The sequence below is a fragment of the Lontra canadensis genome, unplaced genomic scaffold (genome assembly GCF_010015895.1).
Source record: "Lontra canadensis isolate GAN:19392208 unplaced genomic scaffold, GSC_riverotter_1.0 scaffold10, whole genome shotgun sequence".
NCBI classification, from domain to species: Eukaryota; Metazoa; Chordata; class Mammalia; order Carnivora; family Mustelidae; genus Lontra; species Lontra canadensis.
Genome location: NW_022631004.1, coordinates 29,768,889 through 29,840,977, shown reverse-complemented (window position 1 = coordinate 29,840,977; position 72,089 = coordinate 29,768,889). Strand labels below are relative to the sequence as shown.

Genomic DNA, 72,089 nt, shown 5'->3' with positions numbered 1-72,089 from the left:
GGTAATGAAGAAGTCAAACTCTCTCTCTTCGCAGATGACACGATTCTTTATATGGAAAACCCAAAAGACTCTACCCCCAAACTACTAGAACTCATACAGTAATTCAGTAACGTGGGAGGATACAAAGTCAATGTACAGAAATCAGTGGCTTTCTTACACACTAACAATGAAAATATAGAAAGGGAAATTAGAGAATCGATTCATTTACTATAGCACCAAGAACCATAAGATCCCTAGGAATCAACCTAACCAAAGAGGTAAAGGATCTGTACTCGAGGAACAACAGAACACTCATGAAAGAAATTGAAGAAGACACAAAAAGGTGGAAGACCATTCCATGCTCTTGGATCGGAAGAATAAACATTGTTAAAATGTGTATACTGCCTAGAGCAATCTATACTTTTAATGCCATTCCGATCAAAATTCCACTGGTGTTTTTCAAAGAGCTGGAGCAAATAATCACAAAATTTGTATGGAATCAGAAGAGACCCCGAATCGCTAAGGAAATGTTGAAAAACAAAAATAAAACTGGGGGCATCACGTTACCTGATTTCAAGGTTTACTACAAAGCCGTGATCACCAAGACAGCATGGTACTGGCATAAAAACAGACACATAGACCAGTGGAACAGAGTAGAGAGCCCAGATATGGACCCTCACCTCTATGGTCAAATAATCCTCGACAAAACAGGAAAAAATATACAGTGGAAAAAAGACAGTCTCTTCAATAATTGGTGCTGGGAAAACTGGACAGCTATATTTAGAAGAATGAAACTCGACCATTCTCTTAGACCGTACACAAAGATAAACTCAAAATGGATAAAAGACCTCAATGTGAGACAGGAATCCATCAGAATCCTAGAGGAGAACATAGGCAGTAACCTCTTCAATATCAACCACAGCAACTTCTTTCAAGATATGTCTCCAAAGGCAAAGGAAACAAAAGCAAAAATGAACTTTTGGGACTTCATCAAAATCAAAAGCTTTTGCACAGCAAAGGAAACAGTCAACAAAACAAAGAGGCAACCCATGGAATGGGAGAAGATATTTGCAAATGACAGTACAAAAGGTTGATATCCAGGATCTATAAAGAACTCCTCAAAGTCAACACACACAAAACAGACAATCATATAAAAAATGGGCAGAAGATATGAACAGACACTTCTCTAGTGAAGACATACAAATGGCTATCAGACACATGAAAGAATGTTCATCATCCCTCGCCATCAGGGAGAATCAAATTAAACCCACATTGAGATATCACCTTATACCGGTTAGAATGGCCAAAATTATCAAGACAGGAAACAACATGTGTTGGAGGGGATGTGGAGAAAAGGAACCCTCTTACACTGTTGGTGGGAATCCAAGTTGGTGTAGCCACTTTGGAGAACAGTGTGGAGATTCCTTAAGAAATTAAAAATACAGATTCCCCATGACCCTGCAATTGCACTATGGGGTATTTACCCCAAAGATACAGATGCAGTGGAAAGAAGGGCCATCTGTACCCCAATGTTTATAGCAACAATGTCCACGATCGTCAAACTGTGGAAAGAACCAAGATGCTCTTCAATGGACGAATGGATAAGGAAGATGTGGTCCATGTACACTATGGAGTATTATGCCTCCATCAGAAAGGATGAATACCCATCTTTTGTAGCAACATGGATGGGACTGGAAGAGATTATGCTGAGTGAAATAAGTCAAGCAGAGAGAGTCAATTATCATATGGTTTCACTTATTTGTGGAGCATAATAAATAACATGGAGGACAAGGGGAAATGGAGAGGAGAAGGGACTTGAGGGAAATTGGAAGGTGAGGTGAACCATGAGAGATTATGGACTCTGAAAAAGAACCTGAGGGTTTTGAAGGGGCAGGGGTTGGGAGGTTGGGGCATCCAGGTGGTGGGTATTAGGGAGGGCACAGATTGCATGGAGCAATGTTTGTGGTGCAAAAAGAATGAATACTGTTATGCTGAAAAGAAATAAATAATTTAATAAATTAATAAAATAAAATAAAATCTTTAAAAAAGTAAGGTGTTGCAAAATTAAATTTTTTAAATTTTTTTTTCTCTGTTAAAAGGACAGATTTTGGTTTTTTGGACTTTTGCTTATAGATTTTTGAGCTGAAACATTTTATTTTTTTAAAAGATGAGCTAAAGCATTTTAAAGCATTTGGTTAAATAGAACTATTTGATATGTTAAATTACATGGGAATTATTGTCAAATAAGAAGTAATTTTAACATCAGGAAAATACAAATCAAAACCACAATGAGACACTACCTTACACCAGTCAGAATGGCTAAAATTAACAAATGTGGAAACAATAAATGTTGGTGAGGATGTAGAGAAAAGGGAACCTTCTAACACTGCTGGTGGGAATGCAAGCTGATAGAGCCACTCTGGAAAACAGTATGGAGGTTCCTCCAGAAGTTAAAAATCAAGCTACCTTATGACCCAGCAATTGCAGGACTAGGTATTTACCCCAGAGATAAAGATGTAGTGATCTGAAGGGGCAGCTGCATGCCAATGTTTATAGCAGCAATGTCCACGTCATGAGTACTGTATGAGGGCATACACAGAGGTTGTGTCTTTCCATAATGTCAGGTTTATTCAATCATAAAGTAAAATTAAATCAAAATTATAAGCAGGTTAAGGATTCCAAACTCAATGACAACTCACCATGTGATTAAACTTGGCTTCTTAAACAACACACAAAATAGGACAGAAGACAAGTGGCACAACAAACAAGATATCAAGGGTGTAGGAAGTTAATGAACCAATTGTGACGTCTATGAGCACACAGTTGAGATAAGGCCTCGGTCTGGTCCAGGTCAGCTCTCACACTTATTGCTTCTGATGTTCAATCAGTGAAGGCTCTCAGTTCTGTTCAGAGATCAATCAGGCAGAGCTTCAATGGAAGTTGAACAGTCTGACAGTTTTTGCCCCAATCTCCCCTATTTAAATGGATTTAGTCAGTTTTGTATCTCTGCAGACCTCCTCTGGTTCTTATTCATTATCAGTTCTGGAGTGTCAGCTGATGGTGGTCCTGGCAATATATCCTATCTGCAGTACCTCAAATGCTTGCATCATTGCTTGATACAGCCCCTTGCTTGACATGAGAGATTCTATTTGACAGATGAATGGATAAACAAGATTATATATATTTACACACACACAAATACATACATGCATACATATATACAATAAGAATATTACTCAGCCAACAAAAAAGGAATGTTGCCATTTGGAATGATGTGGATGGAACTAGAGGGTATTATGTTAAGCAAAATTAGTTAATTAGAGAAAGAATTATCATGTGATTGCACTCATATGTGGAATTTAAGTAACAAAACAGGGGAGCATAGAGGAAGGGAGGGAAAAATAAAACAAGATGAAATCAGAGAGGAAGGAAAACCTTGAGACTCAACCATAGCAAACAAACAGGGTTGCTGGAGGGGAGAAGGTTTGGGGGGGTAAGGTAACTGGTGAAGGATATCAAGGAGGGCATGTGATGTGATGAGCACTGGGTGTTATATACAGCTGATGAACCACTGAACTCTACCTCTGAAACTAATAACACACTATATGTTAATTAATTGAATTTAAATAAAATTAAATTAAATTTAAAAATTTAAAAAATATAGAAAAGTGTAAAAAAAGGAAAATGCTTTGATGAAAAGAAAAGAAATAATTCTAAGTATTCTTTGTGTTGTAAGATTGGGATACATTTGGATAAAGCCCATTCTGCTTCTACAAAAAGTTGCCCCTCTTTGCCAGAGTTTTGCCACCCTGATGTCTTTATAACAAGGCAATAGTCTGCTCCTGAATTAGAGAAATTAAGTTGGATAAACAGTGGTTGCAAATTAAGTGAACAGGTGGGGGTATAAGAAAACCAAGACAGTTGCTTATTTTTTTCTGAATCCTGACAAACTTCATTTTTTCAGTTTTTGTATTCCTTCACCTATCATAGGGAGTTTAAGATGACTCAAACTATGAAAAAACAGTGGTGTGAAGGTCTGTAAAATATTTCAAAGTCTAACAGCAATGTCTGATTTGTCAAGTCCAATATCCTGGACCCTATGGATCCTATGACCAACTGCAGTTATACTTTATCCAACTGTCACTTAGTATGGATTGCCAACATGTTCTTATTATTGTTTTTATGTTTTCCAGGTGGTTTGAAGACTTTCACTGCCACAAGGCTGACACCCTCACAGTGGAAAAGAAACTTGTAGAAAATACGTTTCCCATTTGAAGCACCTTTTGTAATCTCCAGTGATTGAAGCTCTCACTTCATTGGGAAAATTATCTGAACCTTAAAGAAACCTTACGAACTGCTTGGAATTCTTTCAGTATACAATTTTCTGCTGACCTCTTGTCTCATGCTAGTGTGACTAGTTACTGTAAGTCTCTAATATCTTGCACAAGTCTATCAACAACAGGCTAAAGAAGCTTTCCTGGATCCTAATTCAAAAGATCCAATTTGTCATAGTTTAAAGCCTGATGGCTTGGTATTCTGAAAATGTCAGCAGAGAAAGAGAGCCCTCCAACCCCATTGAAAGCGATTTTTACCAACCACTTTTACTAAATAAAACTGTCACAAAAAACTAAAAGGCATTGAATTTTGGGTATATGTGACACAGCTGAATAAAGCTCCACATAACATCTGAGACTGTGTCAATGCCGAAGAATTCCAAATCAAATAAATAAGGAAAATAAGTAGCTACTTGATTTGTCATCTTGGGCAGAAGAAATCTACATGAATCAAGACTTCATACACTAACTAAAAATGAAACCCTTTTCTCCTTTTCCATTTCTTTGGCATTGGCTTGTAAAGATAACACCCTCATCTGTACCTCCCAGGCCGTAGCTAACAGGGGTAAACATTGGAACTTAGAACAGCCTTTTATGTTAGGATAGGAGAAAATTTAGTTCTTAACTCTTTACAAGCAAATAAGGCCTCCCATTGGTGACTCTTTTAAATTTACAGAATAAGTTAGAAAGAATCGACCAGGAGGCTTTCACAATTCAGGATTCATGCCTTTTGACAGAACTATATTTCCATGGTTAGAGATAAATTTAAATAAGGACATGATCAGGAATTTCTCCTTAATTCTTGCCATTGTTGCAAAACCCACTGCTAAAACAATTGCCAAACAAAACTTCTTAGGCTCTATAGCCAAGGTTGTTCTTGATAATAAAATAGCTTTGATTATCTTTTAGCTGAGCAGTGAGATAACTGTGCTATGCCTGGATTAACACTTCAGGGGAGTTAAAATTCAGTTGCAAAAGATCACCAAGAAAGCTACATAGCTTAAAAGAATGGCTTCCTTAATGGCATTTTTCTTTGACTTACTTGATTTTGACTGATTTGGGTTTTGCGGACCATGGCTTCAAAGTGCTCTCCAAACATTGGATATTATCTTGTTTATAGTAATTACAATAATCCCTCTGTGTATTATATTAATTCAGAAGCTTTAAATATCTTTTTGCAGCTGCTAACCACCAAGCAAATGATTTCCCTAGAATGTCAAAGGAACAAAGAAAATGACCAATTTTAAAAATAAGCCTGAAGTTATAACCTGTGAATATCATAGAGGTTAGGCAAAAATAGCATGACCTGTGACTACTGTCTGAAGGGAAGGGAAATTATTTTCTACTCTTTAAAGTCTTCTATTTGGACTAAGAATTAAATTTACACAAGACAGATTAATAGGATGAAAAACAACAACAACAACAACAACAACAACAACAACAACAAAGTTTTATGACATGGACATGGAGGCCATAGAGTAAAACTGAGATCCAAGGAATTGACCAAGGCAGGCAGTTTTTATACTTTTAGACAAAGACACAATAAACCTGTGAGAAATTGACAGGACAAAAACAAAAACAAAAAAAACAAGAAACAAAACTTAACTTTTGGAGCTGCATTTAGTAAGGAATTCTAAACAGAATTTGGGCTGGCTGGGGTAATATATTAGTAAAAAATAACAAGTGCTGTTTACATAGTCCTCTCAGCTCTAAATTTCCCATCTCTGTTGATAAGGATGTTTCTTTACCTCCTGGTACAGGGCTGGCACTCTTCATATGGGAGATTTATTTCCTGCTTTCAGGAGGACAGAGGACGGTCTGAGTGTTCTTGCACAAGTGACTCTTAAATAACATTTTTAAAAAATAATCAATATCTAAAAGTTCCATATTTGGGGGCAGCCTGGCCTTGGTTCCTACATACACAAAGAATAATAAAAACTCTAAGAAATTCAGAGTCATAGATAAGAGTGGTGTCAATGCCAGAAGTTTTTATCATATCTCTCAGTTAAGCTAAGAGTATGATCAAAAGTGGATTGTTAAAAAAGAAAAGTCTAAAAATGGAGTCACCTATTTAAGCAAAAAATCCAGATTCAGTGAATTGAGGAAAATGGCAGAACAGTAGGGGGCCCTGGTTTTATCTGGTTCCATGAATTCAGTTAAATAGCTATCAAATCATCGTGAACACCTGTGAATTCAATCTGAGATCTAAGAAAAGTAATTACTGCAACTCTACAAATAGAAAAGTGACAACTTTTTGCAAAGTAGGAAGTGTGGAGAAGTGAATATGAGGTAGTTTTATCAGAAGATAAACAGCTGTGGAAGGGAGCCTTCATAAGCGTCCTGCTGGAAGTTAATAATAACAATGGAGCACAAAATCCAAACTTTTAGGAGTCTGCTCTGTTGAGGGATGTCCCTGTCTGAAAATGGCTCTGGTGGAAAAGCAGGGCAGAATTTTAGGTGGGAGAGTATGGTATAAGGATCCCCAGGGTCACATAAAGAATAGGGGTGCCTAATGGGCAGAACTCCCAAACATTGGAGCAGGGAAGCTGGCTGCAATCAGTGAGCCCAGGAGTGGGCTTTCAACTTTGGGTTGACATAAAACATGAACTGGAACATCATTAGGTGATCAATGTCCGAGCAGGGGCTCAGCAAGTGGCAGAATTACAAGACCCTTCTCCTTCCCCAGGGAGGAGTGTTGTGGATGGATACATCATTGGGTGAGAGCTCCCTGAGCAGGTACCCTATAGATACCCTTCTACTCACAGGATGAGCGATATGGATGTGTGAGGCAGGAATGTGTAGGGCTTAGAGACTCAAAATGGGGCTGCATGTTGGAGATTAAAACAAACAAACAACAACAACAACAACAACAACAAAAAAACACTTGGTCACAGTCTGGGTGAACACAGAGGAAGGCTGGAAATCAGGGATACAAAAGTGATTGACTGTTAATCCCTGAGAGCACACTGGAGAGTGCAGGCCAAGAACTTTCAGTTCTGGGACTGGAGATAGGGTGCTGCATTTTTACTTTCATCCTCTATAGTGGCACAGATAGCCATCAGGCAACAAAAGCCACATAGAGGAATCCAGAGCAGTTTACACTAAGCCAGGCTCCCCCCAACCCCCACCAGCAAGGGCAGTGCAATTCTGTCCAAGCAAAGGCACCTGAGAATCAACACAACAGGCCCCTCCCTCAGAAGACTAGCAGGAACATCAGCAGGAACATCAAGTTTAGAGATCACACAGAAAGGAAAAAGCAGTGCTAGGCGAAAATATATACAATTCAAAGTATCTCTAATGATTCTTTGGTCTTTCCATTTAAAATTTTCTTTTTCCTTTCCTTTTCTTCTCAAATAGCTTCCTATTTTATCAACTTTTTAATGTCTCTTTTAATTTTCATTTTTACATTTTAAAATATATTCTTCATTTTTACTTCCTCTCACTGTATTCAATTTTATTTTCATATGTATACATAAGTTTTTCTTTAAAAAATTGGAATCTAGTGCCTTCTAAAAAACAAGCCAAGTTGCACCCAGGAACAAGTATCATCTTGTTTTGTCCACCTATTATATTATATTCTCCATTTTCCCCCTTTTTTTTAGTTTTTGATATCTTCTGATTTGTCTAGCCTATATTTTGCTCAGGCCATGGTTGATAAATTTGCTTTTGTTCTCTCAATCATCTATTCTTCTCTGGACAAAAGGACAAGAAGGAGAAATTCACAACAAAGGAAGGAATCAAAGGTAATTCTCTGCCAAAAATTTAATCGATATGGATATAAGTAAGATGTCAGACCTAGAATTCAGAATCCTATTGTAAAGATGCTAGCTGGGATTTAAAGAGCATAAAAGACAGCAGAGACTCTCTTAGTGCAAAAATAAAACATCTAAAATCTAATCAGACCAAAATTATAGATGCTCTGACAGCTAGGGGACATGAGGCAAAAGAGAAAGTCAATGACATAGAAGACAATATGATGGAAGGCTGAAAAAAGACAGGAAAACAAACTCTTCTGGATCATGAGAGAAGGCTTCAAGAAATCTTACAGTTTTAGGTGCAATTGTAATTGGGACTGATTCCTTAATTTCTCCTTCTTTAGTCACATTGTTTGTATATAGAAATGCAACTGATTTCTCTGCATTGATTTAGTATCCTGCCACATTGCTGAATTGCTGTATGAGTTCTAGCAATTTTGGGGTGGTGTATTTTGTTTTTTCCACATAAAGTATCATGTCATCTGTAAAGGGTGAGAGTTTGACTGCTTCTTTGCCAATTTGAGTGCCTTTTATTTCTTTTTCTTGGCTGATTCTTGAGGCTAGGACTTCTAGTACTAAGCTGAACAACATTGATGAGCGTGGGCATCCCTGTTGTGTTCCTAATCTTAGGGAGAAAGATCTGTTTTTCCCCATTGTGAATGTTATTTGCTGTGGGCCTTTTATGATATTGAGATATGTTCCCTCAATCCCTACATTTTGAAGAGCTTTAATCAAGGAAGGATGCTGGGGCACCTGGGTGGCTCAGTGGGCTAAGCCTCTACCTTTGGCTCAGGTCATGATCTCAGGGTCCTGGGATCAAGACCCACATTGGGCTCACTGCTCAGTGAAGAGGCTGCTTCTCCTTCTCTCTATGCCTGCCTTTCTGCCTACCTGTGATCTCTCTCTCTCTCTCTCTGTCAAATAAATAAATAACATCTTTAAAAAAGGATGCTGTATTTTGTCATTTTTTTTTCCTGCATCAGTTGGGATGATCACATGGTTCTTGTCCTTTCTTTTATTAATATGATGTATCACATTGATTTTAACATGTTGAGCCATGCTTGCAGCCCCCAATTAAATCCCACTTGGTCATGATGAATAATCCTTTTAATATCCTGTTGGATCCCATCGACCAATATCTTGGTGAGTACTTTGACATCCATGTTCATCAGGGAAATTGGTCAGTAATTATCCTTTGGTGGGGTCTATGTCTGGGATCAAGATAATACTGGCCACATAGCATGAATTTGGAAGTTTTCCTTCCGTTTCTATTTTTTGAAACAGCTTCAGGAGAATAAGTGTTATTTCTTCTTTAAATGTTTGGTAGAATTCTCCTGGGAAGCCATCTGGCCATGGACTCTTGTTTGTTGGGAAATTTTTCATGACTGCTTCAATATTCTTGCTGGTTACAGTCTGTCTATTCCAGTTTTATATTACTTCCTGTTTCAGTTTTAGCAGTTTGTATGTTTCTAGGAATGCATCCATTCCTTCCAGATTGCCTAATTTGTCGGCATGTAGATGCTCATATTATGTTCTTAAAATTGTATTTCCTTGGTGTTGGTCATGATATCTCCTCTTTTATTCATGATTTTATTAATTTGGGCCCTTTCTCTTTTCTTTTGAATATATCTGGCTAGGAGTTTATTAATTTTATTAATTCTTTCAAAGATCCAGTTTCTATTCTCATTGTTCTGTTTTACTGGTTTTATTTCTATATCATTGATTTCTGCTAATATTTATTATTTATTTTCTCCCACTGGATTTATGTATATTTGCTTTCCTTTTTCAGTTTCCTTAGGTATAAGGTAAGGTTGTGTATTTGAGACTTTTCTTGTGTTTTGAGAAATTCCTTATTACCATCTACTTCCCTCTTAAGACTGCCTTTGCTGCATCTCAAAAGATCTGAACCACTGTGTTCATTTTCATTGGGTTGATGTATTTTTTAAAATTCTTCTTTAATTTCCTTACTGGCTTATTCATTCCTTAGTAGTATGTTCTTTAACCTCTGTGTATTTATGGTTCTTCCAAAATTTTTTTGTTTGACTTCAAATTTTAAAGCCTTGTGGTCTGAAAATATGCACACCTTAATCTCAGTCTTTCTGTATGTGACCTGTATTGTGACCTCATATGTGATCTATTCTGGAGAATGTTCCATGTGTCCTTGAGAAGACTGTGCATTCTGCTGCTTTAGGATGAAATGCTGTTAATATATCTGTTAAGTCCATCTATTCCAGTGTGTCATTCAAAGACCTTGCTTTTTTGTTGATCTTCTGCTTACATGATCTATTGTTGTGAGTGGAGAGTTAACATCCCCTACTATTACTGTATTATCAATGCATGTGTTTAATTTTGTCATTAATTGGCTTGTATAGTTGGGTGCTCCCATGTTGGAGGCATAAATATTTACATTTTTTCTCTTCTCTTGTTGGATAGACCCTTTTATTATGATATAGTGTACTTCATCTCCTATTACAGTCTTTAGTTTAAAATCTAGTTTTTCTGATATAAGACAGCCACCTTATCTTTCCTTTGATGTCCACTGGCATGATAAATTATTCTCCAACCCCTCACTTTTAATCTGGTGGTGTCTTTGTGTTGAAACAGGTCTCCTCTACACAGTATATTCATAGATCTTTTCCCCTCCCCCCATTCTGATACTCTATGTCTTTGATTGGAACATTTAGTCCATTTGTATTTAGAGTAATCATTGAAAGATATGAAGTTTGTGTCATTGTATTACCTTCAAAATCATTATCCTTTGATTGTCTCTATTCCTTTCTGGTCCTTGTTACTTTCAGGCTCTCTCTTCACTCAAAGGATTTTCTTCAAAATTTCTTGCAGGGCTGGTTTAGTGTTCACAAATTTGTTTTTGTTTCTCCTGGAAACTCTCTCTCTCTTTCTATTCTGGATGACAACCTTGCTGGATAAAGTATTCTTGGTTGCATTTATTTTCCCATTTAGCATGTTGAATATATCATGACAGTCCTTTGTGGCTTGCCATGTCTCTGTGGACAGGCTCCTGCCAGTCCAATGTTTCTACACCTGTAGGTTAAAGACTTCTTGTCCTGAATTGCTTTCAGGATTTTTTCTTTATCTTTGAAATTTGGAAGTTTCACTATTATATGTTTAAACATTGACCTATTTTTATTGATTTTTGAGGGAGATTCCTCCTGAACTTGAATAACTTTCTTCCCCAGATTAGGAAAATTCTCAGCTATAATTTTTTTCACATAAATAATCTGTCCCCCTTCATTTTCTGGGGCTCCTACTATATGAATATTATTTTGCTTTATGTAGTCACTGATTTCTCAAAGTCCCCCTTTGTGATCCAGTACTTGTCTTTCCCTTTTATTTTCAGTTTCCTTATTCACCATCATTTTGTCTTCTATATCACACTGATCCCCTCTTCTGTTTCATTTAACTTTGTTGTTAAAGCCTCCGTTTGTGACTGTATCTCAGTAATGTAATGGCCTGGTTAGCCAGAGGGAGTCATGTTGTGTTTATGCAGTGAACTTAGATTGACCCCATCCCTCCCAGAAGAACTTACTTGCAAAGCCTAGAGACAAGGGCAGGTCAGACCAGGTGAAGACACCCAATCATTGGGGCGCACATATATCTACTAGGGTTAATGGAAATTCAATTGGCCCCCCTTGTGTTACCTAGCAGTATTTTCTGTGTGTGGCAGACCTAGCATGACTGTGCCGTTTTCTCTGTGTATTGCAATCTCATTGGTCACCTGTGTATAGCCTGGCTAAACTACCTCTATAAAAGTTAGTCTGTGAGGCTGGGAGAGGTCGCCTCTTTTCAAGAGTTGGCCCTGACTGGTCAGTTTGTTTCTCAATGCTTGGTGTGAAATAAAGCTTTTCTTGACCTTTATATCAGTCTTGCTTCTTTGATTATGGACCCTAACAGTAATAGCATTTTTAATTTCAGCCTGATTAGATTTTAGTTCTTTTATTTCTACAGTAAGTGATTCTCTAGTGTCTTCTATGCTTCAACACTAATATTTTTATAATTGTTTTTTTAAAAATCTCATTCAGACATTTTACTTATACCTTTGTTGATTAAATATCTGGTAGTGAGTATTACCTCTTGTTCTTTCTTTTGGGGTCATTTTTTCCATCTAGTCATTATGTTCAGAAAAGAAAGGAGGAAAGAAAAAATACAAGAAAGAAAAACATCAAAAACAACAATAGTAGGAACAACAACAACAATAACAAAGTAATTGTTTCTGGTGCACAGTGTGTACACTCCTTTCTTGTGTTTTGGCTCCTCTTTCCCTCTGGTCCTTCTACAGTGTTCCTCCTTGGTCGTATTGAGGAGTACTTGGAGCTTTAAGTAGGTGTCCTTTGATTTGTTTGTCAAGATAAGGCTGTAAAGGAAAAAAGAAAAGAAAAGAAGACAAAATAAAGTGAAAAACAAAATTGAAAATGAAAGCACGATTCAGGATAAGAGAAGAGGAAATGGAACAAGGATGGAAACAGACAAGCAATAAACTATAAGCTCTAAAGAATAAGAGAGAAGGGGGGAAAAAGTAGGGAAAGAAGAAAAGTAAAAAACAAAAACAAACAAACAAAAAAAACCAGAGTAAGCTGATCCAAAAAATAGGAGAAGGAAACAAATGAACCAACAAATAAAAAAAGATTATGAGTCTGATAAAAAAAAAAAAAGTATGTGTGAGAGAGAGAAAGATTAAAGAAACAAAGAAAAATATATAAAATAAAAGATAGAGTAGAAAATGAAAAAATAAAAAAAATTATTTTTTCTAATTAAGAAAAAATTTCTAAACAAGAAAAAATTTGGAAAGATCTCAAATCCTTGTAAGTTAAAGAACATTCTACAACAGAATGAATGGGTTAATCAGGAAATTAAAGAGGAAATTTTTTTTAAAGTGCATTAAGCAAATGAAAATGACAACATGACAGTCCCAAACCTCTGGGATACAGCAAAAGTAATTCTAAGAAGGAAGTATATTATAATACAGACCTATTTCAAGAAGCAAAACAGTCTCAAATATGCAACTTAGCCTTACACCTAAAAAAGCTAGAAAAAGAAGAGCAAATGAAGCCTATATCCAGCATAAGAAGGAAATAATATAGAGCAGAAATAAATGATATAGAAATAAACAAACAAAAATGTTCATAGCAACAATGGCCACAGTCGTCAAACTGTGGAAAGAACAGAGATGCCCTGTATATATAGTCCATATATACTATGGAGTATTATACTTCCTTCAGAAAGGATGAATACCCAACTTTTGCAGCAACATGGATGGGACTGAAAGAGATTATGCTGAGTGAAATAAGTCAAGCAGAGAGTGTCAATTATCATATGGTTTCACTTATTTGTGGAGCATAAGGAATAACACAGAGGACATGGGGAGATGAAGAGGAGAAGGGAGTTGAGGGAGATTGGGGAGGAGATGAACCATGAGAGACTGTGTACTCTAAGAAACAAACTGAGGGTTTTGGAGGGGAGTGGGTGGGGCATTGGGTGAGCCTGGTGGTTGGTGTTATGGAGGGTACATATTGCATGGAGCACTGGGTGTGTTGCATAAACAATGAATTCTGGAACACTGAAAAGAAATTTAAAAATAAATAAAAATTTTAACAAAAGGGAAGAATAGATCAATAAATCTAAGTTTGTTTTTTGAAAGAATTCATATAATTCAAAACCCCTTACTGGAGTTATGAAAAACAAAAGAGAAAGGACCCAAATAAATAAAATCATGAATAAAACAGGAGAGATCACCAACAGTACCATAATAATACACAAACAATTATAAGAGAATATTATGAAGAATAAGATGACAACAAACTGTACAATCTGGAAGCAATGGACAAATTTCTAGAAACATACAAAACAGAAACAGGAAAGAAATAGAAAATTTGAACAGACCCATAACCAGTAAAGAAATTGAATCAGTAAAAAAAAAAAAAACAACAACAAAACAAAAACAAAAACAAAAACAAAAACAAAAAAAAACTCCCAACAAACAAAAGTTAAGAGCCAGATGGCTTCCCTGGGGAATTCTACCAGACATTTAAAGAAGAGTTAAGACCTATTTTCTCAAACTGTTTAAAAAAAAAAATAGACGGAAAATTTCCAAACTCCTCTGTAAGGTGAGCATTACCTTGATTCCAAAACCAGATCAAGATCCCTGATGAGGAGGGGGCAAGATGGTGGGGAAGTAGGAGACACTGTTTCAACGGGTCCCCTAAAGTGAGATGATTACCTACCAGAACACTCTGAAAAACCATGAAATCAGCCTGATATGTAGGATTATACACTTCTGGATCTCTACAGGGGCAGCAGACACCAGTGGTGAGGAAAAGCAGTGGAGTTTGAATGATTGGACTGATATTAGAGGATAAAGAGAAGAGGAGGGAGCCACCAGAAGTGACCCATTGGAAAGTAATACCCCAATACAAGAATGCCCTTTGGTTGGGGATGAGCATTAACTTGGAGTCTGGTTAAAAGCACTCAAAAAGAGCAAAAGATCTTAAGGGCCAACTGGTGGGATAGGCCACTGGCACACGCTTAAGCCCATGGACCCAGGACGACCACCACCAGCGACCACCCATACCATAGAGAGTGTGGCGAAGCCACCAGGCCATGGTCCCTGGGCCACTGGGGCATGTGAGAGAGTCTGCGTGGATACAGACAGGGCTCCCAAGAACTACAACCTTTTGCACTCTCCACGTGCCTTTTGCACTCTGCATGTGCATTGCAAAACTGGAGTGTGAGTCACACTCCCCGCCTGCACGAGAGTCTGAACACTCCCAGCCCAGGCCCACATGAAAATCTCAGCGTGCTGTCTCTGGTTGGGATCTCTCCAGTGGTCTGGACTTGCTCAGACAGTAGCCTGGCAAGGGCAGCCACTGGAAGTGGGCTCCCTGGACTGAAGTGCAGAGACAAGTGGAAGCTCCTGCAACCCCTGAGACAGTGGCTGGGGTCGTGCTTTGTTGGTGGAAGGTGGCAGAGGGGGAGTCTGTTTGTCCTGGACCACCCAGAAGGGAACAGACTTAGGCTTCTCTCTGAGATGGAAGTCTGGACGCAGTTTGCTTTCCTCTAAACCTCCAAAGAACTGCCAAAAGCTGCCAAGGGAAAAAACAAACAAACAAACAAACAAACAAACAAACGTCCAGAGAACAAAAGCCTGAAAAACCAGTTTCCTCAGAGCCCAGACTCTTAATGGGGGCAACAGAACTCAACCCAAGCAAGACTGCCTGAAAAACAACACAGAAGGCCCCTCCCTCAGAAAGCCAGCCAAATGGTCCCCATAAAACTGTAAAACCCCAATATCAGGGGGAAAAAAAAGATATTAAGCTCCCAGTGTTGCCCTAAAACCTGTATATTTCATAGATACAACTTTTATTTTTAATTTGCTCCCACTATTCTCATTCTTTTTATTTTTTTTAATTATAAACCTATTTACAATGAGAGGTTCAATACAACAAATTCAGTAATAACCTTTTAACTTGAAATTTTGATACATATATGTGTGTTTTTCTTTTGCTTTTCTAATTTTTTAAATATTTAATATTTAATATTCACATAGAGAAAAGCTTCAAGGTAATCCTCTTTCCATAATCAATACTACACATATGTATATACAAACCAGTTTTAATCCTCCTTTATCTCTGGAAAGTTGAGTCCTTTAACAAAGATATCAAGATACACCCAGCAAGAATCAAAATAACCTTCCTTGCCCACACTGAGGATTTATAACCACCCTCACATTTTTTTTCTTCTTTCAGCATTTCTGTATATTTGTTTTTGTTCTGGTAGTATATAAATCTTATACTTGGGGTTCATTTTGGCTGGGTTTGCTTTTTCTTCTAGCTTACTTTTATCAGTCTTTTTGTATACCTTATAAATCTTACCTTCGGGGCCCATTCTGGTTGGGTCTTCTCTCTCTTTTTTTTTTTTCTCTCACTTTTTAAATTTATTCCTTTCTTTTTGGTGGGGACTCCCTATTGCTCAGAAGCGTTCCAGGGTGCACCTTGCCTGGATCACAGTTAATACATTCAGCTACACATCCCCTCAGCCAAACCTCACCAAAATGACTAGGAGGAGGAATGCCTAACAGAGGAAAAATTCAGAGACTGTGCCCTCTCCATCAGAACTATTGGATATGAACATAAACAGCATGTCAGAAAGGGAATTCAGGCTAACAATTATCCAGGGAATGGCTAGGTTGGAGAAAACCATTAATGACAACATGGAATTGATTAGGGCAGAAGTGAAGGCTACCAGGGAAGAAGTTAAAAATGCTCTCAATGAATTTCAATCTAATCTAAATTCTCTAACACCCAAGGTAACTGAGGCAGAAGATAGAATTCGTGATCTAGAGGACAAACTGTTAGAGAAAAAGGATCAGGAGGAGGCCTGGAACAAACAGCTTACAAGCCATGAAAACAGAATTAGGGAAACAAATGATGCCATGAAACATTCCAACGTCAGAATTATTGGAATCCCTGAGGGAGAGGAGAAAGAAAGAAGACTAGAAGATAAAGTTGAACAAATTCTCTATGAAAATTTTCCCAATCTGGGGAATGGAGCCAGCGTTCCCATCCTAGAGGCAGAAACGCCTCCCCCCAAGATCATAGAATCTAGAAAGACCTCGACACACCTCATTGTGGAACTGATGAATCATAATTTTAGACAGCAGCTCTGAAAGCAGCTAGGGGGAAGAGATTTCTTACATACAGAAGAAGGTCCATCAGAATAAAATCAGACCTGTCCACAGAAAACTGGCAATCCAGAAAGGGTTGGCAAGATGTATTCAGGGCACTAAATGAGAAGAACATGCAGCCAAGAATACTTTATACATACAGAAAAGATGACGTTCAAAATGGATGGAGAGATAAAGAGCTTCCAAGACTGGCAAGGTTTAAAAGAGTATGTGACCACCAAGCCGGCATTATAAGAAATATTAAGGGGGTTCTATAAAAGAAGAAAGAACTGAAGAGTGTCATAGAACAGAAATTTATGGAGAAAATCTACAGAAACAAGGACTTCAGAAGCAACATGATGTCAATAAAAATGTATCTCTCAATAATAACTCTCAAAATGAATGGCCTAAATGCACCCATAAAACAGCACAAGGTTGCAGATTGGATAAAAAGACAGGACCCGTACATATGTTGTCTACAAGAGACCCATTTTGAACCTAAGGATACATCCAGACTGAAAGTGAAGGGATTGAGAAGCATCTTTCATGGCAGTGGGCCTCAGAAGAAAGCTGGGGTACCAATTCTCATATCAGATAAATTAGATTTTAGACTAAAGACTGTAGTCAGAGATAAAGAGGGACACTACACCATTCTTAAATAAGATAACCAATAAGATCTAACAACTGTAAATATTTATGTCCCCAATATGGGAGCAGCCAACTACATAAGATAACTGTTAATCAAAATAAAGAGTCATATTGATATGAATACATTAATAGTAGGCGATCTTAACACACCACTCTCGGTAATAGAGCATCTGAGTGGAAAAACAATAAAGAAACGAGATCATTGAATGACAGTGGACCAGAGGGACCTCATAGATATATACAGAATATTCCACCCTAAAACAACAGAATACTCATTCTTCTCAAGTGCACATGGAAACTTCTCCAGAATAGACCACATACTGGGTCACAAATCAGGGCTCAATCAATACCAAAAGATTGAGATTATTCTGTGCATATTCTCAGACCACAATGCTTTGAAACTGGAACTCAACCACAAGCAAAAGTTTGGAAGGGATTCAAACACCTTGAAGCTAAAGGCCATCTTGGTTAAGAATGCTTGCATCAACCAGGAAATCAAAGAAGAACTTGAACAATTCATGGAAACCAATGAGAATGAAGACACTTCGGTCCAAAACCTATGGGATACAGCAAAGGCGGTCCTAAGGGGGAAATACATAGCCATCCAAGCCTCCCTCAAAAAATTGAAAAATCCAGAATATACCAGCTGTCTCTACACCATAAAGAACTGGAGAATCAACAACAAATCAAACCAACTCCACACATAAGAAGGGAAATAATCAAAATTTGAGCAGAGATCAATGAGATAGAAACTAAGGATACAGTGGAACACATCAATGAAACTAGAATCTGGTTTTTTGAAAGAATCAATAAGATCGATAAACCATTGGCAAAAATAATCCAAAAGAAAAGAGAGAGGACTCCAATCAATAAAATTATGAATGAGAAGGGAGAGGTCATGACTAACACCTAGGATATAGAAACAGTCATCAGAAATTATTATCAACAACTATATGCCAATAAGTTAAACAACCTAGACTAAATGGATGCATTCCTGGAAACCTATAATGCCAAAGCTTAATCAAGAATAAATTGACAACCTGAATACACCAATCACTAGTAATGAGATCAAAAACAGAAGCAGTGACCAAAAACCTTGCAAAAACAAGAGCCCAAGACCTGACAGACCCTGAGGGAATTCTATCAAACATTCAAAGAAGAAATAATGCCTATTCTCATGAAGCTGTTTCAAAAAATAGAAGCAGTAGGGAAACTTTTAGACTCTTTTTTATGAAGCCAGCATTACGCTGATCTCCAAACCAGGCAAAGACTTCAACAAAAAGGAGAATTTCAGACCAATATCCTTGATGAATGTGGATGCCAAGATTCTCAACAAGATCCTAGCAAATAAGATCCAACAGTACATTAAAAAGATTATCCATCATGACAAGGTGGGACTTAGCCATGGGATACAAGGGTGGTTCAACATTCTCAAATCAATCAATGTGATAAAACAAATCAATAAGAGAAGAGAAAAGAACCATATGGTCTTCTTAATTGATGCAGAAAAAGCATTTCACAAAATACGGCATCCCTTCCTGATTAAAACTCTTCAGAATATAGAGATAAAGGGAACATTCCTCAACTTCATCAAATCTGTCTATGAAAAACCCACAGTGAATACCTTCCTCAATGGGGAAAAGCTGACAGTCTTCCCTTTGATATCAGGAACATGACAATGATGCCCACTCTCACCACTTTTGTTCAACATAGTACTAGAAGTCCTAGCAACAGCAATCAGACAACAAAGAGAAATAAAAAGCATTCACATTGGCAATGAAGAAGACTAACTCTCTATGTCTTCGCAGATGACATGATACTTTATATGAAAAAAACAAAAAGACTCCACCCCAAAATACTAGAACTCATACAGCAATTCAGTAATGTGGCAGGATACAAAATCAATGCACAGAAATCAGTTGCGTTCTTATACACTAACAATGAAAATACAGAAACGGAAATTAGAGTATTGATTCTATTTAGTATAGCACCAGGAACCATAAAATATCTGGAAATAAGCTTAACCAAAGGGGTAAAGGATCTGTAATTGAGGAAGAAATTGAAGATGACACAAAAAGATGGAAGATCATTCCATGTTCATTTATCGGAAGAATAAACGTTGTTAAAATGTGTATACTGCCTAGAGAAATCTATACTTTCAGTGTCATCCCAATCAAAATTCCACTGGCATTTTTCAAGGAGCTGGAACAAACAATCCTAAAATTTGTATGGAACCAGAAGAGACCCTGGATTGCGAAGGAAATGATGAAAAAGAAAAACAAAACTGGGGGCATCACATTGTCTGATTTCAAGCTTTACTATAAAGCTGTGATCACCAAGACAGCATGGTACTGGCATAAAAACAAACGCATAGACCAGTGGAACAGAATAGAGAGCCCAGATATGGACCTTCAACTCCATGGTCAAATAATCTTTGACAAAACAGGAAAAAATATACAGTGGAAAAAAGACAGTCTCTTCAATAAATGGTGCTGGGAAAATTGGACAGCTATATGTAGAAGAATGAAACTCGACCATTCTCTTACACTGTACACAAAGATAAACTCAAAATGGATAAAAGACCTCAACATGAGACAGGAATCCATCAGAATCCTAGAGGAGAACATAGGCAGTAACCTCTTCAATATCAGCCACAGCAAATTCTTTCAAGATATGTCTCCAAAGTATTATGCCTCCATAAGAAAGGATGAATCCCCAACTTTTTTATCAACATGGATGGCACTGGAAGAGATTATGCTGAGTAAAATAAGTCAAGCAGAGAGAGTCAAATAAAATCAAAATAAATGTTGCTGGGAAAACTGGACAGCTAGGTGTAGAAGAATGAAACTCAGCCATTCTCTTACACCATACACAAAGATAATCTCGAAATGAATAAAAGACCTCAATGTGAGGCAGGAATCCATCAGAATCCAAGAGGAGAACATAGGCAGTAACCTCTTCAACATTAACTACAGCAACTTCTTTTTTCTTTTTTTTAATCTTTATTTTTTTAACTTCTTTTCAGTGTACCAGAATTCATTATGTATGTATCACACTCAGTGTTCCATGCAATACATGCCCTCCATAATACCCACCACCAGGCTCAACCAACCTCCCACCTCCAGCCCCTTCAAAACCCTCAGGTTCTTTTTCAGAGTCCATAGTCTCTCATGGTTCACCTCCCCTTCCAGTTTCCCTCAACTCCCTTCTCCTCTCCATCTCCCCATGTCCTCCATGTTATTTGTTATGCTCCACAAATAAGTGAAACCATATGATAATTGACTCTCTTTGCTTGACTTATATCACTCAGCATAATCTCTTCCAGTCCCGTCCATGTTAATACAAAAGTTGCGTATTCATCCTTTCTGATGGAGGCATAATACTCCATAGTGTATATGGACCACATCTTCCTTATCCATTCATCCATTGAAGGGCATCTTGGTTCTTTCCACAGTTTGGCGACTGTGGCCATTGCAGCTATGAACATTGGGGTACAGATGGCTCTTCTTTTCACTACATCTGTATCTATGGAGTAAATACCCCATAGTGCAATTGCAGGACCATAGTGAATCTCTATTTTTAATTTCTTAAGGAATCTCCACCCTGTTTTCCAAAATGGCTATACCAACTTTCATTCCCACCAACAGTGTAAGAGGGTTCCCCTTTCTCCACATCCTCTCCAACACACATTGTTTATTGTCTTTTTAATTTTGTCCATTCTAACTGGTGTAATGTGGTATCTCAATATGGTTTTGATTTTAATCTCCCTGATGGCTAGTGATGATGAATATTTTTTCATGTGTCTGTTAGGCATTTGTACGTCTTCATTGGAGAAGTGTCTGTTCATATCTTCTGCCCATTTTTTGACATGATTATCCATTTTGGGGGTGTTGAGTTTGAGGAGTTCTTTATAGATCGTGGATATCAGCCTTTTATCTATACTGTCATTTGCGAATATCTTCTTCCATTTCGTGGGTTGGCTCTTTGTTTTGTTGACTTTCCTTTGCTGTGCAGAAGCTTTTGATCTTGATGAAGTCCCAAAAATTCATTTTTGCTTTTGTTTCCTTTGCCTTTGGAGAAATATTTTGAAAGAATTTGCTGTGGCTGATATCAAAGAGGTTAATGTCTATTTTGTCCTCTGTGATTCTGATGGATTTCTGCCCCTCAGAAAGGTCTTTTATCCATTTCGAGTTTATCTCTATGTATGGTATAAGAGAATGGTGGAGTTTCATTTTTTTACAACACCATTTTTTTACAGAACCATTTATTGAAGGGACTGTCTTTTTTCCACTGTACATTTTTTCCTGCTTTGTCAGAGATTATTTGACTAAAGAGTTGAGGATCCATATCTGGGCTCTCTCCTCTGTTCCACTGCTCTATGTGCCTGTTTTTATGCCAGTACCATGCTGTCTTGGTGATCACAGCTTTGTAGTAAAGCTTGAATCCAGGCAATGTGATGCCTCCAGTTTTGTTTTTCTTTTTCAGCAACTTCTTTCAAGAAGTTTCAACCCTCTTACACTGTTGGTGGGAATGCAAGTTGGTGCAGCCACTTTGGAAAACAGTGTGGAGATTCCTTAATAAATTAAAAATAGAGCTTCCTTATGACCCTGCAACTGCACTACTGGGTATTTCCCCAAAAGATACAGATGTAGTGAAAAGAGGGCCATCTGTACCCCCAATGTTCATAGCATTATTGAAAGACAAATTTCACATGATTTCACTCATATGTGGAATTTAAGAAACAAAACAGATGAACATATGGGAAGAGTGGGGAAAGAGAGAGGAAATAAAAAACAAACCATAAGAGACTGTTTTTTTAAAGATTTTATTTATTTATGTGACAGAGAGATCACAAGTAGACAGAGAGGCTGGCAGCGAGAGAGGGGGAAGCTTGTTCCCCACTGACCACAGAGTCCAATGCAGAGCTTGATCCCAGGACCCTGAGATCATGACCTGAACTGAAGGCTAGGCCCAACCCACCTAGCCACCTAGGTGCCCAGCCTTGAGAGACTCTTAAAGATGGAATACAAACTGAGGGTTGTTTGAGGGAGTTGGTTAAGGGATGGGCTAGATGGGTAATGGGTAGTTAAGAGGGCACTTGTGATGAGCACTAGATGTTGTATCTAAGTGATGAATGACTGAAACTAAAATTTCTTTTTTAATTTATTTATTTGAGAGAGAGAGCACACACACATGAGTTGGGAGGGGGAGGAAAGGGCAGAAGGAGAGGGAGAAGCTGACTCTCTGCTGAGTGGGGATCAGGACATGGGGTTCAGTCCCAAGACCCTGGCATCAAGACCTGAGGCAATGGCAGATGTTTAACCAACTGAGCCACCCAGATGCCCCTCCTGAAACCAACATTGCACTCTATGTTAAGTAACTTGAATTTAAATAGCAATTAAAAAGACGTATTGATGGGGTGCCTGGGTGGCTCAGTGGGTTAAAGCCTCTGCCTTCAGCTCAGTTCATGATCCCAGAGTCCTGGGATCAAGCCCCACATTTGGCTTTCTGCTCAGTGGGGAGCCTGCTTCCTCCTCTCTCTGCCTGCCTCTCTGCCTACTTGTGATCTCTGTCAAGTAAATAAATAAAATCTTTAAAAAAAAAAGACGTATTGCATGGAGCACTGGGTGTGGTGCATAAACAATGAATTCTGGAACACTGAAAAGGAATTTTAAAAGATAAATAAAAAATTAAAAAAGAAAAAAAAAAGATATTTAATAGCATTTCTGGCTTCTACACACTAGATGGCAGTAACACCTCCCTGCTCTTACCTTTCATGACAATGAAAAAAAACGTTTCCATACATTGCCAAATGTCACCTGTGGGCCCAAATCACCCCTGGTTGAGGACCTATGCTTTATATGTACACTTTATAGCGTAGGAATAAGTGCTGTCCTGGTAAATATTTAGCCTACTCACTCTCTTATGGAAAACACACACACACACACACACACACACACACACACACACAGTCTTAGTTTGTACCATTTGCCAATTTCCATACTCCCTTAATGACTTGTTCCAAGCTCAAATGCCATCAGCCTGCTTGCATAATTCCTAAAAGTTTAGCAATTATCTTTAGCAAATTTTTTTTAAGGCTGCTTCAGCGAATTACAAATAAGGATTAACGGTGCCTGAATGAAAAGAGCATTCCAGCTGAGACTGTTGATGTCAAAGTGATTCTTGGACCAGGATTCTAGCGACCAGGAATAGGCCCAGAGCTCCAATTTTTGTGGTTCTCCTCTCCTTTCACTGTGAATTTTGACACCTATTTTCAGTGTTCTCTATCAAGATCTAATGATTTGCTTTCCTTGGAACTTTTCAGTGAAGCTGCTACAGCCAAAGTCCAAGATGGGAAAGTCTTTGGCATTCAGGCAGGACTGAGATGACAAGACTCCCTATTTTCTCCTAGCCAGTCAAGTAGACAAATTGGTTCAAGGCCTCTAGAGAAAGCCCTTAATAATGTGGGCTCAAGGTCCTGGCATATTTATGTCCTTCTTTCATTTCTCTTAGGTAATAAGTCAACTGGGTTGACCTGTAGCTTGAAATAGTCCAAAGAGTGCAACTAGGGTAGGATATGTGTAGTAGGCTTAGGTTAGCTGTGTAGAATTTTGGATAAGGTCAATCAAATCTGTGTGTAGTGAGAAGGCTTATAGAAATTGATGTTTGAAGTCAGAGAATAAACTTTTTAGAAATAATTCTAAAGATTAATTTGTGTGCTGATTTTCCCAGGTGATTGTCCAAGTCCAGGCAAATTCTCAATTCTGAGTATGATGCCTTAGCCTTTGTAATGGTGATGATTGTTCACATGTGGCATAATGTATTATTATTAGACTATTTACGTATCTTGGATGAAAGGTATTAGAATTGGTAGTGGACAACATATACATCATTTTTGATAAAATAGTACTTTACTAGTGATGACAAAAAAATCAATAAAATGGCAAGATTGGTTTTAACAACAATACAAGGAGAAAAATATCACTTATGAAATTATACTGGTTGCTATAACATTTCTAAATCTTGCAATAAAATTAAAAAGTATTACCATATAATTACAGATGTTTATGATAATGCAAGCTTAGGTATGGATCCTCTTGAATTGGTTCTGATTTGCATTTATCTTTACTTCATTTGTGCATAGCCCTACATTGCCATGTTTAGTCATATGTAAGGTTCTTTAAGACTTCAAAGGTTTCAATTTATCCTTTTAATTCTGGCTTTTTACTTAATTATTTTGCCAAGGAGACTAGAAATAAGTTTTAAGATAAATGTAAATACCTATATTATATACTGATTTTCACCTTTTAGACTTTTCCCTCCTTTCTTCCTCTATTCCATCATTTGTTCATATAAATGTCTGAGTACTCATAGTGGTGCCCAAATCTATGTTTGGTTATGACTGTGGTTTCATATCCACCTTTTTGAAGCTACCATTGTAAGTAATAAACAGACGGTAAATAATAGTATGTTATATGTATAATGATCAATAAATGAATACTATTTTGCAACATCAGGAGGTCATAACAAACTCTTGGAAGGAAATCTGGGAAGCTTTATGAAGAAAGAGGTACTTAATAATATGGCAGTCCTTCAAAGACTTAGAAATAGAGTTACTTGGTATATGACCCAGCAATTCTACTCCTTCATGTATACCCAAGAGAAAAAAAAAACTATTCACATAAAAAATTGTATATGAATATTTATTAGCAGCATTATTCATGGTGGCCAAAAAGTGGGAACAACCCATATTCATTAACTGATAAATGGATAAAGAATATATGTTATATGCATATAATGAATATTATTTGACAACGAAAAGGAATGAAGTACTCACTCAGGTTTCAAGATGAATGAACCTTGAAAAATTATACTAAATGAAAAAAGCCAGTCATAAAAATCACATATTATATGATTTCATTTAAAAAAAATATCTAGAACAGACAAAACTATAGAGACAGAAAGTAGCCTAGGGTTGGGGATGGGAAGGAGGGTGGGGAAGTGACAGCTAATGGATACAGACTTTCTTTGGGCATGATCAAAATGTTCTAAAATTGGTCATGTTCACACAACTCTGTGAACATATTGAAAACAATTTAATTGTATACCTTAAATGGATATACTTTATGATATATGACTTATATCTTAATAAAGGTCTTTTGTATCACAGTCATATATGTAGAGCTCTTAGAATGATGCCTAACACATACAGCAACTGCTGTATGAGAGGTAGCTGTTATTATTTAAAATAAAAATTAAAACAAGAAATCATTTTTCACACTCCAGGTTGGTAGAGATTAAATAGCTCAATAATATACATCAATAGCAAGAATATCCACAATCACTCAACTCTCCCACACTGTAGGTAGGAATGTAAATTCGTGCAGTTTCCATTAGAGGACAAGTGGCTTTACTTATTAAGATGACAAATATTTCTACTCTTTGACTCAGTAATTTTAACAAATTTGTCTTTGTTCATTATAGCCTAGTTTATATTATCAAAAGTTCTAAATAACTATTAATGATGTCTGGTTTAATAAATGATGGGACCACTATATGAGGGAAACTCACATGACCATTAAAATTTTTAAAAAGGAGTTCTTCATAAGCTCATCTCTAAGTTACATATTAAGTGGAAAAATAAATTGCATAACAGTTCTTATAGTATGCTAACATTACTGTAGAAAGTGAGTTGTGAATTTGTAGATGAATATGAACATACATAGGCAAACATTTATAAACACATTTATGCTTATAAATGCATAGGCTTTCTACAAAGGTACACAAGGAAGGGAACTAGTTGCTTTTGGAGAAAGACCAAAGGATTCAAAGTAGGAGGTCAGAAGAAGACGTTTGTTTGGTTGCACACACATTTGTGCTGCTTTAAATGTTTTGTCTTTTGTGATTTTATTTTGGTCAAGAATTTATTACTTTTTTAACTAGAGAGTTAGTTAAGAGGAAAAAGATAAATATGAGGCCAGAAGAAGGTTCCAATCAGAAAAGTTGTTTCCCATTTCCAAAATCCAGATAGATTTAGCCTAGATTATGACAAGTTTCATACTTTCAAAATTCAGCGAAAATTAAAAATAAAAAATATCTTGCTTTCTCCCCCATTTAACACTGGATCACCTTTTACTCAGTGTTGTTAATTACCCTAGCAACTATTGGCCAAGAACCTCTTAACTTCCCAGCACAGTTTGATGCTATGGGAAGTACCACAGAGATAACCTTCCTTCGTGTTACATATAATTTAATAAGATAAACAAGAAAAATTCAGTAATAAAATTCAGTAATAAAAAGAGCTTGGGGCGCCTGGGTGGCTCAGAGGGTTAAGCCTCTACCTTTGGCTCGGGTTATGATCTCAGGGTCATGGGATGGAGTCCCAAATTGGGCTCTCTGCTCAGCAGGGAGCCTGCTTCCCTCTCTCTCTACCTGCCTCTCTGCCTACTTGTGATTTCTCTCACTCTGTCAAATAAATAAATTAATTAATTTTTTAAAAAAGCTTAATGATTGTTCAATTTAAGTTAATTCTGTTTGAAGCCTCCTAGAACAGTTTTGAGATGTTACAGTGTCACCAGAAGTCAGCAGGGGGCGCTTCAAACAAATCCCTGCTGAGTTCAGTTTAGCTCATTTTCACCCCATGTCTTTGATGTTTTGTCTGAAGTTACCTCAGAAAGCAAAGTCCTCAAAAAAACACTGGTGGTCTTACTTCAAGTCGTGAACTAGGTCTCAAAGAAATTCTTATTTCCTACATGGATTTCAGTTAACTTTTTTTTTTTTTTAAATAAAACTACTTAAAAATAAACATGGATTATAAATCCAGTAGGTTATTTGTGGAGCATTCATTTTGGTTTTTATGAGCTGTCTTCTAGAAAAGGCCTACACCACTCTCCCCCCTCAGCCAGTCACAGTATCTGTCTCTCTGGTAGGTTCTGATATGTCTCCTTCACCATAAGGCCTTGTTCCAGGACATGGCATTGCAATGCACTGGCTTTTTTAATTGTTATTCACTCCTTGAAAAAAAAAAAAAAAAAAAAAAAAGAAATCTTTTATTTCTCTTCTAAACTTTATTTAGTCAAACATTTTAACGCCAATAATAGAATATGACCTCTTTCTTTTCTTTTCTTTTCTTTTTTTTCTTTCCTTTTCTTTTCTTTCTTTTCTTTTCCTTTTCTTTCTTACTTCTTTTGTTGTTTGCTTCCTTTTGTTATTGGAAAAGAGGAGGGGATGGATATCCCCAAAGCAAAAAAAACGAAAACCCTTAAAATGTGTCTGGATTATATAACACCATACTTTTATCATAGAAGCAATTCTTTCTATACTCTACAGTTTCTTCAGCCCCAAAGCAAAGAAAGTATCACTGGCTCCTTTATTCAAACCTGGTAGAGGAAGGAGATCATATAAATTGGCTAAGTATAATATTTATTTATACTTGGCCTTTTTCAAAATACAACACCCAACTTTAAAAATGGAGAATTAAACTCTGAGTTTAACCTTCTTTTGAACTGCTACTTGGAATTTCTTCAACATAGCTTTGCTCGGTAATGAATAAAAAAAGTCTGCAAGACCAGCATCTCCACTTATCAACTGTCCAGTAGAACAGTTCTAGCCTCAGGTACCAGATCCCAGAGCTATGATCTCAACCTCATCCTCACCCTCACTGTCATATCACCATCCCTGACAGATGCAGCCTGTGCATATGTACATACGGTAAGTGGCACTGGAAAAGTCTTTCACAGCAATTTTTAGTTAGCATTTTGATTTTGCTTTTTCTTATTTAAAGGCAATATATTTTAAGTACCTTTTTTATTTATGAGTTTGTATTTGTAAATTTTATTTTCATTAGCCATTTTTTCTAATTAAATATAATTTTTGTGATAAAGACCAGATCTATTTCAGTACTGATGTTCTTTTAGAGCTCACTAAGACATACTATCATATTCTAATTTAGAAAAAAAAAAAAAAGCCATAAAAATATATGCCCTAAATTATGCATGCACAACAAACATCCTTTTCTCAGCCTTTTCCCAGTTGGTAATTACAGCAAGATTAAAATATAACCGTCAAATATCCCCCCTCCTTCGGATCACCAAAGTAAAAGTCTTTATGATTTGTGGTTACTGTTCTTTATTCTTGAGTTTCATTTTTCCTCAGCTGCACAATGGGAATATTACTAAGTCCAGGGTGTTTTTGTTTGTTGGTTGGTTGGTTTGTAATGATTAAATGCAGAAAGGGATGAAAAGTGCTCAGTGTATGCAAACAGCAGTTTCTCAATCTAAATAATAGATGATAGGTAAGTAGAACTTCATGACCATTCTGGAGTTTCTGGTCCTTTCTGTAGGTAAACCCACTTAACTTTTTATTTACATCATTTTCAACTTATGCAGGAGCAATGGTCCTGGTGTAAGAATGCTGGGTTGTTAAACATTTATAGAAGAGTTTAGCTTCTTCTAATCTGAAGATTTTTAAGCCTGTTATAAAGGAAACGCTAATTATGAAAAAATCAAGCATCATGTTATCGGTAATCAAATAACTTCGCTGAAGTTTGGACGAGGCCCTTCACCAAGCCACTCCGCTAACGCACAGCAGTCCAGAACTGGAAATCCGCTGAGCCTCCTCAGTACAAGGCAGGCATCTCTGAGAACAGCCAATCAGGAGAGAGGGTTGCCACCACACCCACCTGTTCATTGCTTGCCCCAGCTATAGGAGCCAAATTGTCTTTTTTTTTTTTTTTTTTTTTTTTTTAACCAGGCTGAGTTGCTAGGAGTTAATTCTTCCTGGAAATACCTGCCACTCTGATGGACATGCAGCATAACAACACAGGCCATTCCAAAGCTGGTTTAGTGTTTAAAAAAAAAAAAAAAAATTACTCTAACCCTTGGTTTCTTTGATTTTGTTTTCTGTTAACCTGGGAAATTATTTTAAACATACATTATAAGACTCAGACCTCCCTTTAGCAATTATGTAAAATCTTGTAGTTCTCTGAAAGAGACAGAAGTGCAGATTGGGTTGTCTATCTTAGCAAACAATATTTATGTGGGAAAACAGACTTCATGAGTATGCTGTATAAGATAGTAGGAATTTTTGCCTTTTTGTATATATGTCATTTATATCTGGAGTACATGCCATGCAACTGTATTCATTTTGTGTCTTTTTTTTTTTTTAATTGGAATTTACTATATAGCTTTTGGAAGACTACCACATCATAGTTATTCATCTCCTGCATAGTCGTTCTAAAGTTCCTCTGAGGGGTTTAATTCTTTGCAGGTTTCAGAATTCCTCTACATGTCTTGACATATAGAATGAATGTGCACAATAAATTGCTGAATAATTGCAATGCAAAACAATATATTGTGATGTGCCATTTAATACATCAAATTAAGAACAGAACTCTATTTTACAGAATAACAAATTTAGAATCATTGGGGTATTATCAGATGTATTTCATTTATAAGAAAAACTTAACATGGGAGCCCCGTTTAAATTCTGTGATCTTTCATCCTTCTCACACACAAATGTGGATGGGGGTAGAATGAATAGAAAGAAGCATTCAAGATATTCAGAGAAATAATTCAATATAGGCAGTGAATTGGAGGTTCTGATTTATAAGTCAGTTTCTCAGATTTATATCTGAGTGTGGAATATAATGATAATTGTTTTTGCTGGCCAATGAAAATTATTTACATTTAGAAAGATATTTGAAAGTATTTTGAACATTTTGGCAAAAAAATACAACATCCAATGAGACTTCATTTTTATTTAACTTGCATATCTCAATGCATTTTTAACTGGTTTATTAAGATAATTTACATACTGTAAACTTCACCCATTTAAAGTGTACAAGTCAAAGTTTTTTAGTATATTCACCCAGTTGTACAACCAAAACCATAATGTAATTTTAAAACTTTTTAATCATCATTCCCCCAAAACTTCTCCATTGTTCCCCAACCCCTATTCCCCAGCTCCAGGCAACCACTAGTCTACTTCCTGTCTCTAAAATGTGACTACTTGTGGATTTTTATATAAATAGAATCATATGATATGTATTTTTTTGAGACTGGCTCCTTTCACTTAGCATAACAATCTATTTTTATATTATTTGACCTCAATAATCTGTCTCTGATGATAAAATGTTATTCTTGGACTCCTTTGAGTTTGAGGATTGGGCACAATTTTCGTGAGAGAAAATTTAGAAACTAGTTAGACCAAGAGGGCTTTTCTCTACCACATAGGCTAATCCATTTCGCCAAAGTTAATATACCAGATGTGCAAGCATAAACTGCAGAACAATGTGTGTCCATGGATCCCTAAATTGACATTGTCCAGAAGAATTTTGGGAAAAGCAAACAAATAACAACAACAAACACTGCAAGTTAGGAACAGAAGCCATGAAAAGAGAAGTGTAGTTTAAGTATTGATCAAACATAGTTTAACAGCTTAACCTTGGAAAACTGGTGATTGAGAGTATTTAACATAAATGCATATAAATTTGTATTTGGTGCTTGTACAGGGGGCCTGTACAAGGGGGCCCTTGAGGGGCCCTTAAGAGACAGAGTCCTTAGGAAAAGCAAAGCGGGTGGGGGGGGGGGGCTTGAGAGACAGAGTCCTTAAGAAAAGCAAAGAGGAACCTTACAGAGAAAGCAAATTTCCCTTCTGCCCTTTTCCCCTCTTCTCACTGGCAAGATTTTATCCTCCTTACTGTTTGCTCAAATACTTGGAAGTGAATTTAGGGCCCTCCCCCCAACTTATGATTTTATAGCCAATAGGTGATGAGGTTTATTTGCATATTTCCAGTCACATAAGCAGCTGTGGAGTGGAAACAGTGTCAGACTCGATCCGTTCTCCTCCTCCTTAGAGGGAACCTGTCACTTCTAGCTGTCCTGCCCTCCCTTTTAAAGGACAACTTGTCCCACGCTGGACCTCAGCTCCAGCCTGCTCCCACCTCGGGCTCAGCTGGTCCATCACCCTGTCCGCGCTTCTGTCAGTCCCCTGTAGCTCCTACCGAGAGACGCGCCCCGAGATGGAGAGCAAAGCACTGTTGCTGGTGGCGCTTGGCATGTGGTTCCAGAGTCTGACCGCAACCCGCGGAGGGGTGGCCGCCGCCGACAGTAAGTTTTGCCCGTAGACTCCCCTCCACTTGCGTACTCCACTTTGGCAACTTCCACACGTTACGAAGGTGGAAAAAGAGGAAGCCGAAAGGGGTTGCAGATGCGTACTGGAGACTCTCCTAGACTAAGCGCCAGCCCCGAGAAGAGTCAGCGGGCTGGGGTCTGGAGGGGCAGGGAAGGAATTCTCCCTCTGATCGTGTTGGAGTCGTTCCCGCGTTGTCCCAGTCTGGCGGAGGCGGTGTTTCCGCGTCCGTAGACTTCAGAGAGGAAGAGTAGGGGGGAGCTCGAGGGGCGGGACGAGAGAGGTCGCAGGAAGGGCTTAAATGGCGGTGATCGGCAGTAACCCTCGCGCGAGGACCCTGGAATGAAAGGCACGCAGGTCAAGGTGACCCTGGAGCGGCCGCCACCGCGGCTCGGCCCCCGCCTATGGGAGCGTGGGTAGAGAGTGATTCTTTCTCTTAGAGAAGCCGACCCGAGAGGGTGGGTACGGGGGAGGAGGCGTTGTCCGCCTCGCAGAAGCACTGGGCACTCGCCCTCGGCGTGGACGCGGTGGTGGGGGACTGGGACGCGCAGCGCCGAGTCCCGCGGACGCAGCGTCCCACAGGCGTTTGAGAGCAGGGGAAGCTCTCCAGTTTCCATTCTTGCACGCGCCGCTTTTCTTAGCACGCGGAAAGCCTAGCGGAGGGCTGCCCTCCTCAAAACAGGGCGCAGAGACCAGCAGTCTGTGGCCGCCGGCTGCAGTGGTGTTAGGAGGTTTGCATTTGGCTACTCAAACTCCTCCGAGTTGAGTCCCGCTCTGACACTCAGCCTCGCGGAGCGTCCACAACAAGTGGGGCTTCCGGGAGCCACCGCGTGAAATCCAGCCAGCGCCCTGCAGCCGCCACTACTCGGGGTTAAGGCATTACAGGAGAGATGCAGGGAGACAAAGAAGCAGCCCAAGACCTGCCCACTATAGAGGCAGCCCTAGTACCTTGAACCTTACTTGGTTCACTGAACATAAAACAGCAACCCAAAGGCAACATTTTTACCCCTGAGTGGTGAAATTGCAGTTACAGCAGTGTCGCTTGGTTATGTTTACTGGCAACAGTGTTCAAGTCGAGTTTCTCCATGACTTTGCAGCTGACTTTGCAGACTTTGCAGACATCTGCAGTGGGTTGGAAAAATAACATTTTGTTAGATTTATTTTTTTTTAAATGTAGATTTCATCAAGTCTGATTGGATTTAAAAAAAACAATATCTGAAGGTTGAATTAAAAAGTCTTAAATATCTTGCATAGTGGTATGTACCCCTCCATAGTGTTTAACCCTGTCCAAGAAGATGGTAGGAACAAATTCCATACTCTTATTTCAGAAAATACACCATGGTGTGAAGCTACTTTTACTGTAAAAACACACACAGATATGTGTTTTCCATAGTTTGTGTTTGCTAGCTTTGAAATACACACACACACACACACACACACACACATGCCATTAGAGAGAGGGAGGTAGAGAGTGAGCGCACAAGCACAAGGTTGAAAGGGGCAGAGGGTGAGGGAGAAGCTGACTCCCCGCTGAGCCGGGAGCCCCACTTTGGACTGGATCCCAGGACTCTGGGATCATGGCCTAAGCAAAGGCAGAGGCTTAACTGATGGAGCCACCTAGGAGCCCCTGTTTTTGCTGGCTTCTTAGAAGTTCACAGCCCTAAATTCCTGGTCTGGTTAGTGTCACCTCTCTGAGTTTAGATTCCTCAACTCAAAAATGAGGAGTTCAGGCCACAGTCAAAATTCTCTTAGTCTCCTCTAATTCATACACTTTGATTTAAATGGGCGCTTTGTGATTGATGAATTAAATTGGATTTTAATCAATGCATGCTTTAGCTAGCTATAAATGTATCAAGGGAGGAATCTTTTTTTTTTTAATAATTTCGAAATTTTTGTTTTTGTTTCTTAAGAGAGAGAGAGAGCCTGAGCACTTGGGGGGAGGGGCAGAGAGAGAGAGAGAGAGAAAATGAATCCTAAGCAGGCTCCACACCCAGCGCTCTGCACATGCTGGGCTCCATCTCCAGAGCCTGAGAGCTTGACCTGAGCTGAAATCATAAGTCAGATTCACAAGGTACTTAGCCACCCAGGTGCCCCAAGGGAGGAATCATTTTTAAGTAGACATGAAATTAATCCCTCCTATCCTTCCCTCCTACTTTCACTCCACCACTACCTCCCTTTATATTATGCTTCTCCCATCACAGCAAATTATCTCCCATTTTCTCCTCCAGGTGAATTCATCTAGGAACTTAGCAATTTCAGAAGCAAAAGTTATCAGTGAGAGAATGGTAAAAGTACCTCTCTGGGCTCTGACTTTGCTTATTCTGGATTTTTTTTTTTTTTTCCTAAGAAGAATATGAGGATATGAAGTGCTCACTGCCCTCAGGCTCTTTGTTCTTGAAGCCACCTCCATCTCTGCAGGGCCTCATTAGGAAGCTTAAAGAGCTAGACAAGGAGCATATGAATCAGTACTCAGTAGCTACAATTCTATTTGACCTGCCATAGTGAATTTCCAGGCTAACATCTAAGTTAAATGTGATGGTGATGACAGCAAAATAGCTGATAGCATTTGCAAATGAAGCAGAGCTCAGCACTGGAGTGATTGATTAATAGCAGTACTGAAAAGTTCGTGTCAGACACAGGGGTAGAGTTACAATGGAAAATTTTCACTTTCAGGTAGTGTAGTGTATTTTTAGCATAACCTTTCTTCTTCCCTTTGTTCAGGAGGAGAAATTGAGCTATATAGTTTACTGCTTCTATTTTATGAACATTTTTTTTCTATAAAAAGGAAAAGCAAATCTGTTTGTTAAATAATCAGGAGCATGTAAAGACCAATCAATTCAATCAGATAGGATATTGATTTTTTTTTTTTTTTTTCACCTCATCAAACTATTTTTTGTTCTCACCCAGCCAGTGGTTTTTGGCATTCTGTAGAAGCTGCCTGAGTAAGTATGACCATCAGTTTCAGAGAGAAGGTAAATTAGTAATGAAGTCCTTTAGGCATGTATGTGGTGGGGTAGAAAATTCAAAGAGAATTGCATTATAATTGAGCTCTTGTACCTCATGTCTTCATATGCACACTAATCCTATTCATCTGATAATTCTGAGCTGACTTTAGAATATCTTTCCTGGGATGCTCAATGTTCTTTTCTAGGAACAATAATGTATACCTTATAAATTTACCTTTGAAACTCTTTGATTTCTCAACCGACTTTCATCTCTCTGAGTGATTATCCACATTATGTAAATTTTTGTCTTTGTTTATACACTTAGGATTTTAGCTATTTAATAATTTAGAAATAAAGATTACATTGTCAAGAAATGCATTAACTTGTAACTTACCCTAGATCTTACCTTAGTGCTGAATAAGAACATATCTGATGGGAACTGGTTGATGTGGTGATGATGATATGAGTTGAATTCAGGATGGAAGCTCTTACGAAAAAATACACCTTACCCTTCCACTAATTTAAGGTGACTCTTATTTCTAAGGGGACCTGATTTAAAAAATTCTTATCCCCTTAAAAAAGGTAAATGCAGAGCCATTAATACCATTTTCATGTATGGAAAACAATAATTTTCTTAGTAACCGTTGAGTCACATCAGTTCATCTGCCAGCCAACAGCAATCCCAGTGTATACTGGGACAGCTAAACATATTGACTGACATATATCAGCTGTGTGAGAAAGTGAGGTTTGGGAAGTACATTCATCCCTAGGTTGCTGAGACACTCTTAGACCAGTATCGGGAATATTTTCTATCAGAATCCAAAGAGAAGGAAAGACTAACTGTAATCACTATAACATTTATGATTTCATATATAGCACTGACATAGAATTGAAAACATCTTGTAACATATGGAGTGGTGCTGTCTTCCTGTCAAATGCTTCATTATGTTTTCTGTAACTTAAAATGAAAAAAAAAAAAATTTCCCTAGAAGTGAAATAAAAATCTCCAGATACAAATTTGTTTGATAATGCATGAATTTCCTATTTTTTTTTTAATTTAAAAATTATGTACCCAACAGGAAATGTTAGTTGTGGAAAATTGGACCTCTCAGTGGGATATGCAGATAATCTGTACAGGAGTTTTTATTTATTTATTTATTTATTCATTCATTTATTTTTGAGAGGGAGCCTGTGAGACCGGAGAGGGGAGGGGTAGAGGGAGAAAGAGTCTTAAGCGGGTTCCACCCCCAGCATGGTGCCATCCTGGGGCTTGATCTCACCACTTTGAGATCATGACCTGAGCCGAAATCAAGAGTTGGATGCTCAACTGACTGAGAATCTATGAATTTAATAGAGTTTTTTTTTTTCATGGAAATATACAAAGCTAGCCTTAATAATGCCAGAGAATATTCTTAGTCTTTTCAAAACCACCAGCGACACCAGGGCTGCTTCATTGCATAATTATAAGGAAAAATAGACCAAAGTGAGTGGCATCCTCTGGAGTCAGGCAGGGCAATAATCTTAAATATCAGTTTAACAAATAGGTGGTGGGTGAGATTTGTCTGCCAGGTTATTTGGATGATTTCTACTTCAAAAAAATTGGTGATCAAACATGTTAAAATGTGATTATTGGGGTGGGTGACTCAGTTGGTTCAGCGAATGCCTTTAGCTCAGGTCGTGATCCTGGAGTCCCAGGATCGAGTCCCACATCGGGCTCCCTGCTCAGCAGGGACTCTGCTTCTCCTGCTGACTTCTCTCCTCTCATGCTCTTTCTCACAAATAAAATCTTTTAAAAGAATGTGATTATTGAGGAAGAATGACTTATTTGATGTGGAGAGATAGGGGATAGGTGAAACTAATTTAGTTTTAAATTTTCTAAAGTACTTTGTAACAATAAAAACACTTCTTGGATGTTGAGAGCAAAATCAGATTAAAAATTTATAATATTCTTTTTCTACTATCAGGGAAATAATAAGGCTACCAGAGTACTTCCTGGTTAGAAAGGAAAAGGAAGACCGACATCCTCAAATAAGATGGAAGGCAGAGTGTATTTTTGGTGGGTCAGTTGTACTTTTACTGTATGAAAATTAAAAAAAAAAAATCTTAAATATCAATAGTTTACCGCAGGCTAATATTTGAATAAATTATTTTAGAATGGTCACGTGCTAGAAGTGTGTGTGCGTGTGTGTATGTGTGTGTGTGTAATCAACTTGTCACCTATAATGAATTACTTAGCAAGTAGCCACAATACTGCTTAAGGAGTTTTAGAAAATAATTAAAAAGGGAAATATTGACCAGTACTCAGCTAATTACATGATAAGCCTGACTTGAATCCTTGTACTTTCACTATATCATTTTTATTTTCGCTTCTTTGGCCTGGCTTTTGCAATGTTACTTGAAATTACAAATTTTCAGCATTTGAATTGTGAAAAGAGTAAGTTTAGGTTAAGAAATTAGAAATAAAGAAATCTAAAAACTACAAATTATTACCTTATAGTAGTTTTTAATTTTTTTTACTTGTTAAGAAATTAAATAACTTCCCCTAACAAGTTACCTTTGACTTGCTCACTTTGTGTAAGAATTTGACTAATTGGAAATACAATTTACTTCAAGCGTTCACTGTAGCATTAAATAAAGATTTATCAAAATTTAAATATATTATCAAGAGAGGCAAATGGTTGGCTGAAGTTTTATTTCCCTCCTTATTCACTTTGTGATTGACTATGAAAAGTCAAAGTGAATTATTTCCCAAATCTGCTTTGCTACAGTTTTTTAAGCTTTGACTTTGTGTGAAAGACTGCAAAGACAAGAAATATTGTAAAAGAAGTATTTGGGGAAAGAATTAACCAGTTCAGGGGCACCTGGATGGCTCAGTGGGTTAAGCGTCTGTCTGCCTTTGGCTCAGGTCATGATCCCAGGGTCCTGTGATGGAGCCCCAGGTCCTGGGGCTCCCTGCTCAGCGGGGAGCCTGCTTCTCTTGCTTGCTCTGCTGTTTCCTCTGCTTATGCTCTCTCACTCTCTCTGTCAAATAAATAAATAAAAATCTTAAAAAAAAAAAAAAAGAATTAACCAGTTCACACATAGCACAGGCATTTCCGAATGATCTTTTAAAACAATTTTAATTGATGTACCTTGATGTAGGGGTGGGAAAATTTTTATACAAAAGTTTACTTAGGCTTCCAAGTTTTCTTAATGCTAACATTTTAAAAATCATGCTACTGCAAAGGAAACCTTTCCTCAAGCCTATTTAATATTTTGGGAAAACATTCCTTTGTTGTAACTGGAGATTGAAAGAGGGTGAGATAATATATGAAATAAGTGGAACTTTACAATGCAAGAGCCATGAGCCAAGGTTCTTTGGGAGAATGAGTTTTGAATTATAACCAAAAGACCTGGATTCTGATCTCTGTCAACTTTGATCACCAGTAAGGATTAGTCATTCTCTTACAATCCACATATATTTACAAAAATAGCACTGGTGGAAGTTGCTTAGAAGCTTAAAACATACCATTCCAGCAAATAAAACAAACAGCCCTCCAATTAACCACCTATCCATTTTTTTTTTTTCCTTTTTGGGAATTACAGGAGGAAGAGATTTTATGGATATTGAAAGTAAATTTGCTCTAAGGACCCCTGAAGACACAGCTGAGGATACTTGCCACCTCATTCCTGGAGTGACAGAATCTGTGGCTAACTGCCACTTCAACCACAGCAGCAAAACCTTTGTGGTGATCCATGGCTGGACGGTAAGACAGTCTCTTTAGGAAGAAGCAGAATGTCTGCTTGTCTGCCTGTCTGGCTTTCTCCCGTTGTTGGGAGCCCTGGGATGAGTCTTCCTATCCTGTGCTTCTCTTTGTTTTCCAGTGGCTTTACTTTAAACTTGAGTACAGGAAATTCTGGCTTGGGGTGGGAATTGTGGAATCTAAAATCATTGATTCATGAGTATTTCCCCCAGGTAGTGTCATCCTTCATTTTACCATGGTACTGAGTTGGTGCCCTTGAACCAGCCATTCTTGTGAGGTGGGAAAATAAGGCTTTGCTCAACTACAGAGCAGAATGTAGGTTATCATTTTAGGAAACCAGTGGGAAACTGGCATGATCCTGATTCATGCAGCACATCACCAAAGGTCCTTTTCTAAAGGGAGAACCTGTCAGAGGGAGGAGAGGGTTGGAATGGTGTGAGGAAATATTGATTCTGATTCTGGCTTTGCCATTCTCCAGCTCTGTAATGTGATTGATGCTACTTCTCATTTCTGGGCCTCAGATGACTGATGTGTAAGACAAAGAGGTTAGACTCCACTTCCAAAATTCTCCAGTTGTAAACTTTAGAGAACTTTTCTAGAGATGAAAGAGGGATAGCCAGGGAAGTGTCATGCCAAATGATTAGAAAATGTAAAAACTGCAGTTACAGTTACTTTTACTTTTAAATAATATGAATAGGTGATGGGGATAAAGGAATGCACTTGTTGTGATAAGCACCAGATGTTGTATGGAAGTGCTGAATCACTAAATTTTACATGTGAAACCATGTGTTAACTGGCTGAAATTTAAATAAAATCTTTTAAAAAAGAAAAAAAAATACAAAAATAAAGAATACAATTAACATAGTGCCTTCTAAATATGCCAGTCACCTTCCATGGTGCAGTTCTTAGCTACCTCAGTTTGTTGTTAATATTTTCAAACCCTAGTGAGAAGATTTCATTTTTTTTAATATAAAAAGAACTTATATAAAATGGGAGGTTGAAAAGAAATAGTCCTGCCATTATGTCAGAGCTTGTGAATAAAGTAGTAGATACTAAATAAATTCTAGTGAGACGAATTAGAGAATGATAGATTTCTAGTCCTGATTTCTTTTCCTGTGTAACTTAAGTTCCTTTCTTATTAATCCAGGACAAGTGCTGTAACTTTTATGGAGATGAAGGCAACAACTAACAGAATTTGCATGGATGTTTATTTTTTAAAAATCTTTTTACTAGAATTAACATAATAAATCACATATCTGATGATAAAAATATGTATTCAAATACTTAGATGTTTTTACATTTTTAAGAGATTTAAATAAGAAAAAGTAAACATTGGTAGTTTTAGAGACATTTTGGTTGTATATGGAACTTCAGATAGTTTTCAAAAACTATATAGTAAGCTTAATAAACATTTCATATGACAGAATAAATTGAATATCTCAGAAATCTCAATCTTATCCCTAAGAGAACTTGATGCTTTAGGGATTTTTCAAAAGCATAGTTCTTCTCATGCAAAGATGACATGACTGATCCAATATCAGTACAAAGTGCCAATTTCTATCATTGTCCCTCCTGCTCACTAAGCGCCCCCATATTCTTCACATTGTGTGTCCTAACATTTTGAGAGCCTGACCTCAGAGGTTAGGCCACTGGGAACTGAGTGTCATCATAAAGAGCTGGTTGCTCCTATGTGATGATTAATCCAGCCACACTGGGTAATGGATCTTAGCTTATCTCAGTGACCTGCCTGGCTGGTTAAGTTGGACCACCTGGACTGAGTGACCAGAAGGGCTTCAGTTCAGCTGTGTGTCTGAGAATCAAAGATTTTAAAAATTTGTGCTGATTTAAGGAAACTCGGAGGAAAAAACCTAGTAAATAATAAACTTTTTAGAGTTAAAGAAGGTGAGTTCTTGTATTTTCCACCCCTTTATTGTTCGGAGTTACTGACAGCAGTATTTTACATTGAATTAAAAAAAGAAAGGTTTGAAATAGTTTTTAGGCAGTTAATAAAAGTATCAGTCACTGTAGGAGTAAGTTGGGTTACTTACTCTTTGACAGATTGCTTAACTTGGAAACATTGATAATGCAGAATAACTTGTAATAGGGGTTTAGAGCAAATACGATTTTTTGCCTTATCTGAGATAAACTGTTTGGCAACTCAAGGTCATAGGACAAAGGGAAATGAAGAAGTTCTGCAGCTTTGCCATGGAAAATTCAGAAGAATGCTTAGTGTGTAGTATGCATAGCGCACAACCCAGAAGGCAGTTTAGACACAGCTGTCCTGGAGCTTTGTCACCTGCTTAGGTTTCATAGACCAGAGTGTTAAGTACAGAGTTCTCCTTGTGGTAGGAGGTCCTCACGCCTGGCTGAAAGGAGGAGTGGTTAACAGCGCATTCTGAAGAACTTGACATCATCCCTTCTTGAAAGGCAGTTGCAAAAGGTGGCAAACCCTCAATGTCTAAGAGAGGAAGAGGGGAGACAGGACCAGTTCATTGGGGTTTCGGGGCCAGGTGAGTGTTCTGACTTATTCCCTCCATGACTGAGGCTGCACTTAGACTCTTTTTTTCCCCCCAAGATTTTATTTGTTTATTTGACAGAGATCACAAGTAGGCAGAAAGGCATGCAGAGAGAGAGGAAGAGAAGCAGGCTCCTGCTGAGCAGAGAGCCCGATGTGGGGCTCGATCTCAGGACCCTGGGATCATGACCCAAGCTGAAGGCAGAGGCTTTAACCCACTGAACCACCCAGGCACCCCTGCACTTAAACTGTTTAAAGCAGCCTCTCGTTGAGACAGGTTCAAAAACAGTTTAAATGAGTTTCTAATGGACTAATGTTACCTTTATAGATTTTCTTCTTTTCTCTTCATACTTGCTATTATATCACTGCAAGTAGATTGGGAGTCAGAGTGGTTACAAGAAGACATTTATGAGGTGGCAGGTAACTTCAAGATCATCTGACCCCAACCCCTTTGTTTTATAGGTGGCCTAAAAGGTTAAGACAGTGCCTACATTCATAGAAGTAATTATTGGAAGAGCTGGGACTGAAACCAAAATCTCCTGAGTTTCAGACTTGCTTTTCCCTGCCACAGAGCACAACTAACCATTATTAGTGTCAGGAGTGAAGTGAGATCTCGTTTTGATAGTTTTAGTCTAGAAAATAAACTAAATAAAATGGAAGAATAGATCTAAAAGAATCCACTATATAAGATCAATGTTCCAATTGAAGTTCCTTGGTTTGAGAATTCATGACTCCTATTTTTGTTACTGGATTTAAGCTAAGAAGAGTATGAGTTTTATAGGTCTCCCTGAAAAGCTACCTTAAACAGGTATTTCAGAATCTTCTTTTTTGAGCACATATTTAAGTAACCTTTACTGTGGCTACAACATGATTTTCTCTCAGGTCATGGTAGGAGTGGGTAGATTAGGGGATTAGAATCTGGTTACTGCTATGTTTAAGCTCATGGCAAGATGGTGTACAGTTTTACCATCTGCAGTTTTTAAGTGTGTTTCCATTATTGTAAAGTATGCATCTTTGCAAAGGTGGACAATGCTCTTTCTGAAAACTTAAATTAAAATTTTACAGAAATAGAATTAACCTGAGGACTCTTATAGTTCTTTTGACTTTGAATTTGGGAACCTTTTTAAAATAAGAGACAAAGAATTATAGTTGGAAGTTCTTATCTCCAAACAGGGCCAACCTAATAATTTGGGAATTGTGACTATTAAACCTCATTAATTTCCACTCTGATAATTAAGAATTTGAGAGAAATAATAAAAAAATTCTAAGCTGAAGCTGATCATTTGTTTATGTATTAATAGAGAGATTGCTGAATGAATTTACCTTCTATTAGGATTAGTATGCTTGAAACTACTTTTTTCATTAGCACATCAAATGTTTGATATAAATGACTCTTTAAGAAAAACAAGTGCGTTCATGTCCTCCAAAATAATGTGGTTGGGAAAAATTTATTATCCTAATCGGAAATAATTAAATTAAATTTATTTTAAAAAGAGTCTATAATTCTGCTGCAGAATTTTAACTTATTCAGATTGATCTTTTATATAAATTATTGGTTTTACAGAATTTATAAAACAAGTGTTTAAGAATTGGTGGTGTGAACGTAACCTGCCATTCCTCAGCTCAACACGTTCCTTCTTTGGCGTACTCAGATTTGCCTCAGGAGAGTCAGGCATAAGTCTCTGATTATTCTTTTCCATGGTTTAAGTTTTCTTTCTGAGCCAATGGGCTTCCTTTGAGGTTTGTTTTCTTTCCATTTAATGTAGCTGACATATCTATAACAAGTTGCAGGTGGGTATTTTAGGAAAGCTTGTATCATCCTCTTCAGGTGACAGGAATGTATGAGAGTTGGGTGCCAAAACTTGTGGCTGCCCTGTACAAGAGGGAACCGGACTCCAATGTCATTGTGGTGGACTGGCTGTTACGGGCCCAGCAGCATTATCCAGTGTCTGCGGGGTACACCAAGCTGGTGGGAAACGATGTTGCCAAGTTCATCAACTGGATGGCGGTAAGACTGTGGGAAGAAGGCTAATGGGTCCGAAACTGATCCCTTCACTATTGCTGAACAAAAAAGGCTGTTCTTTATTCCTTTTCACTTAAATATAAATATTTTCTGGGGCAATTCAAATCTACAGAATAAATACAGACATATTTTTAGCCAGAAAGCAGCATTATGATAAGAATGAAAAACTGTAAAGTCAAGGCATAGTCTTGCCATGCCCTATCCTTTGATATTCTCCTAGTGATTAGATCTGGTGTGACCAAGAACTATTTAGGCAGAGCAGACAAAAGCTTGTTATTTCAGGGCAGATAGAAGATGTCATGTTCAGCCAAATCTTTCTCTAAACTAGGCTGGTGCATGAAAATGTTATTCTGCCTTTGACCCATTAGAATACCAATATTTTTCATGAAAAGATTAATACTACCCATTCCTTAGTGTAGATTAAAGGTCCAGATTTTTGTTGAGGGTTAAGGGATGGATAGATTTGAGCTAGGAAGAAAATGGCAGGGAAGGTCTGTAGACTATGAGGTGGCTGTGGGTCAGGAATTCTGATTTAGCTTCCACTTTGATCCATGTTATTCTCTGGTGTCAGCCTCTGAAATTACCTTCGATAAACATCTTGGGGTTGGCTGAAAGAAAGTTAATATTCTGACAGGGCCAAATTATTTAAGCCAGATACTTGGAGGTAAAAAATAATCTGTTTATTAGACTGACCATTAAAAGTTAGAGTTCTTTTCTTGACTCTTTTTCTCGTCAAGAAAGTGAACCTGGGCAAATCGTATCCCTGCCTGGGCCTCAGGCTTCTCATCTGTTGAAGAAAGAGCCTGGATCATATATTTCTGTGGTTATTTCCCCCTGTAATATTTTCTGGCCAACCTGAAGGAATAAAATGATGTAGAGTATTTAGAGTAGGGAATAATGGGTTAAAGTTAAATATATATTTAATATATGTGTGTATGTTTACATATAGTTCATCTACATATAGATGACACATATATATATATCTACATATAAGTATATAACTACACATGTACATGCATACATATATTTTCAGATATATGGAAATTCAGGTTTCCATACACTTCAATTTTAGATGGATGGGAAAATTTTCTAACTTAGATATGTTTTTAAAGAAAGAGAAAAATCTCAACACTAGAGTGTTTGATCTAAAACACAAAATTAAAATAAGTAGAGTTAATTTTCAGCATTGCCTGTATTTCAAGAACAATACTTATATTCATTTTTTCTTTTAGCTTTGATCTTTTGTACAGAACTATAAGAACCTTTTTCTTTATCTCTTCCAAAGGAGGAATTTCACTATCCTCTGGACAATGTCCATCTCTTGGGATACAGCCTCGGAGCCCATGCTGCTGGCATTGCAGGAAGTCTGACCAATAAGAAGGTCAATAGAATTACTGGTAAGAAAGCAGTGCCAGTAGTCATCACAGAAGAGTTGAGATGCCAGTCATTCTGAAAGAGAATCAGAAAGTTTGTCAAATACCCGTATGTGTGTGGTGTTCCTGTGTTTGCCCAGCCATTTGATTATCTCATAGGAGGGCTTTTTTTTTTTTTTCCCCTGGAGTAGGATAGCATATGGGCCCTTGCTCTCCTAGTCTTACCATATACTGTCAGAAGAGAAATAGAGCAGAGTTAATTAAGCACAGATTGCCCAATGGAGTCTCTGGGAAGTTCATTCCCCTCCTCCCTCTGCTCTGCGTTTTGGTGGTATAATGCATGTATGTCACCTCTCCCATCAGTGCTGGGAGAAATGAAAAAGGACCAACACCAGAGGCTATTTGAAAAAAGGAAGACAGTCAACCCCAGCAATGGATGATTTGGCATGCCAAGAGAAAAAGAAAGAGCCCGCCACTGTTTGAAGCCCTTCTCACCAGGTTCAAAAATAATTTACAAAATTATTTTTTTGAGATCTACTTGTCCTGAATGAAGATTCCTATTTACTGTTCAGGAGCCTCAAATTTCTTTCAGAGGAGCTAAGCCTACTTTTGATACTCTCAGTAATTTAAGAATCCAATCACTACAGAATAAGGAAATAATAAGAACCCATGTGGCTGCCAGTTACATTCAAATGATGAACAATTGAATGCTAAGGTGATACTAATGGAGGCTAAAATGAATGGGAATTTAAAAATCTGTGAGGCCATTATTACATTTCTTTGTTTGTTCCCCCCCCCCACCGCCTGCATTAAGGCCTAGATCCAGCTGGACCTAATTTTGAATATGCAGAAGCTCCAAGTCGCCTTTCTCCCGATGATGCAGATTTTGTAGATGTCTTACACACATTCACCAGAGGATCGCCTGGCCGAAGTATTGGAATCCAGAAACCAGTAGGACATGTTGACATTTATCCTAATGGAGGCACTTTTCAACCGGGATGTAACATTGGGGAAGCTATCCGTGTGATTGCAGAGAGAGGCCTTGGAGGTAAATATGATTTAGAAGTTAATTAAATATAAGTTTCACACTTAATTCTTATTGATCTAGTCTCCTATCTATTCCCAACAAGTACGTAGTTTTAATATACACATTGAGCCAAGAAATCTTTCTGGAAAAGCTATCATATTCAGCGTGATCACCTTTACTGCCTTAGTACTTCCTTTGGTCAGACAGACAGACAATTTTTTTCTTTTATGTGTTATAGTGTAGACTACACTGAGTACAGAACTTCCAGAAATGAAAGAAGAGAAAGGTGAGACCTACCTAAGAAAACTCCACTGCGTTGGATAATAGCAGTATAAAATGATATCAGGCCACATGTTCTACTTTGAATATGGTTGTAAAACCATAAGAGTTATTGTTAATTAGTCCAGATTTCTTTTGCCAGCCTTTAAAAGAGATGTACAAATAAGAAACAAATCAGGGGCACCTGGGTGGCTCAGTCTGTTAAGACTCTGACTCTTGGTTTTGGCTAAGGTCATGATCTTGTGGGTCATTAAATCCAGACCAGAGCGGGGCTCCACCCTCAGTGGGGAGTCTGCTTGAAGATTCTTTCCCTCTGCCCTTCCCCTCACTCATGCACATGTATTCTCTCTCGTCCTCTCTCTCTCTAAAATAAATACATCTTTAAAAAAATAAAATAAATCACTTTTCTCTAACTGTTTAAGGAAGAATTTATAAGAATTTAAGGAAGAAAATATAATTTAATGTTATCTTAATGTTTACTGCAATAATCATGTTTGTGTCAAATTTATAATTTGTTTTAAGGGATCTTTTCATCCTTTGTGAGCAGTGGAACTTACCTGTCTGTAGTCAATATGCTCAGGTCTTTTGTGCACAAGTTATAGAAATTACAGCTTAATGTTACTATTTTCAATAGTTATAAAATCTTATGGTAAGAGATACACTTTTATTATATAGCTAATTATTTCCGTGATTAATTTGATGTAAAAATTATTGATAGTGAGACAACCTCCAATTACACATATGATAAAATACTTTTCACTTAACAATTCTGCCTTTTATGATGTTATTTCTAGAAGCATGGAGAAATGTTTTATGTTTTCAATATAAAAGAAAGATGTGACAAACTGGGGGAAATCAACTTTTACCTTGAATGTCTCTTATTATATCCTCATAAACATACAAATATAAGACAGCAGAAAAGGCAAAAGTTCTCTGAAGATTTGCAATCTGACTCGGAAAGACAGGAGAAACTGCCACAAAAAATATCTCCTTAAATAGGACTTACACTCAAGCAGTCATAGTACTAGATCCTTAGGTAATTTTATTCTGACATCACACCTAAACTAGTTTGGACTACAAGATGAAACACTCACTGTGGACATTCATGGAGTTGAATTTCCTTTGTGCCTCTTTTTCCCCAGATGTGGACCAGCTAGTGAAGTGTTCCCATGAGCGCTCCATTCATCTCTTTATTGACTCTCTGTTGAATGAAGAAAATCCAAGTAAGGCCTACCGGTGCAATTCAAAGGAAGCCTTTGAGAAAGGGCTCTGCTTGAGTTGCAGAAAGAACCGTTGCAACAACTTGGGCTATGAGATCAATAAGGTCAGAGCCAAAAGAAGCAGCAAAATGTACTTGAAGACTCGCTCTCAGATGCCTTACAAAGGTAGGCTGGAGAATGTTGCAAATAAAGAAAATCAATTTGATCCTATTTTTTTATCATGCTTACTGCATCACATGTACAATGTCTGTCTATTGCAACAGAGGTAGTGAAATGATGTTACTAAACCCTGAACCCTCACTTGTATTTCCTTTGGTAGAGAAGGAGTTACCCTGGTCTGTTTAACTGAAGCTCCCAATTTATATAACCAGTAATGCCCAGTGCACAACCTGCACTACCCTAGGCAGCAGCCTTGCTTGCCACCCTCCTCAGTAACTGTGACCACGAGCATAGGCCAGCCCATTCGTACTAGGCTCTGAACTAATTTGAAAGCATCCATCTATCCAGGGTCAGCAAGAAACTATGGTGCATGGGCCAAATCCGGCCTACCTCCTGCTTTTACAAAGAAAGTTTTATTAGAACACAGCCATACACATTCATTTTCATATTGACTAAGAGTGCTTTTGTGCTATTGCAGCAGAGTTAAGTAGTTGGGACAGAGACTATATGGCCCACAAAGCCTAAATTATTTGCTATCTGGCCCTTCACAGAAAAAAGTTTGCCAACTCTAAAGTTTGGTTTAAGTGAAGGCAAAAACTACCTGTATTTTAAAATTCAACTGTTCCTGGGAGGGAAGAATATACCAAACCTCAAGATATTTCCATTTTGTCATGAATTTATACCCAGTTGAATTTCAAACATGTTTAGAGCAAGATTTATAAGGATTGGAGGGAAACAGGAGAGGAGATACTAAGGAAATCTGGCAAGAGGAACTCAGGCCAGAAAAGCTAACTTATGTGGGGTCCAAGTGGAAGTCCGAGGGAAAGGATGATATTGAAGTACAGTTTTCCAAGATAAAATATATATGATAGAGGCAGCTATTTGAAGGGGTTTTGTTAGAACCACTATAGTGGTATATTTGGTGGCCTAAAGGTTTGGAGCAGCAATAATTCAAGGGAACCTTTTAAGCAATGAGGAAACCCTTAGTTTCCCTGACTCTTCAGAATAAGAAAGTGGGTGTAAGGTATAGATGAGACTGGACTCTTCCGAAGACTCATCCCCAGGTGTCCTGTTCAGTGCTATGCAGGGCGCCATCCTATTTTTGGGAGTACTTTGGCCGTCTCAACTTCCCCTGCTCTGGTATATGGTGATGCCTGCAAGGACTCCATTCAACTCCAAACTCCATTTTTGTTTGTTTGTTTGTTTTTTTACCTTTAGTAGCTGTGTGTTAAACCAGCTGCCTTTCTTATCTCCTTAATCTCCCCCATCTCATTTACTCCAGCTTTTTAATGGAGATGGAGAGAGCAGCAAGGAAATGTAGACGTTCAAGTATCTGCTTCCAGAGGTTCTCCCTAATACAGAACACATTAGGAACTAGCAGTCTTTATGGCCTCACTGATGATTTGATAAATACGGTTGATTGTGAGCCTGCTATATACTACCTACTCTGTGCTAGATGCTGAGGGGATAAAGAGGATAAATGTGATCTTCTGACCTGAGGGAATTTACACATAGTTAGGGAGTCAGACATACTCATAAAACATGAAGAAACAGTCACATACAGTGTCCCATTAAAATATGCTCCATATAGATGTTTGGGGATAAGATGGCCAAGAAAGGGTAGAGTTCAGGGCTCCTTGGTGGCTCAGTGAGTTAAAGCCTCTGCCTTTGGCTCAGGTCATGATCCCAGGGTCCTGGGATTGAGCCCACATTGGGCTCTCTGCTCAGTGGGGAGCCTGCTTCCCCCTCACCCCCCCGCCTGCCTCTCTGCCTACTTATAATCTGTCTGTCAAATAAATAAATAAAATCTAAAAAAAAAAGAAAGAAAGAAAGAAAGAAAGAAAGAAAGGGTAGAGTTCTTGAAGAAAGAATCATGGGTATTTTCACTTCTTGATTTGATCTCCCTTGTGCCCCATCAAAAATGACTACTTTCCAGGACTGCTTTGCAATTAATATACACCTGGATTTCTTCTATCCACTACAACCACACTTTCCTGAAAGGGAGTGGAATTCAAGGTCTGAATTTTCTAGTAATGAACACTGTGCAGACATGAAGAAATATTTCACACTGATAGTCAATGTGTGAACACTTCCTATTTAATGGTTCAGGATTCTGTGGTTCTGAGTTACCCGTTTATTTGGGGACGGTGGTGGTTCCATAAAAACTGATCAGCACTTGTTCCAATTTTCTCTCTACAGTCTTCCATTACCAAGTAAAGATACATTTTTCTGGGACTGAGAGTGATACACAGACCAACCAAGCCTTCGATATCTCTCTGTATGGCACTGTGGCCGAGAGTGAGAACATCCCTTTTACCCTGTGAGTAGCCACATGGCATTATGTCCAGCATGTGGGTTTATTATGGCAATGCTACCTGCTATAACCATTGGTCCTTAGAGCAGAAGAGTAGGACACTTGGAAAAGAAATAGTCTTCGGGGTTTTTTTTAAAGCTTTATGGCCGGCATCTGGGTGGCTCTCATTACGTTGGTACATATAATAGCATGGATTAAAAAGAAACTAAGTACCCAACATTGAGACAATGGCTAAATGTGTTGTGGTTTAAAGCCAATAAAATCAATCTAGTTTCTAAAAACTATAATTATAAAAATTCCAGTAAAACAGGGCAAAAAATGGAAAATAAAATATGAAGTAAACAAAGAAAGAATAGAGAATTATATGCATTTTATGACTTTAACAAAGCAAACATGTTCACATAGCAATATAGATTGAAAGGGGATAGATGAAATTGAATATAAATGTCTCTGAATGATTGATATATGGATTTTTTTCCTAAGAATTGTATTAAATAGTTCATACTGTTAGTGTAAAAGTTAGAATAGATTAAAAGGGTGTGGGCATCTTTTAAAATACCCAAATGCCATTGATCTTCATCTTGAGTGTTTTGCTGGACATTTTTTGCATTTTTAAAATACCTCCGAAACAATAAAGCTATTTCTGTCTTGCAATGAAAAAAAAAAAAAAGAAAAAAACAAAAAACTTATATCCAGAACTAACCGAATATGCTAATTTTTTTTCTTCAGGCCTGAAGTTTCTGCAAATAAGACATACTCTTTTTTAATTTACACGGAGGTTGATATTGGGGAACTGCTAATGTTGAAACTCAAATGGAAGAGCGATTCATACTTCAGCTGGTCAGACTGGTGGAGCAGCCCCAGTTTTGCTATTGAGAAGATCAGAGTAAAAGCTGGAGAGACCCAAAAAAAGTAATTAAATATATTTTCCCCATTCATTTTAAACTCACTTTGTCCTGACCTAGGAATAATGGAGCCTTCATCATTCAGGTGGAACTTTAGTAAGCTCTTTCTTTAAAACTATATCAACTAGATAATTACATCTATACTTTTGGAGAGGCGTGTTCTTTTATTATCACACCAGGGAAATAATAGTGTTTATAAATTTCATGGAAAGAAAATATAAGCCCTGAATTGATCGCAATTATTGGGTGAGAGCTGAGATTTTAAGTTGAGGGTCTTAGATTCTCATTTAGCACTGTTTCTTACAAGCACAAAACAGTTATGGAAAGAATCTCAGAGATTTGACATTCAAAGATTAAAATCAACCTCTTCAAGAAGAATGAGATTCCAAAGTAATCTCACCCTTCTTCCTGCCCTCACCTCACGTTATATATAAATTAACTGCATAAAGAGCCCCATAGGATTTAAACCTTCTATACTTAATGTATGGGGGTTTTGCAAACTATAGTGTGCTATTATTGTTAATAAAAATGACTTTTTAAATTAAGATTGAATTTTTTTCCTCTGGTCATTTTCTTTTATAACAAACAAAAACAAAACAAAACAAAACAAAAAACAGGTTGTGGATGAAGAGGCTATGCCGAGAATTTATTTCTTTCACAGGAGTTGAAGGATCATTTGTGAATTCCCTAATGCAGATTAAAGGAAATGATAAAGTTGATCTTCTGTCACCCCGTAGTGAAAGCTCTGAGATTTTAGGGCTGCTCCAAGCTGTCTTTATGCCTGTGTAGACTAATTAACTCTTTTGTTAAATAGTGGGTTAGGACCTCAATTAACTCTCCGGTTCAGATGTGCTGCTGGCCAGAATGGCCTGACTTTAAGCAGTTTACCGGAAATATAAAAATAATTAATCATAATGATCGGGTAGGATTTAAACAGCCCTGACCAAATCATGTATTTTCAGTTGTTTCTCTTTTCCCTTTTGACATGTTCACATTCATTTTCTTCTACAGGGTAATCTTCTGTTCCAGGGAGAAAGTGTCCCATCTGCAGAAAGGAAAGGCATCTGTAGTATTTGTGAAATGCCATGACAAGTCTCTGAATAAAAAGTCTGGCTGGTGAGCATCATAAGCTAAAGTTCCTTGGGTACCCTGAGCTTGCCCTCAGGGACATTGCTTCATACATTGCTCTTCACCCATAATGGAAGACTTGCACTGATTCTTGTGGTTGGACTCTTCAGGTGGTCTTTCTTAGCCCTTCCATGTACACATTGGCCTGGCCTATTTGTTTTTGGCAGTTCTTCCTCTATTTTCTTTCTTTTTCTGTTCTTTTGTTTTCCTTTTGCACTACACAAAATCTTTACAACTGCTTTTTTTTTTCTGTACTGCCTTACTGTTACCTTTATGGAGCCTGTGTGCAGAGCAAACAACACAAGAGTCATCATTGTGATGGTGGACATAGCCCCTCCAGGGGGACAAAACATCAGCTGCAGCACATAGTCCTTGGTGCTCCAAGTGGCAGCAGGCCAGAACAGAGAACCAAAAAGGGGCAGCCACCCAACACCATCTCAAAATCCCCAATGACGGGAAGCTAATGGAGTTAGAATTTAGGAGATGGTTTTCTTTTCCATTTCAAAATAATCTGCTGGCTCTGTCCTACTGACCTTGAAGACTGGTCCATATTGCAGCTGTCAGCTAAGCCTTTCCAGACTGTCAGTACTAAGTGGAGTTTAAACATGTGACCTTCTCCAACCTCTCTTAAAATTTTCACATTATCTCACTTTCATTTCCCTACTCATTCCCCTGCCAGATACCAAGTGCTAATGGGTTACAAGTGTAAGAGGGAAAAGCTTAGATCGTTTCATACAAGCCAGGAAAGCAAGAAACAATGCGCAAGGCTGGTCACAACATCATCCAGAAATAGAAAAAACAATTGCTTCTGGTTTTTCTTCTCTCAGTTACATTTATAGACAAAAGTACAGAATAAGAATTGCCTAATGAAAACATATTAAAGACCCTATGTGGAATATCTATTATTTTAAATTTTTATTTTATGTTGTAATTTATCCATGGATAATTATGGATTATGGGTAAATTAGGAAAAATGGGCTAAAATAAAATCACTGTGACTCTATTCCCCAGGGATAACTGGGGAATGTTAAATTTAAATTTAACATTTAAATTTATATTCTTTCAGACCTTCTCAATGCATATATAATATTTATATTTTTTCTTATGGCATGCACTTTGAATAATAAGACGAAGCCGCTTGATTAAAAACATTAATGTAAGAACACTCAAGATAAACTTAAAATGAAAAATAGTTGATGGTCCTGAGTCAGGCAGAATAACTGAATTTTTATCTATGTGGAGACAGTTCTAATCAGAGGTTCATTGTTTTGTTTTCCCTCATCACAAATCTAAGACAATTTCACCTTTGCTTCAACTTTTAGAAGAGACTGTGAAGTTTTATACATGCGTTTATGTCACATTCAAACATATACAAACACTTGTACACATACATTCTCCCCAAAGCATCCACAATTTTAAATCTATATGTGAATATAAAGAGAAAACCTGAAAATTTAGGAAATATCTCCAGCTGTTTTAAAAGTATTTCTGGTCCTATTATTTATATAAGTCACAGTCATTTATCTGAGAAAGTCTATTGATACATTCCTTGTCTGATTACAGGATTACTGACACCACAGATATTTAGGTGGCTTTTCTTTAAACATCTGAACTTTATCTAGGAATTGTGAATCAGACTAATAACCCTCTGCAGTTTCTCTCTTCTGTCACTAAATTAATCAAAATTCTCTCTTATCTTCTGATATAACTCTATAGAAGCCTCATATCAAAAGAAAAGCAAAAAATCAGGCATTTCATTTGACAAGTTTTAGAATTAAGAAATCTTAAATCATATCTTCTTTGAAATAATTTGATTCAGTCCTCTGAAAAATGACAGTCCTTACTGGGGTAGGGCTAAGTAGACCCATAGAGGGTCTTTCATTCCTACAAGACTGCCATTATCCATATCTGATCCATTATCCATATGTACCCTGGGTATATACTCACAACCCTTGTTCTGAACTTCCAGTCGAATAACTTTTTCATCATGAAGGTGGGGGTGGGATGGAGAGTTATAAAACACTAAGCAAATAATAAATTTCCCTTCCTCTGCTTTTTCTCAGACCCTGGGCAAATCTCCAGAAGGAAGAACAGCAGAGGAATTCCTTGAAGAACGAAATAACTTTTACAAAAGATGCCCAGTGCTTTGGTTATTTCAAAGAGAATTTTTCTGAATATTAATCCCTAATTAATAATTGACTAGTTATTTTAGGATACAGTCTTAAATACCCAAAAAAGTGGCTAATTCAATCTGAGGAATATACTGGTCAAATAACACATCTTCCAACATTAAAAGATCACAGATTTGAAAATCACTGTTTTGCCCTTAGAGAGAGAAGTAAGAAACATTTTGGGTCATGGCAACATGATAGGCCTTCTTTATCTAGTGAGTTTAACCATAGCCTAAAGTTGAGTAGAATCTCATTTTTTAATCAGAAGTCTGCATTTTCTAGACGGATACCTTATCAAAGTTTTCTCCAAGTCTGAATATAGAAAATGATTTTTTTTTTTTTCCCGGTGGCTTGAGTTGGACCCATTACCTACTAGTCAAAACACCTGACTTTTTTGGAATGGCTCTTCTCTTGACACTGGGTTCTGTGTTGCCCAACAAAACCAGGGCCTAGTGACTTGGAGAAAGGAATAGAAAATGAAGTTGATAAATCACTGAAACTTAAGCCCTCCCTGAAGCTGATTGCATCATTGCTAAGTCACAAATTAAAAGAGATACAAAATTTAGACCAATTCGGTTTTAATAGGTTTTACAGTTTATTGCTTAATCTCTACCCACCATTTGTCTTGAGATTATAGTTTAACAGTGCTTTCTAGGTTGATGTTTTAAAATAGCCTATTATTGTCAACTGACACATAATTTTAACTGTGAGAAAAGGAAATGATACCGTAGTTTCATTTACCAGATTTCTGAAACTATATTCATCAATTTGAGGTCATTTAATATTTGATAGGCACTGTTCAATTTTAGGGTTATCTCAGTCATGCTTCAGTCATACTTTGAGCATGTCTCTTTCTTCCCTGGTTTTAATAAGATGATATGTACCAGAGATCAAATTTTACATCATGCAAGTTCCTATAAATTTTAGACAAAGGCTATTGTTACTAATTTAAGAGGTGAAAATTATATATCCATAAACAGTGCTTAAAACCATTGTGGGCAATTAAAAGAATCCTCAATTGCCATAGCCACATCAAATTCCATGAGAGGTGTTATTTTCAACAATTAGTCAAAAGCGAGTGAACAGTTATTTATAAACTAGGTATCATATTTTCAGAATGATCTATAATTAATATAAATTAATAAAGAAGTAAAATGTTTCAAAGTCTATTGCTGAGAATCCAAACTGTGACCATGTGTGGGTATCTGAACATATTACTTATATATGAAGCCCCACATGTACATTTTTTCTTCAGCATAGCTTAGAAAGCAACCAGTCAAGAGGTATAGCATTAGGGCATATTGGAGTAGAAGTTATTCCAGAGATGCCAGAACTTCAGCCCTTCATTTGAGAAGTATGGTTATACCTATACAAAGTAGGATGAATGCTGTGATTGATGTCAGCTAACTTGGAATGAATTTTCTCCAAAAATAAAATGTTGTGAGATTTGTTGTTGTCATCCCCCTTTATTGCTAATTCATTAATTTTCTGGATTTGGGTTTTGAACAAGGGTGTGTAAACTCGAGAAAATATGCATCCAATTGGTGTTTCGCCCTAGGAACTCTGACTTATACAGACTTCACATATATATATGTGTGTGTGTGTGTGTGTGTGTGTGTGTGTGTGTCTACATATGTATATGCAATACATGCATGGGTGCATATATTGCACATATATATATATATATATATATATATATGCAATGCTTTGGCTTTGAATGTTATTTATTAGCTGTAAATATATGTGTGTATGAGCAAAAGGGAAATTGTATATGGAAAGGTTGTGGCTAACTGCATTTATAGACATGCGTTACTAACTCTACATGTCTTTGTCAGTGACAGTCTCATTGGGCCAACTTACTCTGATGAAATAATACCATAAAGTAGACGTTTTTTTTTTAAGAAAACTTAATTAACTATGTTAAGAAATAGAGTCTGCTTTTAATAAAACTGACAATTTTATTATAATACTAAGTTATTATTTTGTATTGTTTTAGTTCCCTAAAAAGATATTTATTCTTAGGGAAGAGTCATTCAGCACATTTTTACTGAAAAAAAAATTTACTGAGTAAAATTACTATACTTGGAAAAAAATATAGCTTCTAAAAATTACAATAAACATTATATTTAATTTTTATATTTACATTTGTACAAAGCCTTAGAAATCCTATAAAATAACTATAAAGGAAAATACTACAGATTTTTTTTCCTAAATAAAATGCAGAGAATTTTCCTTGCCTGCATCTACTTTTTCACTAATAAAATGTTAAATTAATATAGAATATTTTGACCATGTTCTAGAGTATATTATCTTTATTTCTGAGGTCAAATTGTTACCTCTGAAGTGAGTTTGTGCAGTAAAATTAACTATTTGGTGTGCGAAGTTGCATTCTTTAGAACTTTGTTTGGGGAGAAGTACACATAGCCATACATGCAACTAAGTAGAGATTGCTTCTTAGTACAGTCAGAAAGAATTTCATACAGAAAACAATTGTTTTGGTGGCTACCAACCCAAAACTTCATTGTTAGTTAGGCATAGGGTCTTCCGGACTGGGGTCCCCTTGACAGGAAGAGACTTCCCAGTTTAAACTTTGCTCACTGTCCATCAATGCCTGTTGATATAAGTAAAAATACAAATAACAGGAGTTGGCAAGGCTGTAGAGAAAATGTGGACCTGCATATATTATTGATGGGAATGTAAAATGGTGTGGCTACTCTGGAAAACAGTTTGGCATTGCTTTTAAAATTAATTTTAGAGTTTAACCCATTTGATCCAGTGATTCCACTACTAGGTTTATACCCAAAAGGAATGAAATGTATGTCCACAAAGATTTGAAAAAAATATTCATAGCAGCATTATTCATAAGAGCCCCAAAGTGGAAGCAACCTAAATGTCCTTCAACTGGTGAAGATATAAAGAAAATGTCATATGTTCATACAAAGGAATATTATTGAAAATTAAAGAATGAACTGCTGCTATCTGCTGCAACATGGATGTACCTCCCACAATTTTGCTATACAAAAGGACCAGATGCAAAAGACTACATAGTATATGACCCCATTTGTATGAATTTTTCAGAAAAGAGAAATTTATAGAGAAAAAAAGTAGTTTTAGTTGTTGTCTGGGGATGAGAGTTGGAAGAAAAATTAACTACAAATAAATATAAGGGATCTTTTGGGGATGAAGAAAATTAGATTGTGATGATTGCAAAACTCTGTACTAAAAAATTATATTGTATACTTAATAAAATGAGTGACTTTTATGGCATGTCTCAATAAAGGTATTAAAAATGTATATGTATAGACTTGTGGGGATAGGCACAATCACGTTACATATATAACCTATAAAAACTACAATTTGGAGATGCTCCCATCTTGCCCCTTTAAGAGGAATCTTCAATGTATATCTAATATCTTCTAACACCAGCCAAGTCTATCCCAGGGCCCAGCACATGGTAGTTTGTCATAAGTGAATGCTGCCATAACCTTGTTATTTTAAAATGTTTTAATATATGCAACTGATAAATCATGAAATTCTACCTCTGAAACTAATAAAACATTTAAAGAATGTCTTATTTTAGCCTGATTCAGTCAGACTGCAGGCCCATTTTTGATGCACTTATACTGTAGAAATGTTATTATAAAGATAGTTATCCTCTAAATAATTCTTATTGGGGATTTTATATATTTAAAATATAAGGTGTGAGGCAGAAATCCATCAGAATCCTAGAGGAGAACATAGACAGAAACCTCTTCGACATCAACCACAGCACCTTCTTTCAAGATATCTCTCCAAAGGCAAAGGAAACAAAAGTGAAAATGAACTTTTGGGACTTCATCAAAATCAAAAGCTTCTGCACAGCAAAGGAAACAGTCAACAAAACAAAGAAGCAACCCACGGAATGGGAGAAGATATTCGCAAGTGACAGTACAGACAAAGGGCTGGTATCTAGGATCTATAAAGAACTCCTCAAACTCAACACACACAAAACAGATAATCATATCAAAAAATGGGCAGAAGACATGAACAGACACTTCTCCACTGAAGACATACAAATGGCTAACAGACATATGAAAAAATGCTCATCACTAGCCATCAGGGAGATTCAAATGAAAACCACATTGAGATACCACCTTACACCAATTAGAATGGCCAAAATTAACAAGACAGTAAACAATGTGTGTTGGAGAGGATGTGGAGAAAGGGGAACCCTCTTACACTGTTGGTGCGAATGCAAGTTGGTGCAGCCACTTTGGAAAACAGTGTGGAGATTCCTTAAGAAATTAAAAATAGAGCTTCCCTATGACCCTGCAATTGGACTCCTGGGTACTTGCCCCAAAGATACAGATGTAGTGAAAAGAAGGGCTATCTGTATCCCAATAGTTCATAGCAGCAATGGCCATAGTCGCCAAACTGTGGAAAGAACCGAGATGCCCTTCAATGGACGAATGGATAAGGAAGATGTGGTCCATATACACTATGGAGTATTGTGCCTCCATCAGAAAGGATGAATACCCAATTTTTGTATCAACATGGATGGGACTGGAAGAGATTATGCTGAGTGAAATAAGTCAAGCAGAGAGAGTCAATTATCATATGGTTTCACTTATTTGTGGAGCATAAGGAATAACACAGAGGACATGGAGGGGAGATGGAGACGAGAAGGGAGTTGGGGGGGAATTGAAGGGGGTGACGAACCATGAGAGACTGTGGACTCTGAAAAACAATCTGAGGGTTTTGGAGGGGCTGGGGGTGGGAGGTTGGGTGAGCCTGGTGGTGGGTATTATGGAAGGCACATACGTATTGCATGGAACACTGGATGTGGTACATAAATAATGAATTCTCGAACACTGAAAAGAAATTAAAAAAAAAAAAAGATTTTCCTTCTCCCACTTCCCTCTCTCTGCCCCTCCCCAAGTCCCCTTAAAAAAAAAAAAAAAGAATATGGTATTGTGTACTTGAAAGTCACTGAGACAAATCTTAAGCATTCTCACCACACACACACACACACACACACACACACACACACATAATCAGGAGTTAACTGTTAATTATTTGAGGTGATGCTGTGTTGATTATCTTAATCTTTGTAATTATTCTATAATATATATGTATATCAAGTTATTACATTGTAGACTTTAAATATATACCACTATATTTCTCAATGATTCATTAATAAAGTTAATAAATAAATAAATATCTCCATTTGGCTTTATAATAGGTATTTCAAGTCTAACATGTAAAAAACATAACTATTGATTATAAACCTTCTAACCCCATTTTTTTTTTTTTCCCAGTTAATGGCAAGTTCCTTTTGCCTCTTACTCAGGACGAAAATTTTAGAATTTATCCTTAAATCCCACCCCCCGCTTCTTTCAGTCAAGAAGTCTTATCAGCTCTGCTTCAAATTATATCCTGAATCTTACCACTTTTTACTTTGCTAATGCTATCACTATCAAATCTTACCTGGATTATTTCAGTAGTCTTCCCTTTAATCTCTGCAATTGCCTTGGCTACCCATTAGTCTTGTAATGATATAACAGACACATGAACTTTCTAGAATATGCATAACAATCCCATTCTTTTACTCAAAACTTAAAGTCTCTGCTAACAACAAAACTGTAAATTATTATTTGCATATGTGAGCAAATGTCTGTGCAGGTATGTGCATGCATGTGTGTGTGAGCACATATGTGTGTGCATTTTTCACTCTATTTTACATTTAGCTCATTTCTAATTAATTTTGATATAAGGTGCAAGCTATATAAAGGTGCAAGCTATATAAGGTTTTTTATTATTATGGTGGGAGTGTCAGTAATTATTTGCTTTTGTATTTAATATAGTCAAATTGTTTCATCAGCATTTGTTGAAAAGACTTACCTTTCTCCATTGAATCACATTGGCAACTCTGTTCTCTGATCCTCACAAGTCATTTATTCATAATGATTGATTTTTTTTTTTTGGCATATTTTGACTCTGAACAGATTTAACTCAGATAGCCTGCACAAAATTTCTAGTATGGGAATTTCCCTATTTTATCATGGCTTAAGATTTTTGTTTGTCAGCTTGTTTACCTTCTCATCCCAGGTTTCTGGACCTAAAATGGAAATCTGCCTAAGATGTGAGATGAAGGAAAGTATCTGGACCTAAGTTATTTCTCCTACCTCTCCCATTCCTTTGACATGGTTCCAACATCTCTAGATTTTTTTTTCTTGATGTAGATATCTCTTAATTTATAAGCTAAGAGAATTCTTTTTTAGTGAAAGATAAAACACAAAGATTTTACAATCCACATGAAACTCATTCTTAGGACATGACAGAATAAATTGCTTAAGGGAATAAGATCAATAATTGCCAAAATTGGCTGCAGAAGGCAAGGATGGCGAAATTTTCTGTACAGTCTTAGTGTTCCTATAAGGGGCTAGTATGGTAGTGGAAATTATGTCATGGATAAGATGCTGAAGATTGGCACATGATCTGAACTTGAGATCAAGAGGCTACCATTCTAGGTCCTCACATGCATCTTCTTTCTTAATCCTTGTAAAAAACCCATGAGGTTGACATCATTGCCCCATTATAGCTGAGGAAATGTGTGCAAAGTCCAAGTTCACACTACCAGAATATGGTTGCCAGGATATATAATCCCAAGACCATTTCCTGAATTAGGCTGAGCTAAATCAAAATTAGGAGTTCTTTAAGCCCCTTAATGCCCAAATGCAGGTCAAGGGAAGTGGATAGAGAAACAATAAATAATTGTATTCCCTACACTTTCTTAATTCAATCAAGTCATTCTTCACTAATCTAATATGGAAGCTCTGCCCCAGATAGCATGACCTCTTACTCTTTCCCCAAACAAGATTTCTTATTCCGATTTATACATTTTTGCTCATATGGCCTTCCCTGTCAAGAATAATGACTGTATCTTCTCTATAACTTTCATGACTGTATTCAGTATTCTGAACTCCCTCCCTCAATCTCCTTTCTTCCATTGTTACATGACCACTAAGATCTGTCAGCATGAGCATAGCATGTATTCAGATATTACTTTTTTATTATTAAATTCACTTAGCCAACATATAGTACATCATTAGTTTTTAATGTGGTGTTCAATGATTCATTAGTTCTGTATAACACCCAGTGATCACCACATCATAGTATTGCTATAAAAAGAATAACAGATAACATTTTCTTGCATCAACTATGTGCCAGACACTGTGCAAGTCACTTTGTTTGCACTTGATTGTTTCAAGATATATTTACTTATTTTAGAAAGAGAGAGTGAGTGAGGGGAGGGAAATATGGAGAGAGAATCCTGAACCATACTCCAGCTGAGCATGGAGGCCAACACAGGGCTCTATCCCAGGACCCTGAGATCATGACCTGAGCTGAAATCAAGAGTTGGTCACTTATTTGTGGAGCATAACAAATAAGATGGAGAACATAGGGAGATGGAGAGGAGAAGGGAGTTGAGGGAAATTGGAAGGGGAGGTGAACCATGAGAAACTATGGACTCTGAAAAACAACCTGAGGGTTTTGAAGGGACGGGGGTTGGGAGGTTGGGAGAGCCAGGTGGTGGGTATTAAGGAGGGCACGTATTGCATGGAGCACTGGGTGTGGTCCAAAAACAATGAATTCTGTTATGCTGAAAAGAAATAAAAAAAAAAAAAGAGTTGGCCGCTGAACCAATTGAGTCACCCAGGCACCCTTACATTTGTTTTATTTTCTCAACAGCCCCCTAAGACAAATACTTTCATCTTCTCCTTGATGAATACATTGAAGTGAAGAGAAATTAAGTAAATTAGAAATTAAAAACTCATAGCTAGTAAGTGGATAAGTTGGAATTCAAACCCAAGTCTAACTTCAAAGTTGTTTTTCCTCTAAGTTTTAAAGCTGTTTGAGCATGTCAGTGCACTTGGGGGATGGTTCACCAGAAATCTATTGGCAGGGAAAAGAAAACAAGAACACACAAGAGGAACTCATGGACAAGGGGCCAGGATGGAAAAGGAAGACAATTTTTGAATTCTGCCGTGTCTCTGTCCTACTGTCTTGAAGCCCAGCCCATATGAAGGTATGTCTGAGTTTTAGGGAGAAGGGACTAATTTGTTATATAATTTGTGGATGGCTAGATTTAGCATATATGGTGTGGGGTCTGGTAGCAGCTTTGGCCAAATATTTTCCCAGCAAGCTTTAATGCACAGGAATTTCTGACGTTTTTTGTAAGCTGCACTGGCTTCAGTGCGGACTCAATCAGAAAACCTTGAGATCTCTTCCGGTTAAATGATTCACTGGTGGTGAGCTGTGACAAGTGATATTAAAAGATGGAGGTACAGAGGAAGGAAAGTATAAAGTCAACTCAGGCTGACAGATTTTATTAGGCATCTACTACATGCAATTTGTAAGGTGTTAGAGTCATAGTACCTATGGCAAGTTTGAACAGGCATATGGAAGTAAACGGGAAAGCTATGAATGACATAGATCTTCACATGCTTCCTGTGTTCATAAGTGAATGTCTTTTTGTACTTCAGCTACCCAGAGTGGGCATTGTTTTGTAATTCAATCAAAGACCCTGTATATGTTAGCACTTACTTTGTTCTCTGCCTTGTTCTTCCCCAAAATTAGCTAGGGAGGGAAGATTTAAAGATGTTGGAAGTATCTGTATATGAAGTAGGAGCTAGAAAATAATGCTGTGTTATGTTATGTTTTGGCTCGATGTTGCCTCCATCATTCTATTTTTCCAGAAATGAATTTATATCATTGTTTATCTTGCTTTCTCAGATGGACACCAAGTTTCTTTGATAATAATGATTATATCATCTATATACTTAAGAAAAAAACCCTCAGAGTATAAAAATAAATATATTTTATATTAACAACTCTTTAATTAGATGCATAAATAAATTGATGGTGACAATCATGAATTAGTATTTTTTTTTATTTTTAATTCCAACATAGTTAACATACAGAGTTATAATAGTTTCAGGTGTACAATAAAGTGGTTCAACAGTTCTGTACATTCATCCAGGGGTCATCATGACAAGTGCATTACTTAGTCCTCATCACCTACTACATCCATCTCCCACCCATCTCCCCCTGGTAACCATTAGTTTGCTTTCTATACTTGAGTCTGTTTCTTGGCTTGTCTCTCATTTAAGGAACAACAAATGAGCAAAGGAATAAGTACTTTTTAAACTCTGACAAGTAGCATAATGAATGAAACTTCACTTCATTCTCCATGTCAGGTTTCTATAAGCAACGGGTATAATTGAAATTGACCAGTATATTCATAATTTCTGGGAACAGGACATTTAGGATGTTCTAAAAATATATTCTTTGATTTGCTGAAATGGATTTCTCAAGAATGTAACAAATATGAACATAATTAGCTCTAGGAGGAGATTTTCCTGTATGTCCTAAGAAGATGATATAAAAAGGAACTGAGATGCTGACCTAAAAAAAAACAACACAAAAAAACAGCAGAAAGCAGAAGTTAAAAAGAAGGAAGGGAGATATTAATATCAACATGATATAGTTAATTTTAATTTTAAAAGAAAAAATAACCATTTCCTACTGTGTGTGCCAACATCATGTGAGGTAGTGTCATACACAAAAGTAATGATACTACACATTAAATAAAGAGCTGGTTGAATTCATCCTTGTGAACTCAGCACTTTGATATGTAAGAAAGGGTTAGAAAAATTGGTCTCTCAGAAGTCTCCAAGTTGGAGAGTTTGGGTTGTAAGATGAGGTCCTAGTTTTTCTCTACGTGATTTGGGCTAAAATACCAATGACAAGTATACTACTCTCAGAGGTATGAAGTATTCTACTTGAAATCAGGTCACTTATTATTTCAAGGTGACCATTACTCCAAGGGCACATTTTAACTCTATATGAATCAAATAGTTTCACTCTGTTTCTTGACCTTTGTAATCTTAAAGTAGTGAATGAGGATTGTACTTTTTTATCCATACCTGTGAAAGAAGAAACACTGAAATTATACTAAATACTTTCTGTGCAAGAAATCAGCAGGAATATCCCACTATTATTATAAGGTTAGCTGTTTGTGGGTATCTTTCCACAAGATAATTTGTCAAAGGAATAGACAAATTACAACATTTTCCATATTTTCTCATAAATTACATTTCTAAAATCTTATCAGAAAAAAATAGTGGAAAAATCCTTTTAAGTTAAGGTGAAATATGATTTTCACACACACCAAAAGCAAAGTCAAAAGATAACAAGTTGACAAAAGATTGATATTAAAAAAAGGGCTTCTAAAAATCAATAAAATCATGCACGTGCACACATGCATACACACACAAAGAGGAAGAGGGCAAAAAATGGGAATAGAAATGTAAATGTCGAAAAAAGTAAAAAATGTAAAAAGAAGACCAGCAAACAGGTGGAAAGATAGTCATTATCATAAAAAGAAATGAACAAAAACCAAAATGCCAAGTTTTACTAATTGAGATTGGAACAATTCTAAAGTTTAAAGATATACTTTGCTAGCAAACCTAAAAGGAACTAAGAACTCTTTTTTACGTCGGTGGTAGGACTGTGCATTGGTACAATTATTATGGAGGGTAATTGGTAATACCTATCAAAATTGTAAATGATTATCCTTTTCTAATATCCTTGGTCCTAGGAATTTTATTTTGAAGATTCACATCTGCAAAAAGATATTAGTTTGGTGCCACTCATTACAGTTTTGTTTTTAATAGCAAATTTGTGAACAACACATATGTCCATTAATTAAAATGATTTGCAACCACAATAAATTTGAGGATTAAAAACATTTGTCAAATTTTAGTATCCATTCATAATAAAAAAAACTCAAAAAATTAGGAATAGAAGGGTATAATCTCAATTTGAAGAGCATTGTATTGTTAGGTTTCTCTGAGAGAAACATAATCAGTAGAATGAATAGAGACATTATAAAGACAGAGATGATAGAAGTACAAAGAGATTTATTGTAGAAGTTGGCTCGCATAGTTTATGGAGCCTTAGAAGTCTCACAATCTGCTGTATGCAAACTGGAGAACCCGGAAAAGAGGTGATATAAGTCAGTCTGAGTCCAAAGACCTTAATATTGGGGGCCAGTGGTGTTAAGTTCCAGTCTGAATCTGAAAGCCCAAGAACCAATGGTGTCTGAGGGCAAAAATGGATATCCCAGGTCAAGCAGATAGGTCTGCCTTTTTGTTCTATTGAGACACTCAACAGATTGGAAGATGCTTACCAGAATGGGAAATGTTATCTTCTTACTCAGTTTACTGATTCAAATGCTAATCTTTTCTGGAGACACTCTTACAGACACACCCAGAAAAAATGTTTTATCAACTATCTGTACATCATTTTATTTTATTATTTAATTTTAACTTTTTTTTTTTTTAAGTTTCAGTATAGTTAACATATAGCTTTCTATTAATTTCAGGTGTATAATATAATGATCCCACAACTCCATACATCACCCTGTGCTCATCAAAACAAGCACATTTCTTAATCCCCATCACCTATTTTTACCCATTACCCCCACTCCACTCCCCTCATTTTTTCCTCTAAGTCTCTTTCTTGGTTTATCTCTCTCTTTCCCTTTTTTTCCTTTGATCATTTGTTTTGTTTCTTAAATTCCACATATGAGTGAAATCATATGGTATTTGTATTTCTCCAACTGACTTATTCCACCTGGCATAATACACTCTAGCTCCATCCATGTTATTGTAAATGCAAGATTTCATTCTTTTTGATGGCTGAGTAATATTCATTTTCTCTATCCATTCCTCAGTCAATGGATACTTGGACTCTCTTCATAGTTTGGTTTATATTGATAATGCTACTGTAAACATCAGGATACATGTATCCCTTTACATTGGCATTTTTATATCCTTTGGGCAAATGCCTAGTAGTGCAATTGCTGGATCCTAGTGTAGTTCTATTTTTAATTTTTGAGGAACCTCCATACTTTTGTCCAAAGTGGCTGCACCAGTTTACATTCCCACCAACAGAGCACAAGTGTTCCCTTTTCTCCACATCCTCACCAATACCCGATGTTTCTTCTGTTTTCCATTTTGGCCACTCTCACAGGTGTGGGATATCTCATTGTAGTTTTGATTTGTATTTCCCTGATGATGAGGGACGTTGAGCATCTTTTCATATGTCTGTTGGCTATCTGGATATCTTCTTTGGAGAAATGTCTGTTCATGTCTTCTGCCCATTTTCAAATATAATTGTTTCTTTTTTGAGGTGTTTAATCCTATAAGCTGTTTTTATATTTTAGGTACTAATGGTTTATCCTATGTCATTTGCAAATATCTTCTCCTATTCAAGAGGTTTCCATTTAGTTTTGTTGATTAATTGCTGTGTAGAAGCTTTTTATTTTGATGTAGTCCTTATAGTTTATTTTGGTTTTGCTTCCCTTGGATCAGGAGACATACCTAGACAAACGTTACTGTGGCCAATGTTAGACATTACTGCCTATGCTGTTGTCTAGGATTTCTTATGGCTTCTGATCTCACATTAAGGTCTTGAATACATTTTGAATTTATTTTTGTGTATGATATAAGCAGTCCGGTTTCATGCTTTTGCTATAGTTATCCAGTTTTCCAAACACCATTTGTTGAAGAGACTGTCTTTTTCTCATTGGTTGCTCTTCCCTATTTTGTCAAAAATTAATTGACCATATAATTGTGGGTTTCTCTCTGGGTTTCCTATTCTGTTCTGTTCTTCTATGTGTCTATTTTTGTGCTGGTACCATATTGTTTTGATGACTGCAGCTTTGTAATATAACTTGAAGTCTGGAAATGTGCTGTCTCTAGCTTTTTTCAAGATTGCTTTTGTTATTAAGTGACTTTTGTTGTTTCATATAAATTTTAAGATTGTGCTCTGTGAAAATACTGTTGGTATTTTAATAAGGATTGCTTTAAACATGTAGATTGCTTTGGGAATATAAACATTTTTACAATATTTGTTCTTACAACATTTCTTTGTGTTCTTTCCATTTCCTTGTGTCCTCTTCAGTTTCTTTCATCAGTGTTTTATGGTTTTCAAAGTATAGGTCTTTCACCTCTTTGGTTAGGTTTATTCCTAGATATCCTATCGTTTTTGGTGCAGTTGTGAATGGGATGGATTCCTTGATTTCTCTTTCTGCTGGCTTATTATTAGTGTATAAAAAAAGCAACAGATTTCTGCATGTTGATTTTGTATGTCACAACTTTATTCATTTATCAATTCTAGTAGTTTTTCAGTGGACTTTTTAGAGTTTTCTCTATATAATATCATGTCATCTTCAAATAGTGAAAGTTTTACTTCTTCCTTATCAATTCATCCATAATGCTGTTTATCTTTTTGTTGTCTAATTGTTGCAGGTAGGACTTCCAGTACTATGTTGAAGAAAACTGGTGAGAGTGGATATCCTTCCCTTATTCCTAACCTTAGGGGAGAAGCTCTCAGTTTTTCCCCATTGAGTCTAATGATCACTGTAGGTTTTTCACATATGGTTTTTATTTTTTTTTAAGATTTTATTTCTTTATTTGAGAGAGAGAGAACAAGACAGAGAGCATGAGAAGTGGGAGGGTCAGAGGGAGAAGCAGACTCCCTGCCGAGCAGGGAGCCCAATGCGGGACTAAATCCCAGGACTCCAGGATCATGACCCAAGCCGAAAGCAGTCGCCCAACCAACTGAGCAGCCCAGGTGTCCCCACATATTGTTTTTATTATGTTGAGGTATGTTCTTCTAAATCTACTTTGTTGAGGTTTGTTTGTTTGTTTGTTTGTTTTAAATCATGAATGGATGTTGTATTTTGTCAAATGGTTGCCTGTGTCTATTGAGATCATTGTATAGTTTTTATCCTTTCTCATTTTTTTTTGGTTAAATATATTTATCACTGTAAGCAATATTTGGAACAAAATATTTGAATCTATAAGTATCCTAATTAGACACCATCAGTAAATTTATAAAAATCGTGTGATAATTCTAATAGGTCCAATAAAAATACAAGCAACTTTTATTCCTTCTATTTCTAGAATTCATAGTTTTCCTGTATTTCAAGAATATCTGAAATACTGTATGATGGTAAGAAGAAATTATATTATCGATACATAGTAATCTAAATTTTACCAATATACCTCATTTTCACTATTTATGCATAACAGTATTCATTGTTTTTGCACCACACCCAGTGCCCCATGCAATCCATGCCCTCTCTAATACCCTCCACCTGGTTCCCCCAACCTCCCACCCCCTGCCCCTTCAAAACCCTCAGGTTGTTTTTCAGAGTCCATAGTCTCTCAAGGTTCACCTTCCCTTCCAATTTCCCTCAATTCCCTTCTCCTTTCCATCTCCCCATGGCCTCCATGTTACTTATTATGCTCCACAAATAAGTGAAACCATATGATAATTGACTCTCTCTGCTTGACTTTTTTCACTCAGCATAATCTCTTCCAGTCCCATCCATGTTGCTACAAAAGTTGCATATTCATCCTTTCTGATGGAGGCATAATACTCCATAGTGTATATGGACCACATCTTCCTTATCCATTCGTCCATTGAAGGGCATCTTAGTTCTTTCCACAGTTTGGCAACCATAGCCATTGCTGCTATAAATATTGGGGTACAGATGGCCCTTCTTTTCACTACATCTGTATCTTTGGGGTAAATATCCAGTAGTGCAATCGCGGGGTCATAGGGAAGCTCTATTTTTAATTTCTTAAGGAATCTCCACACTGTTCTCCAAAGTGGCTGCACCAACTTGGATTCCCACCAACAGTGTAAGAGGGTTCCCCTTTCTCCACATCCTCTCCAACACATGTTGTTTCCTGTCTTGCTAATTTGCCCATTCTAACCAGTGTAAGGTGGTATCTCAATGTGGTTTTAATTTGAATCTCCCTGATGGCTAGTGATGATGAACATTTTTTTTTTAATTTTCCCTCTTGCTTTTCTTTTTTTTTAAACAATTTTTGAAGACTTTATTTATTTATTAGACAGAGATCACAAGTAGGCAGAGAGGCAGGCAGAGAGAGAGAGGAGGAAGCAAGCTCCCTGCAGAGCAGAGAGCTTGATGTGGGGCTCGATCCCAGGACCCTGGGATCATGACCTGAGCTGAAGGCAGAGGCTTTAACCCACTGAGCCACCCAGGTGCCCCAGATGATGAACATTTTTTCATGTGTCTGATAGCCATTTGTATGTCTTCATTGGAGAAGTGTATCCTTTCTCTTGTTGATGTGATATATCACATTGGTCGATTTGTGAATATTGCACCACCCTTGCATCCTGGAAATAAATCTCATTTGATGGTGGTACATGATGTTTTAATGTATTGTTGGATTTTGTTTGCTAGTATTTTGTTGCATGTTTTTGTCTTTATGTTCATCAGAGATATTGGCCTGTAGTTCTCTCTCTCTTTCTCTCTCTCATTTTAATGGTGTCTTTATCTGGTTTTGGTATCAGTGTGACACTTGCCTTTAGAATGAATTTGGAATTTTTCCTTCCTTTTCTATTTTTTGAAATAGTTTGAGTGGGATAGGTACCAATTCCTTTTAAAATATTTGGTAGAATTAACCATGAGGTTGTCTGGTCCTGGACTTTTGTTGTTGTTGTTGTTGGGAGTTGTTTGATTACTGATTTGATCTCCTTGTTGGTCACTGATCTGTTCAAATTTCCCATTTCTTCCTGCTTCAGTTTTGATAGGTTATATGTTTTGAGGAATTTATCCATATTTTTAATTTTAATTTTCTTTTTATTTCTTTTCAGTGTTCCAGAATTCATTGTTTATGCACCACACACAGTGCTCCATGCAATACATGCCCTCCAAATACCCACCACCAGGCTCGCTTTGGACTCTGAGGAACTATCCGAGGGTGGTGGAGGGGAGGTGGGTGGGAGGTTGGATGAGTCTGGTGGTATTTATCCATTTTTATATGTTGTCTAATTTTTTGACAGAAAGTTTTTCAAGATATTTTCTGACAATTATTTGTATTGCTGTGGTATTGGTTGTTGTTTCTCCTCTTTCATTGACATTTGTTTATTTGAGTCCTTTCTCTCGCTCTTTGTCCCTATTTGTCCCTATGAGTCTGGTTAAAAGTTTATAAAATTTGTTGATCTTTTCAAATTCCAACTTCTAATTTCATCAATCTGTTCTCTGAGGTTTTTGTTTTGTTTTGCTTTAGTTTCTATATAACTTATTACTGCTTCAATCTTTATTATATACTCCCTTCTGCTGGTTTTAGATTTTGTTTTTCTTATTCTAGCTCCTTTAGGTATAAGGTTAGTTGTTTATTAGAAATATTTCTTGATTCTTGAGCAAGTAGGCCTACATTGCTATAAACTCCCCTCTTAGAACTACTTTTCCTGAATCCCCAAAATTTAGAATGTTTTTATTCTTGCTTGTTTACATGTCTCTATTGATGGCTTCTTTGGTTTCTTGGTTGGACTATTCATTATTTAGTAGCATGTTATTTCACTTCCATGTATTTGTGGTCTTTCCAGACTTTTTTCCTTGTGGTTGATTTTTAATTTCATAGTGTAGTGGTCAGAAAAGATGCATGTTATGACTTTGATCCTTTTTATTAATTGAGGCTTGTTTTGTAGTCTAATATATGATCTATTCTGGGGAATGTTCCATAAGCACTTTAAAATAATGTGTTTTCTGCTGTTTTGGATGAAATGTTCTTAATATATGTGTTAAATCCATCTGGTCCAGTTTGTCATTTAAAGCCACTGTTTGCTTGTTGATTTTCTGTTTGAATGATCTGTATATCTATGTACAGATATATCTGTATATCTATGTAAGTAGGGTATTAAAGTTCCCTAATGTCATTGCATTAATATCAATTAGTTCCTTTATGTTTACTATTAGCTGTTTTAGGTATTTGGATCCTCCCATGTTGGGTGTATATACATTTACAAATGTATCTTCTTGTTGGATTGTACCCTTTATTATTATAGAGTGTCCTTTTTGTCACTTTTTACAGACCTTGCTTTATTGTTTTTTTATTATATTCAATTAGCCAGCATATGCATAGCCATGAATAGTATATGATGTAGTGTTCCATGATTCATTATTTGCATATAACACCCAGTGCACATTGCAACATGTGGCCTCCTTAATACCCAACACTGGGCTACCCATCCACCCACCCCCTTCCCCTGAAACCTTCAGATTGTTTCCTAGAGCCTCTCATGGTTCAACTCCCCCTCTGATTTCCCCCTCTTCAGCTTTCCCTTTCTTCCCCTAATGTCCTTTGTGCTATTCCTTATATTCCACATATGAGTAAAACCATATGATAATTATCTTTCTCTGATTGACTTATTTCACTAACATAATCCCCTCCAGTTCCATCCATATTGCTGCACTGGTTATTTTAAGAAACAGCAGACACAAGAAAAGTTATGAAAATGGAGTAGAAGTGATCCTTTTGCAAGGGAAACTTAGATTTATAAGAGAACTCTCGATTTGATGGTGTTTCTCTTCTCTATACTTTGAAGAGGATGATTACATGTATAGAAACTTTCAGCAATGGAGAAGGCACCAATTTAATATGCATAATAACCATACCTTCCTTTACTGTGTCTTAAGAACCCACCATAATCATTTCTCCACCCCCCCAACATCTTTTATTTTTGTCTTTGGGTGCAGATGATACTTAAAGGGGTGACTTGGACCAATTTGGGGAGTTATTCGGATTTCCTGGGCATCTGCCATGTATGTATATAGGAGATATATATGTTATTAAAATTCTGCTTGTTTTTCTCCTGTTAATATGTCTTTTATTATAGGGAGGTCTCAGCCAAGAACCTATAAGAGTAGGGGAAATTATTCTTCTTTCTCTAGAAAGGGAAAGGGGAAAAGGGAAATCTTCCCTGATTGTCCCTTGGGTACTTCCAAAACACCCCTAGTTCTCCATGGAAACTACTGGAGGAAACAGTCTATAGGATACAATGTTATTTTTAAATTTTTCATATTTTTTTCCCTCAACATCAATAAGAAACACTGTGACAAAAAGAATATATGGGAGCATATGACTTAAACCAAACCCATATTACCTCTATTGGTAAAGAAATGTTAGAAACATCTCTCTTGGGAAAGATTATTTATGCCATGAGGAATAAAAAAATAAAGAGTACTTTTTGGAAGATATTGGTTGTTGCTTATAGTTTTCACTCTTCAGGTAAGCCTATCTGCTGGTGATCTCAGCTGACTCAACAAGACACAAGAAAACTACTGGTCATGAATGGCATGAATCCCTGGCCCACTACAGGATATGATAAAATGGTTGTTATTTTAGATCACTAAATTTAGGGATATTTTCTTACTCAGCAATAGATAAAGAAAATTGGAAGACTGGTAGCTTAGTAAAATGAGTAATGTACTGGATCTTATAGCCGAAAAATCCAAGGAGAGTTTTGGCTTTAGATATAGCTTGATGCAGATTCTTCTTTTAAAAAACTCTTTGGATTTGTGTTCATACCACTTTTAGCTACTTCTATTGGTTGTGATAAGAGCAAAAACTCTCTAAGAGCCTGATATATAAGGGAAGCCATTTTAGATTTCTTTTCAAATCATCATGACTCTACATAAACTTTGTTCAAACCAAAGGTCTCCTTTATGGCCCCCCATGCATGCATTGTGCATCTGCTTTGTGAACCAGTAGCCTAAAGGAGAACCAACTTTTCCTTAATACATCCACAAATGCTCCTACTCCCTGCATTCCTTTATAATAACACAAGTGATTCTTGCCTATATGTTAATCTATAATCTTTTGAGTTCTTATAAG

The 72,089-nt window shown here is 37.0% G+C and overlaps 1 protein-coding gene across 1 annotated transcript; it reads left to right on the top strand.

Moving 5' to 3' along the window:
• The first annotated feature begins 31,198 nt into the window (after positions 1–31,198).
• On the top strand, positions 31,199–54,776 carry LPL (lipoprotein lipase). Its single transcript, XM_032855900.1, has 10 exons — positions 31,199–31,501; positions 38,054–38,214; positions 42,555–42,734; positions 44,035–44,146; positions 44,937–45,170; positions 46,571–46,813; positions 49,007–49,127; positions 49,851–50,033; positions 51,038–51,142; positions 53,218–54,776. Coding segments are annotated over exons 1-10 (1,428 nt in total). The 5' UTR covers positions 31,199–31,413; the 3' UTR covers positions 53,219–54,776.
• The last annotated feature ends 17,313 nt before the right edge of the window (positions 54,777–72,089 follow it).

What these genes read in the sequence shown, in the direction of transcription:
- LPL (XM_032855900.1), top strand. Translation starts at nt 31,414, where the DNA reads ATGGAGAGCAAAGCACTGTTGCTGGTGGCGCTTGGCATGTGGTTCCAG. An exon ending in AGTTCATCAACTGGATGGCG is followed by an intron (nt 42,735 to 44,034) that starts GTAAGACTGTGG and finishes TCTCTTCCAAAG; the next exon opens with GAGGAATTTCACTATCCTCT. An exon ending in GAGAACATCCCTTTTACCCT is followed by an intron (nt 49,128 to 49,850) that starts GTGAGTAGCCAC and finishes TTTTTTCTTCAG; the next exon opens with GCCTGAAGTTTCTGCAAATA.